At 45.1% G+C, this 71708-nt stretch overlaps 2 protein-coding genes across 2 annotated transcripts; both read left to right on the top strand.

The window, feature by feature from the left end:
• Nucleotides 1–3183: 3183 nt before the first annotated feature.
• Nucleotides 3184–4653, top strand: FIBIN (fin bud initiation factor homolog; the record flags this gene model as incomplete). The annotated part of the gene is made up of 1 exon (XM_084288382.1): nucleotides 3184–4653. One exon carries the CDS (start codon nucleotides 3184–3186, stop codon nucleotides 3805–3807), a length of 624 nt encoding a protein of 207 aa, XP_084144508.1. The 3' UTR covers nucleotides 3808–4653.
• Nucleotides 4654–13138: 8485 nt separating this feature from the next.
• BBOX1 (gamma-butyrobetaine hydroxylase 1) lies at nucleotides 13139–62000 on the top strand. Its single transcript, XM_084288244.1, has 8 exons — nucleotides 13139–13228; nucleotides 25918–26308; nucleotides 27972–28086; nucleotides 49566–49764; nucleotides 56953–57058; nucleotides 58775–58971; nucleotides 59769–59935; nucleotides 61780–62000. Exons 2-8 carry the CDS (start codon nucleotides 25952–25954, stop codon nucleotides 61938–61940), a joined length of 1302 nt encoding a protein of 433 aa, XP_084144370.1. The 5' UTR covers nucleotides 13139–13228; nucleotides 25918–25951; the 3' UTR covers nucleotides 61941–62000.
• The last annotated feature ends 9708 nt before the right edge of the window (nucleotides 62001–71708 follow it).

Raw genomic sequence — 71708 nt, 5'->3', positions numbered from 1 at the left:
GTTTCTTGGAGGCATCCCCAAAACTCCCCAGATCTCTGATCTCACAGAACTACCCCTATGGGTTCCTAGCAGAAAATGCAACATTCAGCATAAAACTGCCCTCTCTCTCCTGGTTCTCTCCACCCTGCATTTCTTGTATTCCAGAGGAATTCCCTTCTGTCCTTGCACTTCACAGATAATGGCAGAACTGTTTTTAAAAAACTCTGCACTGACGCTGATTTTTATGTTGTTATTTCAGCCATTGCTGTAGCGTTGCTGATGAGAGTAACTACGATGAAAATATCTGACCCTTCAACTCAGGTCTTGGTGCTTAAAGGTAAATGTTACTTTCATTATCTTTCTTTCCAAAAAAAAAAAAAAAATCTGATTTTCATTTATATGCCCATAGTTTCATGGACAGTTCAAAAGCATTCAGATTATCTTGATACATTCCTAAGGCTATTCTCTTTTAAATGTGATTTTGGAGTGATAATGGCTACTCTTACAAAATATTGTTCTGTTAGCATGAGTCTACATCTTCTCCCTTGTTTGATGTTTACCTACATCCTCAGTTAAAACGCAGGATTCTGTTGCACTGTAATCCTGATGTGTATAAGTACTGCCATAGCTCAGGCTGTTGCGTGTCTTTCATCAAGTTCCAACCTTTATGAATGGCTTGCCCACTGAGTCACCAAAGCTGCAGATCCCATATTGTAGACTTCCTTCAGCAGCAGACATTCCAGGTGGGTTACTTAGGGAGAGACTACTTTGGTATAAAACTTAAACAAACTTGGATAATGCGTTTTGGATTGAAAACAGTAATGGCCAGGAGCTGGCAGCTGCAGCAGGGAGCAACAAACACCTCTTAGTTTCTTAACATATGAAGAGAGGGGAAAAAAATTATTTACTAAGGCTGAGTTTTTCACCTACTGTGGAACTGGTGAAAGCATAACCATGCTGACAAAGCTATAGCTAAGAGATTTACAGTGTGGTGCTTCCACGAAGAGACCTCAAAAGTGGAGTCCACCACAGCTCAAGTTCAGCCAAACCAGTCAACTGGCAGTAACACCAGCTCGGGTGGAAATTTATGTAGATAAAATACTACAGTTGGCAAAGAATTGGGAACCAAATAAAATATTAGGTGAAACAAGAGCACCCTGGGAATAAAATTGTTTGAAGGTCTCCCTGTTGGCAAACAGAGACCAAGCACAAATGCCAAGCAAGCTCCGTTGAATAAGCTTTAAACCTTTTATAGAAAGATGAAGCACAAAAGCTTAGCCTAATCCAACCTATTTATATGAGTGTTTTCTGAGCTTAATTACAAATTTAAAATGTTTCCAAATGTGTGGCGTGTTTCTGTTTGGATAGCTTGTCTGGCTTGGGTTTTCAGCCGTGCAAAAAAAGTTGCCCAGACTCTGCAAACACCGCACACCTTGAGGTGTATACGTATGCAGCTTTAATGGACTCCAGGGCTTGGAAGGACTACTCAGAGCAGTCCATAGGTGAAGAGTCCAGCTATTACCCTCGCTGTTCTGAGCTAGGTTTTTGGTTGGTTGGCTGACTGGTTGTTTTATTTTTTGCTGTTGTTTCTCAGTTTGTTAGTTGTAAGATGTTCTGCATTTATCTAAAGTGCTTCAGTAGGCTCTAAAGTCAATACTTGGGAACACTGACATGGTAGGTTATCATTAAATATTCAGGGCCACGCTCACCGTGAGGACTCACCTTCAGTATGCTGTGTCCTACCTTAAAGGCCCTGTCCGTGTCCTTAAGCCCATTGCTTGAGCTCTCAGGAACCCATACTGACATCACAATCGGTAGCAGAGGCACTTGAAAACAGAATTGGCAGAGTCACCAATGCCAGACACATAGAAATACTGAGATGATGGGTTGTAAGCCTCATTCACCTCTAGGTTGCAGGAAAGTGCAGCCGTCTGCTTGAGAAAAGCAACCAGGACTTCCAGTCCTGGAGTAAGAGGCCTCCTACACCACCCCTTTCTGATAAAATAAAGCCAGAGCCCTCTGGTCTGAGCCCTGCCATAAGGCCATTCAGCAAAGATGTGAGAGGGTTCAGTTAGGTCTATGGTCTAAAGAGAAACAAGCCCGGTGCTTCCTGACCAGTGTCTTAGTCTGTCAGCTACTAGTTAATTTAGGGTGAAACCCTTCCAGTTTGCATGGAATAATCAAAACCTTGCCTTGTCTTTGCCCTGAAGAAGGCAGCCCAACAGCTTGTGCTTGCAGAGTGAAGCCAAGGGGAGGGAAGAGGTTTGAAATGTAGGTGTCTGCAGTAGTGGCAGCATAACAGCTGCTAGAGTCACAGCCCCGAGGGCCCTGCAAGGCTCCAACCTACAGTGTCCAGCCTAACAGTGAAGAATGCAGAGACACGACAGAAGAGGCAGACCTGTTTCCCAGTAAAGTTAATCCTAAACATCAATTATTCCAAGGAGCAGAAGGCAGGGATCATCAGCACTGGATGCTGGTTAAATATTTATATTAAGGAGATGGCATACATATTTCTGCGTGCAAAGCTTTCATGAACTGCAGCGGGAATTTTAACTGGGGCCGGCCACAGGATTTGGTGTAATCTCTGCTGGCTGGCGCCTGTTCCCATGAAAGAGGATGTGCAAGGACCTGCTGACTTTACAGCCCGCTTCCTTTCGTGGTCTCACCTTGACGATTCAGAAACGAGAAAGGCAGCTTTATATGTGCAATGCGCAGCGCTCAGCCCCGCCGTAACCCGGCTGCTGGATTCCCGCACAGCGTTGGGTTCACCGCAGAGGAGCGCTGGAGCCGCAGCATTTCGGCGTGCGGGTTTCCCCCCTGCTGCAGAGCCGAGCGGGGCGCCTGCCCTCGCTGCATTCACCCTCCCACCTCGCCAGGGCTCAGCGCGCTGCCCTCACCCCCAAACCCGTTTTGTTTTTGTTTTTTTTTTTTTTTTCCCCGTTCAAGCGGGGACGGGACGAGCCAGGGGGGCGATGCCCGGGGCCGGGGGCGGGCGGGGACCGCTCTCGCCGTGCTCTGCCCGGCTTTTAAGGGCGGCGCGCTGAAACCCGACACCAGAGCGCCGCCAGGCTCCGCACCGCCGCTCGCCCTCCTCGGCCCGGCCCGGCCCGGCTCGGCTCGGCCCCCGCGTCCCGTCCCGTCCCGGAGGGCGCCCATGGGGCGGGGGCAGCGCGGCGCCGGCCGGCCCTGAGGCTGCGGGCAGCGATGCGGGCGCTGCGCCTGCTGTGGCTCGGCTGCCTGTGCAGCCTGTGCCGGGGGTACTTCGAGGGCCCGCTGTACCCCGAGATGTCCAACGGCACGCTGCACCACTACTTCGTCCCCGACGGGGACTACGAGGAGAACGACGACCCCGAGCGCTGCCAGCTGCTCTTCAGGGTGAGCGAGCAGCGGCGGTGCGGAGGGGCGGCGGCGGCGGGCGGCGGGCTGAGCCTGCGGGAGGAGCTGACGGTGCTGGGCCGGCAGGTGGAGGACGCGGGCCGGGTGCTGGAGGGCATCGGCAAGAGCATCTCCTACGACCTGGACGGCGAGGAGAGCTACAGCACCTACCTGCGCCGCGAGTCCGCGCAGATCAGCGACGCCTACTCCAGCTCGGACCGCTCGCTGAGCGAGCTGGAGGGCAAGTTTCGGCAGGGCCAGGAGCAGGGAGGTCGGGAGGAGGCTCGCCTGGGCGACAGCTTCCTGGGGCTGCTGCTGCACGCCCGTGCCCTGCTCCGCGAGACCCGCGACATCTCCAGCGGGCTGCGCGACAAGCACGACCTGCTCGCCCTCACCGTGCGCAGCCACGGCGCCCGCCTCAGCCGCCTCAAGAACGACTATCTCCGCGCCTGAGCCCCGGGGGCTGAGGGTGAGCTCTGGAAACGCCTATTTATTGCACAGGGCTTCCCAAACTCTGTCAAACCCGAGGGCGGAGGTACGGCGAAGCTAACGTCTGCATATCGGTGATAAACTGCCCCGGAGGTTGCCCACGAGCCCCCCGTGCTCGCCACGGTGCACACCTTGACGCCTCGCCTCGTCGCCCACCGTGGTCCTCGCCAGCCTCGTGCGGAGCAGAAGCATGGGTTGCTTCGTTGTTACCCCCTCGTTCAGGGTGAACCCTCTGTTAACTTTCTTAAACTTTTGTAACGGCATGTACTCTACTCATGTAAAATGTTGTTCTACTACGTAACTTGAAGCTGTGATTTCCATTTGCGTTGTGAGAGACGGGATCTATTCCAGCAGGATTTGTACTCTTTATGGTCTTGCTTATCTGTGACTCTGAGCTATCGTAACCCCAAAGAGCCAGCCAAAAAGGCTTATGTCAGATCCTGAGAATGCTGATGCAGATTTTTATAGTAAGAAGGAGCTCTAGCGGCGATTGCAGTTTCAGATCCAAAATTGAAAAGCAGGGTTTCTTAGAGCGTGTTTCTGAAGCAGACAAAAAGTTGGTGTCTGTTCCAACATAGTGACATTTCCCATTGGCGCCCTTGTACTTTTGCTAGCTAAGCTATTAATAAAACTATTTTTGCTCCTGGACAATAGCAAAAGTGCCCAGTGGGAAGGAGGGGGAGGATTGTTTGGGTTTTTAGGCTCATCACTATGTAATCAGCAACTTGGGGTAGTATTGTTACGGATACTGCAGGCAGAATCGCTGTTTGGATGAAAAAGTTCATGCGTTCTTTTAATAAACGTTTGAAAACCATACTAAGGCACACTTTTCTTTTACTGTTCTGCCCGAGACTCTCTTGATTTAACGCAGTTGTAGTATGTCTTTCAGCAAAAATTTGTGACTGTGTAGATCCTGCCAAATTAAATAACTTGCCTTTTAGTAAAAACAAATAAAAATTTACAGACTCAAGGTAAGCAGCTCTCATTAAATGAATGATATGGAAGAGCGCGTTGGGCTCTTTTTGGATTTTGTAAGCCTTTTTAAGAAACCAATGTATGAAACCAACAACCTCGTAGCACTGGAAACGGAGCTGTTTTATGAGCATTTGAGGTCTGATCTTGTTAACCCCATGTAGTTATACTTTGATCTGCAGACCATCCAGCTGGGTAAGTTACTCAGAAGTGTAATGGGTCAACAGAAGTCACCTGGGACCAGAGCGCTGAAAGCATCAGGGAACACTTGACAAAGGTATGTGCGTAGAGTACTTGTGGACCATCCGTGCATCCGTCTTTCCTAAAGGCACTGAGCTTTAGCTCCTAGCAGGACACTTTAAGATGTCAGTTTGCACCTTTAGATTCTTGGTTTCTTTGAAGATACGCCCGTTGGTCCTGTGTGAAAATGGAAGCCTTGTATTGACTGAGTTCAGTGGAACTACGTGGTATGATTTTCAAGTGTTACTTTCAAGGGATACGTGACAGATTCTAGCTCTGAAATAATTCATTCCTTGCCACTAGGGTCAGATGTAGAAACACAAAAGTGAAAAAAGTCATGTAAGTCTCTGAGACCAGTTTGCATGCTACCACAGCGAAGCATACAGCATTTGAGGGATGGGCCAATGACTGTACATAGAAGAAAAGCTCTAAAAGTTCCCAAGGGTTTCATTCACATACAGTCTCTCCACTCTCTCTATCCTTTCAGAAGAACGTGCCAAAGATGTCATGCAGTTCCATTCATGCCCAGATTCTTCTTAAAACCCTGCCCAAGCCAAATCCTTGCAAAAGAAAGTGGGAGTGTTACTCTATGCTTATTCACTTTCTGAGGCACTGCTTATAATGTGAATTGTAAGCATCAGTAAAGAAACTATAGTGGCAAACCATGCTGGTATTTTTAGCCACAATAGAATTCAAATCCTAGTAGAAAAGTAGTAGCAGTAGTGTAAAACACAGTTTCTTGAATATGCTTCAGGCAGCTTGGCTTTGTACGTGCAGCAGTGATCTTTTAGTTGATCTCAAGCCTTCCCATGGTATGCAGCATACCAAGAGGGTAAATATTTGCAGAGTGGTTACTTTCAAAGCAGAAGATAGCATGACTTAACATGGAGATTTACAGAATAGCTCATTCAGCTTGGTGGCTCCGTACGTTGTCATCTAATGAAGCAAAACTATGGTTCTTAAAATCCATGATAATGTTTCGTATGATAAATATGAGCATGTTGGTAAATATTTCTGTCAATTTTCATTTCAGAAAAATTGAAATTAAAATCAGAGTGCTGCTCTAGAATTTGTAAAAGGCTTTAAACCTTCTTTGAAAAGAAAATGTGTAAATCTAAGTCTGGGCTACGTGGAAATTTGCATGCTTAATAAAAAGTGTCCATTTTATGTGGATTTTAAGAAGTCAGTACAAAACTTTAAGGGTATTTAAATCCATTTCGATTTGGTTTGCATGGTTTTGGCTGGTCTCAGCAAATGTCAGTAACAATCCATTAAAAATGTATCAGTTTTGAGTCAGAGGTGATACAAGTAAGTGGCCTTTATAAAGCTGCGGTCTGATAAACTATGCTGCAAAGTGCCTGCATGAATTGGGTGTTCAGTCATATCCAGATGTTTAAATTCAAAAGGGATCCTAAAACCTATGAAAACTATATTATAAACCTTTTTGTCATCTTAGCTTTTTTTCTTCTTCTTTTTTTTTTTTTTTTTTTTTTTTTAATCTGAAAAAACTTGTTTAATTAGAAGAGATGAAGATCTTCTGGTTTTATACAACCAATTTCAAATAGTCAAGGTCTTTTTATCATTGAGAACTTTAAATATTTTTAAGTGGAGAGCCTTACAAGAACAATTGTAGCAGCTATTTTGACCCAATAGCTCCTCCTATTGTGTTTAAATATAGCATCAGGATTGGACTCTCTTTTTTCTTTTATTTATTTATTTTTTAATGCCAGAGGGTGGAACTATAGTTAAGCTGACTCTGTCCTTTTTGTGATGCTCAGGAGATTTTTCAAAATAGGTGCCACTTCTTCAATTTATTGAAGAGTTGATGGCATTGAAGAGCAGATTACAATGTTTACTGAAAAAAAAATAAATCAATCAATTAATGTAAATGGAGCAGAAGGTAACAGTAATAGAGGGCTTACTTAGTACTTCAGTTTTATTTGACATTTGGCCAGTGATTTAATGCATTAAGAGTTAAAGTGAGTCATCAAGAGACAAGACTTTACTCCTCTCTCCCGGTAGCTTACTTCTGCAGTCCGTGCTCTGCTGTAGGTAGTCTCATGTCTACCAATACATGCGATGAGATGAAGATGTTCAAAGTGTAACTGTGGAGCAAACTGCTGTCTCACGTGAGCACTAATAAAACTTTGGGAAAGGAAGGGCTGTGCTTGCAAATGGCAGCATTTGAAAGCAACAACACCTGTGACAAGTTGGTGGCTAGGAATGTGGGGTGGTGGTATGAACTGTGGCTTTCTAAATTGAAATTTCCAAAGTTTCACAGGTTGACCTACCCAGCACTGTTCTGAGAAAAAGAGAAGTCAAAGGAAGCTTTCAAAAACATGGTAAGCCTTGCAAAGATCCCGCATGTGCCAAATTTGATGGATGAATCGTCTGCAGTGAAATTGTTGCTCTTGTATGTTGTCATGTGCACAGGTGTGTACCTCAGAAGCAAAAAACATACTTGTTTCAGGCAAAAAAAAAAGGCAACATGGTGATCTATAGACACAGCATCAACTGCGGTTATGATCTTGCCTTGAAAAGTTTTAGTGTGTGGAGAAATCCCATTAGGTGTGCCTGTTGCTGTTGTGTAGTTACTGCTTTAGATGGGCTTCATGTTACTTCAACAGCTTCTTGCTTGTGCTTATCAGATATCACATTTGCTATTGATAAAGGAGTTTTCGGTGTTGTTGGCTGAAGTGTAATTGTCAGACAATATTCCTGAAATAGTCCTGTACGTTTAAAATCTGTCTGGCATTCTTCTTTCTGCTATGATGTATTTGTGCTTACAGCCAATTGGGAAATTTATATCCTATTACTTCGCTTTTTGGCTAGCCACTAGCCAAAAATTGAACAATTTGTGGGTCCATATTTCATTGCTGAAGTATATGAAACTGGCAAAAATACTAACCCAACTATATATTCTTTAAAAAAAAAGCTTTTACTAGAATACATATATAAAAAAAGACTATAACTCTGTGATTATTTTATTTTCTTCATAAAGTTGTCATCCTGCCTACATGATCAGTTTACAACTGGAAAAGGCACAATTTAATGACTAATTCTGTAACAAGAAAAACATATGGTCTCCATAATCATTACATTTTTAATGATGTGGCTTGGAAAGAGTCATTCATGGCTTGTGGAGTCATTCGTCCTCAAGAACTGCCTTACCTTGGGGAGGTATCGCTGACCGTCTCCAACATACCATTCATATTCTTTCATAAGAAAAGACGATGCCAAACGTATCGTATTTTCTCAGATGACAGCCTTGCTTAGGCTGCGTGAATACCTCTTCTGAAGACTTAGAAACTCTCTATGAAACAGCAATTGTTCATTTCTGAACTTTCTTTGGGGAAAGAAGTTGTCCCTGGAGAAGGTTGGCTTAGGGGGCGATTCACTATCCAGTGCCAGATAATCAGCAAGTGCAGGATGACTGAAAAAGCTATGTGCTCGCATCACATTTTCCACACTTTTTCCATGCTGCAAACATTTCACTGCAAAAGCAGTTACCAACATAAATTATTTTTACTGTAAATAATAGAGACTTTGCTATATACAGATTGTCCAAATTGCAAAATATTTTTTTTTCCTCCTGTCTACTTATCATCTCTTCTCAAAAATAATGTGACCAGGATTTTCAGTTTAGAGTTAGGTCCAAGGGAGTTACTTCAGTGGGCCATGAATAAGCCTTTGGTCTTAGGTTCTCAGCTATTTGACTTAAATTTATCTTACTATGCCTTTACCTGGGTAATGATAAAGAAAAATCCTCCCCATACACTTTCTTTGTTGACCGCTCTTGTGTTATTCCAAAACAACCAAGTTTTAACAACAGGCTTTGTCCTTTTTTTTTATGAATATGACTTTGTTTCTAATTTAATGTGATTTAACAGTGATTTGTATTAAAATTCACAGTAATATGAATGAATATTTTAAATAACCTGCAAATTATTTTTCTACTTTGGTACGTCCTTACAAAGTATTTGCAAAGCTTTTTAACTCCTGATTCTAACAAGCACAACAAAGTATGAACTCATTGGTAATTGGGACAACACAGAAGTGAGGACACTTACGTTTGGAATTTTACATAATACCCTGTATAGCCTCTAATTTAAGAGTAACCCTAGGTAGATCTCAGTGAATAAACAAGATGTCAACTATCTTTGTTTGTCCTGTGGATTCTGTTCAGGATTTCATTAGAGTCAAAGGACTGCTTTTCTGTTTTTCATATTTCTCTGAATTAGAATCAGAGTGAGTGTGCTTTCCCTGTCCATGGAGATGCCAGGCACCTCAGAACGGGCTACATCATGAGGAATGAACCAGCGAAGTACGTAACAGTACAAATAACTTCCAGAGGAGACACTTCTGTCCCCAAAGCAAGACCTGGCTCCAGCTCTTCACTTCTCTCCTGTGTGACTACTGTCCTGGTCCCTCACCTCTGCAACTCACAGGCACTCTCCCACCCTCATAGCTCTCTAGGTGCTAACCTGTCCTTGTCCAGTCTGACCTAACCTTCTAAGAAAAGCTTTGTCTTGCTCGTAAGAATCTGAGATGCAGTTTTCTCCCTATGGTCATGATTTCCTGGCCTAGTCACTCCACGCTCTTTCTGTGCACAAATACGAGTGCAGGGGGATAAACCTGCCCACGTGCATCAAGAATGAACTGCAGTTCACCCTCTGTTCATTTACTCTAGAAGCTAATTTGTGACCAGGGCCAGTTTTTGTTTCTGACGTTTTTATTTTTGTGGCAATTAGGGATTTCAAAAGGCCAGGCAGGCATCCCCCTGTGCTACATATATATTGATTTATAGCTCCTACCCTCATGACCTTTCTGTTGTGTCTGGTTCCACAGCCATGTGCAGGCTGAGTGGTATTTACTTACTTACATAGTCTTACTGAATTTAATGCGAGTTCTTCTATGTTTCTAAGCTCCACTTCAGCCTGCCCTGCTGCACAGAGGCGCTTGTGAGAGAGTTAATGCCTGAGCACCGATACCCTTGGGCTGCTGCTGCTGCCTGTGTCCTCCTGCACATGTCCCAGGCTCCTGCTGCTGCTTGCCTCTGCTGGGGCTTTTCTACCGTGGCCTTCCTGCTCCTGAAGACTTCCCGTGACGTCTCAGGCCTGCTCCGAGTTGCTCCTTGCATCTCCTCAGCACATGTGCAGAGCTGAAGCTGACAGGACCACAAAAGCCATTGTTAAAGTCGGTAGGTCTCACTCAGCTGGGAACACAGGTCTAGTTTTAGGCTTTTACTGTTGTGTCAGGGTAACGTATTCATTGGGCAAAAATTGGGGTTTGCTTTCTAAGGACATGCTGCTTCTTATGCTGTTTGCACGTTAGCCTGTGACTATGTTTTGCAATACCCATTACCTCCTAATTGCTGCCAACCTTAAATTTATTTGGCACTAACTTACTGCATAGCCTAGTAGTCATATGGAAACCAACAGCGTTACCCCCCGCATCATAGCTCCCCATATGAATGATAGAGGCAGAGTAAAACCCAAAGGGGTAAGTAAACTAATCTTGTACTACAGGATTCTGTAAAATGATATTGTGACGGGAAAAAGACACGTAAATGTACTGCAAAATAAATAAGCTCCAGATTTTCACTGCATAGTACTTCTGACACACTTCTTTTAAAAATCTTTGTTTTATAGATACTCAGCAAATAAAAGCACAACACTAATGAGTCATATTTTGCTGACTTATTATGTAATCTTGAAGGCAGTTTGTTTTTATTTCCACTGGATAGGATACTTTTCCACTTAGATATTATGTAACACTCCTTATAAAAATAGAGACCTGGTCTTGCAAACACCTTGGAGTGTTCCTGTTACAGAATGAGGCTTATGACCATTTCAGTTCTCACACCCTCCTTATTATGCTTATAATATCTCAAAACATTCCCCTTCTGGCTTGAAAAATTTGCCATTCTTGGTTTTGATCTAAAATACTTCTGTTACTATGTAAAAATAAGAACATTTACAAGATTAATTATAAGCATACAAAATATAAAATGTTTTTTATCAGCCAGTATGCATTTAATAGGGTTATAAAAGACAACATTGGTTATAAAAGACAACAAAGAAGAAAAAATACTTGAGAAACATAGTGTTAACGAAATAGGTGGTAAGGCCAACAGCACGGAGTCAGCACATCAAAAACCACGGCTTCTGGAGCTACAGTCTACATTCTGCACGAGCAGGATGCCCTTTCCTAAGTGCTAGTACTTGCAGATTGGTGATTGACGCAGGGAAAGAGGTACATACTCTTACAACATTTATAAAATATCTGCAGGTATGGAATTCTCTGGGTTTTGTTTGTTTTGTCTTAATAGAGAGGCATGACAATTCTGGAATAAATAACTAAAGAATTTTTAAAAAAATATATATGAAACGTGCCCAACTATCTGCCAGATGTCCAACGTACTAAATCCTAAAAATCATTTAGAATTTTCAACCTCCTAGTTTCAAATAGCATGATCTAAATGGTAGCAAAAATAAAAGGGTATACATTAGAAACTCATTAAAAAAAAAAAAAAAAAAAAAAAAAAAAAAAAAAAGCAGGAAGACAGCCAAGACAACCAAGAATGTGTGTGTTCCTTAGAGAAAAATGGGAGAAAAGTAAGGCAAGGATGTGAAAGAAAGGTGGAAAATGGATTTGGGCACTAATTTTAAAGCAAGTAAACCTACCACTGTTGCCTTAAAATAAAGGAACACATCCAATGAGCTCCATGCGTTAAAGCACTGCTTTGGCACGTGAAGATTTTTTTATTGAAGATGTTGAATGATAACTACCAACAAAAATATTTAATTTCCTATAAGTTGCAGACGTCTTAGCCTTTTTAACTCCCAAAATGCTGAGAGAGACAGTCTCTAAACAGTCATTTAATACTTGTGTGTATGCTTATTTCCATCCAACTAGCCAACGTTTCATCTTTGTGAATGTACTGCTGTCTGCTTAGACAACCTTTGTGTCGAAGGTTTTCCCTGCATGGGTTATACCGAGGCACCAGCACTTTTCTAGGTGCTTTGCACACCACAGCAGGGACACCGAGTACCCAGGGGGACCAGTATGTCTGGCATAGCTGGTGGAAAGCTTCGCTGTGCCCCTCGCAAGGAATTGCTCATTACCCAAGACAGTAAAGGTTTTTCTTTTCCTTTTTAGTTCAGACACACAGCCAACTTGTGCCCGCTGAAGGTGGTGAGGATCCTGGTCCAGTACAAGATGAAAACTTGAAAACCAGCATGGGACTCCCCATCTGAAAGCCGAGTAGGTGCTGTATCCCACTGCTGGGACACAGCAACACGTGAGCATTATTTCTGTCTCTTAGAACCTCCCTCCCTTCAGCCACACGAAACACACTGTGCAAATAAATACTGCACTGATGTATTTACCATCCAGAAGGCATGTGGCACTAAATAATGAGGATATGTAATTGCTATTTTGAAATCTATTCCCGGGAAGTTCATCTGCCTGGAGCTTACTGCTCACAAGATTTGCCTGGCTCTCAAATCACCTGCACCATCAGCTCAGAGGGTACAGGCAAGGCCGCTCCATCTGTAACAGTGGGGACTTTATGCCACAGCATAGGCAGTGTTTGGCCACAGGCCCAGCAGTCTTGCTAAGGAGCATTTTTCATATTTGGTGATATTTACTGTAGTTTAGATCTGGCATAAAGAGCCCAGGGTGTTGATGTGTATTTTTGTTGTTTGTTTTTCTCCTTTTGCTTCTAAGGGCACACAGCTCATCACACCTGGTGAGGACAGCAAGGACACCCTCAGGTGTGTTTCCTCCTAGGTCCTTACTTTGTTCCTCTCGTGCAAAGAGGTTTCTTAGCCTGACTTATCCCCCTGTTTATCTCTCCTCCCACCAGGACACTTGAGTTTGCAATGCCTGGGGAGCGTTTGTTGGAAAAGAAGGCTCGGGAAACGACAGCTCTTCCCCGGCTTTCTCCTCGCATCCAGTCCAAAGGCCTTTTTAAACACACCCCGCCTCCCCCAAACACACACCGGGATCCCAGAGACCGCCTTAGGGCCCTGCGTGTCCCCCCCGGAGCCGCCTCCAGGCGCGGGGCCCTCCCCGGGGCCGGGCCTGCCGGAGCCGGGGGGGGCCGGGCCGGGCCCGGGGCCGCTGTGAGGTGCGGGGACCCCTCCTGGCCGCGTCCCTAATCGTGCAGGTACAGCTACGGAGCGTGTCTGACCCCAGCAGGCAGGCAAAAGGGTAGTAGCGGGGCGGGGAGGCTGAATAGGGGGGGGATTTGGGGGAGGACAGCAGCGAGCGTGAGCTGGAGGGCGGGGGGAGGCTGGAAGCACGGCTGTGAGCAGGGAAACCTCTGAGCCTGTGTGCATGGGGCGGTGGGACTCGTAAAAGCTCTTGGTAGCGTTTGTTTTAAGCTGTGAAAGTCCCATGAGTGGTAACAGAGCAGAGTCACGCGTGGTGCCTTCGGGGGTCATGCAGCGGGTAGCCCAGAGACGAGGCAGGCGGAGAGCTGGGGTGCAGAGAGCTCGCCCTGCGTATTTCTGAGCTATTTGCTTTTCAGTTTGACCGTGGTTGTGAGCATCCTGAGAACAACTTCAGGCAAACCAGGCAGTTCTGCTTCTCGTTTAGCGCAGAATGCGATTCCGAGTGTAAAATAGCACCACGTGGGTAAGCGTCAGCCTGGAAAGTTTGAGGGGGAAAGGGGATGAAAACCCCTGGGACTCTTGCTTGTAATTGGGCCTGCATTAGGCTGAGATTAGCATCCTACTTTTATTGTTGGAGGGAAAAAAAAAAAAAAAAAAAAGGAAAAACGTTTAAACAATCGTCAATAAATTGAAAAACTACACTGAAGCTGTTAGCAGAATCCATATGCTATGTGACTGAAGCCATGAAGCATGTTCAAGAGCCTGTTAGAATATGAGATGTGTTTTTCCCCTCTCTGCAGTGGCCTGGCACCAGGCATTGGGATTTGTTTTTCTTTACCAGCAGCTCCCTGCGTGTCTTGGACTCCAAGGTTTTTAAGGCCTAAAGTAGTAATTCTCCAGCATTTAGGACTGTATCTTAGTTATTAAGAAAACAGGAGTGTAACCCCATAGCTACAGCTGTGCCAGTCACTGATCAGGGCTGGAAACTCACAGCTCAGTGACTCTGTTTGCAGATACACCTATCAGTGAGGCTGCGCTGTCTTTGTGCCAGTGAGTGGGAAGGCGGCAGGTAGCTTTTCTGTGGCACTTTTAAGTGAACAATAGCAGGATTTTCTGAAGACATCACTACGAACAGTTCAAAGTTCTTTACCGTCCTGTGGAGAACTCACCTGAATGTCCTGTATGCGCTCAACGTGAAGAAGAATCACTTAGGAGCAGCATGCAGTTTGCAGACACATCCACCAGTCCGTGGATGCCTCTCCTTGCAGCACACTGGAAATAAGCAGAGCCAGCAGGCAGGGCTTGCTCGTTCATGTGGCAGCTAGGGCCTTGCCGGTGCTGTTGGAAGAATATTTTGCCCCAGCTTCACACGCTGTGTCACTCATTGCTCCAGGAGGGAGGCAGGGCTGGCTTTCTGGCCAGAGCTGGGAGCTGGAGCTGTCCTCCTGCCCTGGCAGGCCGGGAGCAGCAGCTGAGCAAGCAGAACCATGGAGCAAGTGAGGGCGAGGGGGCACGGAGCACCAGGGTGAGTGGTGACAACATCGTGACAAACCCCGGGTGGCTGGGAACTGCTTCACATCCAGAGAGGTCTGGTGAAGGCATGCCAGCTTGCTGCTGTGTACAACGCAGAATGCTCTAGCACCCCACTGATGCTAACAGTAAAAAAAAAAAAAAAAAAAAAAAAATGCTGAGGGGGGAATATTTTTCTGAGAAACAGCATATGGGACAAAAACGAGACTTGCAGATCTGTTTAATTTGTATGTCTGAGAAGAAAAACATCCAGAGGCCTGTTGCAGATATTTTTAATCACTGTCATCTGGGTTTTCATTTTAATAATGACACCATGATATGACTAACTCGAGGAAAACAATAAACAGCCTCTTTATTGTTACAAGGTTTCTCTCGGTAGGTGGTTAACCCGAATGATTGCTTTACAATGAAGACAGAAACAGAAGTTGTAATGCAAATGCTGTTGTATATTTTAAAAGTGAACGCTTAACTTCACCACAAGGGAAATCTGCTGCTGTAATAGTTTGCATGGCTTCCTCTCGCATACCTACCAACCTGGCTAACATTGGATCCAAAGGGCCTGATTCTCTCCTAATTAACAGCGGTGTCATTTCGGTGCAAGTCTACTCACTTCAGCAAATAGACATCATAAATGAAAAATCTGAATAGGCTTGGAGTCGTGGAGCACAGTAATAGTAGACAAAATAGATCTGTATATTAAAAAACCCACATACTGTGATTTTTATTAATCCCGCGAAGCGTGCGGTGGAATTGTTTCCTACCCTAAGCATATCGAAGGCTTCTGCTGCAGTCTGGGAAAGAGATCCTCCCCTCTCTCTGGGGTGCAGAGGCTGGCTATTCAGTGTCTGGCTGTTAGGACTGGAATTATTTCAAGAGAGCACTTTGTGGTTCACAATAGGTTGGACCTCCGATGCCAAAACCTGACGTCGCTTGGAACGGGGGTGCCAGTGACAGCAGCGGAGGCTTGCTCTGCCTGGCAGCAAAGTTTAGGGCTGCTACCATCCACGATTCTCCCAGCAGTGTTGTGCGTAGCGAGTTGTATGCAGAAACAGTGGTCTGGGAACAGGAGCACCAGTTCATCATAAAATTACCACTGGGAAATGTCTTGCGGAGTGTAAACACCGACAGCGTAACATCCACGTCAGAGCTGGCTGCTGGGGCTCTTCTTGTAGCTGGTGGAGAGAAATAAGAGTTCAGTTCGTCTCATCCTGAAGCAGGTTTCTGCAAAGGTCAGGTGAAGTGTGCCCTAAATGTGCCTGTTCGTTACGGGTGTTGCAGATGGCTCCTGCGATGTTTGGGTGTAGGTGACTGGTACATGTCTGAGGTGAGGCAAGATGAACACTGCCATGCCATGCTTCTCGGATCTAAGCAGAGCTGGAAATTCCCCTTTGGCATACAGCCTTCCCCACTGTAACATAGATTATGTGTAACTTCCAGAAGATTTGTTTATTTATCTATTTGTTTTTAATTTAGAAGTTGTGTCTGGCAGGATTGGCTGCATCTGATTTTTGAGGTTGACCTTTGTTCCAAAGCATTTGCGAGACTTCCTGCCACTGACTTGGAAGAAATTCTGCTTGAGATAGGCTGTGTGTGCCTGAGTTATCATTACCCTGCGAACAAATACCAGTGAAGCAACATCTGTGACAGGAAGACAGTAAACTCACCTTAATTTCTCGTCATAAAAAATATTCTGACGTGGTTTTCTATTACCAGCAGTACTACGAGGGGCCTCTTAGGAACAAGTTCAGATTTCTTAACTGAATGGTAAAATACAAGAAGCCTGGATGCCCTTCGAAGCTGTCAGACTTCAAGTAGGACTGCAGACTTGGTGATGAATGTTCCCTGAAGGGCATTTGGGAATTAAAGGCTTAATTACTTTTTACATGAAGACTCCAACGATGAAAGTGATTTAACAGGTTGTGAAGTTAAACAATAAGTATGCGAATAATACTTAAGTTATTTGGCAAGCCACGTTAATTAAATTGAGAAAATTATGCATGAAAGTTTATCCGAACAACTGGATGGCGTGGTGTACCAATGTCGTGGTTTAACCCGACCGGCAGCTAAACACCACGCAGCCGTTCGCTCACCCTCCCCCCTCCCTCTCTGGGACGGGGGAGAGAAATGGAAAGTGAAGCCCGTGAGTTGAGATAAAGACAGTTTAATAAGACAGGAAAAAAAAAATAACAAAAATAATAATAACAATAATAATAATGATGATACAATGGGGATAATACGAAAGTAATAATAGTATGTACAAACAAGTGATGCACAATGCAATTGCTCACCACCCGCTGACCGATGCCCAGCCTAACCCCGAGCAGTCCGGCCCCCTCCCCCCGGCTAGCCACCCCTATATATTGTTTAGCATGACGTCAGATGGTATGGAATACCCCTTTGGCTAGTTTGGGTCACCTGTCCTGGGTCTGTCCCCTCCCAGCTCTTACTGCACCCCCCAGCCTGCCCGTTGGCAGGACAGAGCAAAGGCTGAGATGTCCTTGGCTTAGTATAAGCACTGCTCTGCAACAATTAAAGCATCGGGGTGTTATCAGCACTCTTCTCATTCTAAGCCAAAACACAGCATTCCACCAGCTACTAGGAAGAAAATTAATTCTGTGCTAACTGAAACCAGGACATCTATCCACCCCTTATTCCATACCATTTATGTCATGCTCAGGTTACACTCTTTTCCATACATTCTAATTAGTCACCTATAGTAATCATGGTAGTGATAACATACAGTATAATATACTATTTAACATGGTGCAATTCAGTTCATGGGCTATTCTCACCCAGTATTAAATCTCCTTGAGGTACACACCGGACCTCTCCGTTCTTTTGCATCACCCACCAAGTATATCCAGGTCCCTGAGCGAAAACAATTCCACGAATAGGTTTGCCTTTTCCTGAGGCAGGAGTAGCCCAGACTGTTTTACCCAGCATATTTTTTACATGCACTACAGGAACTTTATCCCCATCTACAGTACGTAACAGGTTTGATTGGGCAGGTCCAGCTCGGTTGGTAGATCCCCTAGTATTGACTAACCAGGTGGCCTTTGCCAAATGCGTATCCCAGTTTTTGAACGTCCCAGCGCCCATTGCTTTCAAGGTAGTCTTTAACAGGCCATTGTATCGTTCAACTTTCCCGGAGGCTGGTGCATGATAGGGGATGTGATACACCCATTCAATACCATGTTCTTTGGCCCAAGTGTCTATAAGGTTGTTTCGGAAGTGAGTCCCATTATCTGATTCTATTCTTTCTGGGGTGCCATGTCGCCATAGGACTTGCTTTTCAAGGCCCAGGATGGTGTTCCGGGCGGTAGCATGAGGCACAGGATATGTTTCCAGCCATCCGGTGGTTGCTTCCACCATTGTAAGTACGTGGCGCTTGCCATTGCGAGTTTGAGGGAGTGTGATGTAATCAATCTGCCAGGCCTCTCCATATTTATATTTCAGCCATCGTCCTCCATACCAAAGAGGCTTTGACCGTTTGGCTTGCTTGATTGCAGCACATGTTTCACAGTCATGAATAACCTGTGCTATAGCGTCCATGGTCAAGTCCACCCCTCGATCACGAGCCCATCTGTATGTTGCATCTCTACCTTGATGGCCTGAGGTGTCATGGGCCCATCGGGCTATAAATAATTCACCTTTATGCTGCCAATCCAGGTCCACCTGAGCTACTTCAATCTTAGCAGCCTGATCCACCTGCTGGTTGTTTTGATGTTCTTCAGTAGCCCGATTCTTGGGCACATGAGCATCTACGTGGCGTACTTTCACAGCCAGGTTCTCTACCCGAGCAGCAATATCTTGCCACAATGCAGCAGCCCAGATAGGTTTGCCCCTACGCTGCCAGTTGTTTTGCTTCCATTGCTGTAACCATCCCCACAGGGCATTTGCTACCATCCATGAATCGGTGTAGAGATAGAGAACTGGCCATTTTTCTCGTTCAGCAATGTCTAAAGCCAGCTGAATGGCTTTCACTTCTGCAAACTGACTCGATTCACCTTCTCCCTCAGCAGCTTCTGCAACTCGTCGCGTAGGACTCCATACAGCAGCCTTCCATCTCCGATGCTTCCCCACAATACGACAGGACCCATCAGTGAACAGGGCATATTTCTTTTCATTCTCTGGCAACTGGTTGTACAGTGGGGCTTCTTCAGCACGACCCACCTCCTCCTCTGATGATATCCCAAAGTATTTGCCTTCTGGCCAGTCCATGATCACTTCCAATATTCCTGGGCGACTGGGGTTTCCTATTCGAGCCCGCTGAGTAATCAGTGCAACCCACTTGCTCCATGTAGCATCAGTTGCATGATGCGTAGAGGGGACCCTTCCCTTGAACATCCAGCTTAGTACCGGTAATCGGGGTGCTAGGAGGAGCTGCGTTTCAGTACCGACCACCTCCGAAGCAGATCGAACTCCTTCATATGCTGCCAATATCTCCTTTTCAGTTGGAGTATAGCGGGCCTCAGATCCTCTGTATCCCCGACTCCAAAACCCCAGAGGCCGACCTCGAGTTTCCCCAGGTTCTTTCTGCCAGAGGCTCCAGGTGGGGCCGTTCTCCCCGGCTGCAGTGTAGAGCACATTCTTTACATCTGGTCCTGTTCGAACTGGCCCAAGGGCTACTGCATGGACTATTTCCTGCTTGATTTGTTCAAAGGCTTGTCGTTGTTCAGGGCCCCATTCAAACTCATTCTTCTTGCGAGTTACTTGGTAGAGTGGGTTTACAATCAGACTGTAATTTGGGATGTGCATTCTCCAAAACCCCACAACACCTAGGAAAGTCTGTGTTTCTTTTTTGTTAGTTGGTGGAGACATAGCTGTTATTTTGTTGATCACATCCATTGGGATTTGACGACGTCCATCTTGCCATTTTATTCCTAAAAACTGGATCTCCCGTGCAGGTCCTTTGACTTTATTTTGTTTTATGGCAAAACCGGCTTTCAGAAGGATTTGGACTATTTTCTTCCCTTTCTCGAAAACTTCCTCTGCTGTGTCACCCCACACAATAATGTCATCGATGTACTGCAGGTGTTCAGGAGCTTCCCCCTGCTCTAGTGCAGACTGGATCAGCCCATGGCAAATGGTAGGGCTGTGTTTCCACCCCTGGGGCAGCCTATTCCAAGTATATTGGACTCCCCTCCAAGTGAAGGCAAATTGTGGCCTGCACTCTGCTGCTAGAGGGATGGAGAAAAATGCATTAGCGATATCAATTGTGGCGTACCACTTGGCTGCCTTCGATTCAAGTTCATACTGAAGTTCCAGCATGTCCGGCACTGCAGCACTCAGTGGTGGCGTGACTTCGTTCAAGCCGCGATAGTCCACTGTTAGTCTCCACTCGCCATTAGACTTTCGCACTGGCCATATGGGACTATTGAAAGGTGAATGAGTCTTGCTGATCACTCCTTGGCTCTCCAATTGACGAATTAGCTTATGGATGGGAATCAGGGAGTCTCGGTTGGTGCGATATTGCCGCCGGTGCACAGTTGTGGTAGCAATTGGCACTTGCTGTTCTTCGACCCTCAGCAACCCCACAACAGAGGGGTCCTCTGAGAGACCAGGCAAGGTAGATAATTGTTTAATGCCCTCTGTCTCTAAGGCAGCAATACCAAAAGCCCACCGGAACCCTTTTGGGTCCTTGCAGTATCCTCTTCTAAGATAGTCTATGCCAAGGATACATGGAGCATCCGGACCAGTCACAATGCGGTGCTTTTCCCACTCATTCCCAGTCAGACTCACTTCAGCCTCCAATACAGTCAACTGCTGAGATCCCCCTGTCACTCCACAAATATAGATGGGCTCTGGTCCTTTATAGCTCGATGGCATTATAGTACATTGTGCACCGGTGTCTACTAAAGCCTTATACTTCTGTGCGCGTGATGTGCCAGGCCATCGAATCCACACAGTCCAATAAACTCGATTGTCCCTTTCCTCCCCCTGGCTGGAGGCAGGGCCCCCCTAATCCTGGTCAGAATCTTCCTCGTTTCTGTGTTTGAAGGACTGTCTGCTGGAAGTTGGAGCAGCAAACTTTTCGGAGAATCCCTTTTTCCTGATTGTTTTCTTTTGCAACTCACGTACCCGTGCCTCTAGGGTCGCGGTAGATTTTCCATCCCACTTTCTCATGTCCTCTCCATGGTCTCGTAAGTAAAACCACAGGGTGGCACGGGGTGAGTACCCACCATATCGTCTTCCTTGTGTGGGTGAACGCCTACCCCTGACAGCTGAGACACTGCTTTGTACAGGTGCGAAGGAGAATAATCTCTCTTCAAGTTGGTGAACCTTTTCAGAAAGTTTCTCCCAAGTGTTCTCCTTTGGTCGGTGGGCACTGGTTGGTTCAGGTGGGGAGGACAATAGGTTCTCTTCAAGTTGGTGAACCTTTTCAGAAAGTTTCTCCACAGCTGAGACGCAGGCCTGTAAGGAAGAGGAGAGACTTTCTTCGTACTGCCGGAGTTGTTTAGCCGCTTCACCCACTGTGGGTTCCTCATCCTCTTTCCAGGCCATTATTGCCAATGAGCTGGCATATGATGATGGTGCACTCCGTACAAACTTCCGCCACATGGGTCGTGTACACTTGACTTCATCTGGATCTGTGGATGTTTGATTGAGGTCTGGATCCTCATAAATCACTTCCCGTACGGCTAATTCCCTCAGGTACTGGATTCCCTTCTCCATAGTGGTCCACTTGCCTGGTAGACGTAAAATATCTTCCTTGAAGGGATACCTTTCCCTCACAGCTGAGAGGAGACGCCTCCAGAGGCTGGTGGGTCGTGCTCCATCTGCAATTGCTTTGTCAATGCCGGCGTCTCGAGCAAGGGATCCCAGCCGCTTGGCTTCCCTGCCGTCTAATTCCACACAATTGGCTCCAGAGTCCCAGCACCGGAGCAGCCAGGTGACAAGCTGCTCACCTATACAGCGACCAAAATCTTTTCGCACATCTCGTAGCTCGCGCTCGTTTAGGCTTCGGGTAGTTACTGTTGCTCTTTCGGCATCCTCATCTTCCTCCTCCTGAATCCTTGACGGCCCAGCGTCGTCATCATCTTCGTCATCTCTATACTTAGTTTTGGCAGAAGCCTTACCTGGATTGGCAGAAGACTCTCTGCGTTCTAAACGACTTGAATTTCTGTACCATATTTTCACCTTCTCTACAGGGGCAGCTTGCACTGCTACTGCTCGTTTCTCTGACTTTGTTACAGGGTCTGCCACAGGGGTTGGAATGCCCTCTGCAGGGTCAACTTGCACTGCTACAGCTCGTTTCTCTGACACGGCCACAGGAGCTGGAGCGGCTACAGGAGCTGGAGCAGTTGCAGGAACCGGAGCTGTAGCGGCTACAGGAGCTGGAGCTGGAGCTGGAGCAGTTGCAGGAGCTGGGACTGGAGCAGCAGTAGGAGCTGGAGCTGGAGCGGCTTCAGGAGCTGGAGCTGGAGCGGCTTCAGAAGCTGGGACTGGAGCAGTTGCAGGAACTGGGACTGGAGTAGCGGCCGGAGCTGGAACTGGAGCGACTGCAGGAACTGGGACTGGAGCGGCTGCAGGAGCTGGGACTGGAGCGGCTGCAGGAGCTGGGACTGGAGCGGCTGCAGGAGCTGGGACTGGAGCGGCTGCAGAATCCACCGTAGGGGTCACAGTGGCCGTTGGATCTGTCACAGGGTTTGGAGTGGCCGCAGGGTCTGTCACTAAGTTGACAGCAGTATCAATGGCAGCTCGATAGGCATGAGCCAGGCCCCAGCACGTTACAATGATTTGTGTTACTTTGGAACTGCCAGAATCATTACACCTTTTTTTCAAGCATTCTGCCAGTTTTTGAGGATTTTGCCATTGTTCAGGGGTGAATTTCCAACACACTGGGGGTGCCAACTGCTCTAGATGCCTGCCCATATCCACCCATACTCCCTGCCACCCACAACTATACTGCCTCCGGGCAGATCTCCGGATGAGCTTCATAAGTAGTTGTTTAACTTTAAGCAGAATCTGAAGTGCATTCATGAGGCAGAACAACAAGACTATGGTATTCTGAGTATTCCAGAAATATTCAATATCTTGGAGAGCTATTGTAACAAGCTCAGGGGATAAGAGGGTGGTGAAGGAGGAAGGCAGAGTGACCCAGGAGGATACAGGGGTGGTGAAGGAGAAAGGGAGAGTAAGCAAGTAAGGAAAAATATCCTCCCCTTTCCCCTCCACAGATTGACTCTCTAATGGAGAAAAACAATAGGTATAATTGCTAATAGTTCCCAAGATGCTGTTTCCAAAGTACAGAGTCCACGATGTTACTGAGTATAAATACCAAGTTAGAGTCATGACCAGATATCTTATCGTCTCATAAGCCATTGCTATAACACTTAGTACCATAATGGTCTGAAACCAGGGCCCGGAGAGGAGAAACAACACTACAGAGAGCAAATACGGAAAATAATGTACTATAATACTCAATTTGGAAAACAGGCGCAGCAGAGTTGTGATTAAAGCAATCAGCATCATGACAAGTGACTATTAAGCAGGTCTAATCCTTACACCAATTTTAGTTTAACACACTCTGATCAGATCTGCCGTTATCTCAACCTTTCGGGCCCCACGTTGGGCGCCAAAAAGACTGTCGTGGTTTAACCCGACCGGCAGCTAAACACCACGCAGCCGTTCGCTCACCCTCCCCCCTCCCTCTCTGGGACGGGGGAGAGAAATGGAAAGTGAAGCCCGTGAGTTGAGATAAAGACAGTTTAATAAGACAGGAAAAAAAAAAATAACAAAAATAATAATAACAATAATAATAATGATGATACAATGGGGATAATACGAAAGTAATAATAGTATGTACAAACAAGTGATGCACAATGCAATTGCTCACCACCCGCTGACCGATGCCCAGCCTAACCCCGAGCAGTCCGGCCCCCTCCCCCCGGCTAGCCACCCCTATATATTGTTTAGCATGACGTCAGATGGTATGGAATACCCCTTTGGCTAGTTTGGGTCACCTGTCCTGGGTCTGTCCCCTCCCAGCTCTTACTGCACCCCCCAGCCTGCCCGTTGGCAGGACAGAGCAAAGGCTGAGATGTCCTTGGCTTAGTATAAGCACTGCTCTGCAACAATTAAAGCATCGGGGTGTTATCAGCACTCTTCTCATTCTAAGCCAAAACACAGCATTCCACCAGCTACTAGGAAGAAAATTAATTGTGTATGAAATACAGCGTAGGCAAAGCACATAACGAACTAATTAGGTGGGTGTTTTACAGACCCAAAAAGATCTGGTTCTCAGAATTCTCCCTGGTAAGCCAGAGGAGCTTCCTGGAGGCCTTGAACTTCGAAAATCAAATCTGGTTCTCCTGGTCTTGTCCTAACCAGATGCATAAAGGAATGCCTCCGTAGGTGTAGTGCACAGAGATGTGTCCCTATCTGCAGAGGAGCTGGGCTGGCTGGGCAGTTGGTTCTGGGAAGAGTTATACCCTGGAAGACAGGTGGAATAAATTGCTCCTACCGTTTAGGTTGCTTGTATGCTTTCTAACCTTGTTCTTAAATTCAAGTGGCCATGAGTGCAATGCTTTGGGTTGAATTCAGTAGTCGTGATGATGATGCTTTGATGATTTGATGATGGTGCTTACCCAACTGTGCCTTGCAAGGGGCGGCTTCCCCTTCACCCTAAGCTGTATGCTGGTTAACTAAGCGTGCTTTTGGTTCTGATCCATTGTCATCAAATAATCCACTGCCTTGAGCAGAACTACCGTGTAACCAATACAGATGCAGCAGAAGTTTACAGTACGTTAAAGTGGTGGTGTTGTTACTTGCTCGGAAACCAGCTCTTCTAAAGTTTCAGTATATTGGAAACATTCATTGTGTTCCAGTGCTTGTCTTTTGTTTCAAAGAGATTAGAATAAGTATCCAATTGTTTTAAGTTTAAAAAAAACCTAAAACATACCATGTCTTTGCAGCCATGCATAATAAAACTTTGTGCAAGACGTTTCAGAAGGAAACTGCAGCCAGTCCCCTGGTGTAAATATTTTTACAGTCAACAGGAAAATTGCTGTGCTTGAATAGTGCTTAGTATGTATTTACATATATATGTGTGCACATATACGTGTGTGTGTATGTATAAAAGGAAAGATACGTCTGGATATGAATCCATTTTTGGATAAAAGAGATTTGAGCCTGTGTTCACAAAGCTGTTCCTCGGGCTGAACTGCAAGTGGAAGTTGGTAATTAATGGGTTCTGATGGGACTGCTATGCCCAGACAAAAGAAAGTAGAAATCAATATTCTGCTTTGCTGTACTCAATCAACTCAAATAAAAACAAAAAGAGACCCTGGGGCCCTGTACAGCGTAATTCTAACTTAGAGAAAGGAAAAGGAAGAAAATCAAAAACCTTCTGACAACTTCTGTAGGTTTTAGTGTGTCAAAACACTGACGCTAATGAGGTTTTCCCTGTGCAAAGACAAGTGGGGAGGCTTTGGTCCTGACAGGGCATCAATATTTTGCCCTCTGAGTGGAAGAACAAAAACAACAGAAAAAGACACTGAACACATTGGAAATAAATACACAAACTTCAAAATGATTAAACAGTCTATTAAAAACAAATGTGATGTTTTATTGATTTGAGGGGAGGCCAAGTGCTTTCCTGAATAAGAAAAACATTCGATCAGAACTTCTCTTGTAATTTAAGGTTTGGATGCATCGTCTTTCTTCAGTACAGCATACAGCTAACTTCAAATATTCAATTAGCTTTAAATAATCCAGCGTACGTATAGAAAGCAGGCTGCCTGTGCAAGGAGAAATGAGCTCTTGCAGAACTCTGTCGTAGCTCAAGTCGTATTTCCAAAGCTTTTCCCTGCAGGGAGATGGATGCAGCGTCTGCTTTTCCATAGTGTTGAGAGCAGGAATTAAGGTGCGTGCACTTCAAAGCCGTAGCTTGTCAGCACGATTGGTAGCAGCACCTACGTTTGAGCTGTGGAGCTCATCTGAAGGTGTCTTTTATAAAGAGACAATTTATGCAGTACGTATTGAACTGACTGCAGGAACTGAAGATGGTGAATCAAACTGAAGCTCTGCTGATCCCAGGGCTTTCTGAATAGGTGGGTCCGAATGCACTCTCCGTGCCTCAAAAAAAACAAACAGGATAATGAATGCTCCTAAACGTTGAGGTAGAAGACAGGTGGGGAGAGCCATCTCAACGTGCTCTTTCTGTTACAGTTTCTCCTTCAGTAACACACTGCCCTTCACCCTGCTGTAGGAGCTCTCCGTCCGGCGGTGTCGCGGCGGCCGCGATGTGGAGGCTGGCAGCTCACGTCCTGCGGGGGACCAAAGTCCACGCCGTGCTCCAGGACAGGAGCGTGCTCACCACAGCCACCCTGCTGCCGTGCTGCTGGCGGGGGACAGCGCGAGGGGCCCACAGCAGCGACATGAGCACGGCGATACAGAAAGTGGAGGCTCCGGACGCTGAGCACCTCGTCCGCGTGCACTGGGCGGACGGGAGTGAGAGCTGCTACCCGTGCGTCTGGCTGAGAGACAACTGCCAGTGCCCCGACTGCTTCCTCAGCTCGGCCAAGGCACGCAGGCTGCTCTTCGAGGACCTCGATGTTGACATCGTGGCGAAGGAAGTCACTCTGACAGACAGAAAAAAGGTACTCGGAGAGGCACTGGTTGCTCTTCTAGGGAAACGTGTTTAACAATTCTCGTTAATCTGCAAGTTAGAGATAAGCCCAGGATATGCTGTAACCGTAATTCATTTATCCGTGATCAGTAGTGTGGATTTGCACAGCTTTTAAGAATAACCAAAGGATCTAACGGGAGTAATTCGAGCAAGTTTGGTTTTCCCAGTGTATATGAAACTACTTTATACGTGTGACGCATTGGGCACAGAAACAGTTTCTAGAACATAATTGTTCTTTTTTGAACGTTTCCTTATTATCAGATGTTGAAAAGAAAATGTAGGCATTCCCCACACTTCTAATTTTGCATTAACATCTGTCTTTTTTCTCTTTATTTTATAAGTGACTTGCAAATTAGAAAAACAAATGGGAAAGTGACGATAATCTAAATTCATAACAAAGATATCCGTGTATTAGCTGATATCTTCCAATGTGCAAAAGACTTCATTTTAGAGCAAGCGCTCAAACTGAAGTTGAACCCAATATTCAGTGCTGGCCTAGTGTCTGTATCTGTGTCTATCCATCTACGTTAACGCTTGGTTGTGAAAAAGAGAGGTCATTGGGCAAGAGGGGAGAGGAACTGCCCTTGCTGTAAATTTTAATCTTTCCTGACATATGTAAATGCCTAGTATATTATCTAGATCTTATACGTTTATTTACAAGCAGTACATAGCTCCCTTGATATGCAAACTCACTTCCTTTATTTTGCAGTTAAAGAGGTTTAAAACATGTTACAGACAGAGCAATCAGCCCTGTAACAGCCGGGGCTCATCTGCAAGACAAGGTGCTGTGTTTATTTAGGCTCCCAAGCTGATGGTTCATTACCAAAAGTAATGCTGTGTAAATTCACCCTTTGAATGAGCAAATGTACTGTGATAGAGGGATTGCCTGCTTCTGTGTACACTCAGGAACTGCAGGCACAGCACTAATCATAAACTAATGCTGGTGTTTTACTATAACATGAACGGCCAGAATTTTGTGAAATGGGGATTGAAGCCTACACAGCAGATGAGAGAATTCCATGGGGTGTGTGTGCTGCACTGAGCTCTTTGGTTCATGGCAAGCAAAGCTTTACACTTTCCGTCCTTTTTTTTTTTTTTTTTTTTTTTTTTTTCATGAATTGAAAAATATACAATTATTTGAAAGGGGAAAAAGTGTCAAAACTCGGGAAATTATTTATCTCCTAACATTTTTTTGCATGTGTCTGTCTTGTCCTTTTTCTGTTTTGACAGCTGTCAGTGTTTTGGAAGATATTTTTGCTCTCTTCTGAGTTGTTGATAAAGTGCTTCTCCTCAGTGGCGTGTGCCAGCTGCTGTGATTCCCCACTTTCTGCTAAGCAAAGCACACACAGTGACAGCAGCCTGCACAAAATAGCAAATTAGGTCATGTGCTTATGTGAAAATAACCATCTATAAATGGTACCAGAACTTGGATGGTGTTCAGATTGGGATTTCATTAATTGTTTGCAGTTACACTGCAAGGAAGCCTGGGCTGATATTACTGATTGAAATATTGCAATATTTATAATTTCTAAGGTTGGAGTTTTTAGTTGTGTTTTTTGTTGTTGTTGTTTGTTTGTTTGGTCTACATGGTGGTTGTTTTTTTTCTAAAATGACCTTTCTTTTTATTCTATAAGATATCTATTACATGGCCCGATGAACACACAAGCGAATATGAGGCTGAGTGGTTGAAAAAACGATGCTTCTCTGAAGCAGCCAGAGCAGAGATGCGAGAAGATTTGTTTTTACCAGGTAGGAGTTCAAACCGCCTCTGTGACACAGGTTTCAAATGCAGGTGGTCTGACACTGCCAGCCCTGTCTAGAGGGTCCTTGCATAAGGACCAAGTCCACCAGCTGAAGCAAGCACAGCCAACCTTGGGAACACGTTTTTTTGCCCTTTCCTCTCTTCTAACCTCTGGACTGCAGGCCAGGAGCAGCCACTCGTGACTGCTGTGTCCTGGGTCACTTGCAGGGAGAGCAGTGTTCAGCTGCTTGGGCTGTGTTTACTTTCCTAAAAGACACTTCCTTTCAGATAGTTTTTGGAGATCTTAAAATGAGGCTTGTGCCGCCCCACTGACCTGTGATAAAGCATATGTTGGTGCTCTTCAAATTATTTAAAGCTTTATTTTTAGAAAAAATCTTTAGAATTGCAGGGGAATTATAACTGAAATATTTTTCCCTTTCCGTGGCCTTCTGTTAAAAAGTAACCACATAGCGCACCAGTGTCTTGTGCTGAAGTTCAGGTTGTGTTTGCTCTGTGTCTGATTCTTCCTGCACTAGTTGACCGTCCTTTGGAAAAGAAGCATTTTGTGCAACTGGCAGTGAAACATTGGCAATACAAGCAACAGTCACCCACGACACATCATACACCCTTTTGAGAGAATGATTATAAAATCACCAGGTTTGCCATGATGCACATTATCATTTCTTCTTTCTTTGGCAGTCTTTTGTACTGTGAGCATGGAAAGTGTGAAAACTTGCAAGATTTCTGCAGTTGCCCTTGACAGCGTTCCTGTGAGTTCTGCTGTTGCAGAAAGCTGTGGATCAGTATTCAGAGCTAAGCCTGTATCCATTAAAATAGGGTATTATTTTAGTAAAAGAAAGTAGAGGCAGGCTGATGGTCTGAAATTCAGATCCAGCTATTGGTTCCATCAGAGCTCAGCAAGAGGAAAGTCTGAGGTTGTTTTATGCTGCTTTTTTTTGATGTGTTTTTTGGTTTTTGTTTTTGTTGTTTTTTTTTTTTTCCTAACAAAGAAAGGAGAAAGATTTTGTTTTGTTTTGTTTTTCCTGAAAGTTTATAAATGGGAAAGCATAAGTATCATCCACTTCTGAGTTTCGTCTGGCACTTAGGGACAACTCAAGGGGCCCATTATCTTTCCCAATTTCTGCCTGTCAAATCTTCCTTACTCCTAGCACCTGTTTTCCTAAACAAAAGCCAGTTATTTAGATTCAGCCTTTTACATCTAGCTTAAAACTTCAGTTATGAGTAGTATTTCCATTCATTTCAGTGGATCGTGTAACAGCTGTCTAGTAGTTCAGAATGGAACTTTTTTCCTCTAGTGACTGATATAAACGTCTATGTCTACTTTTGCCTTGGCAAGAACAAACTACGCTGTTTACTGTTTAATAGGCTTAGGCATGTTCCCAGAATGAACATGATGAAAATGCAAACCTCATATAGGGAAACTGCATTTGATTTCTCAGATAGTGAGAACTTGTATTTGGAAAAATGAAGATACTGTGGAAGTTAACAAGACATTTTATAGCGTTTGGGGGGATCGATGCAAATCGATTGTTGCTCTAATTAATGCCCAGACAAATTAGTTTAGATCTCTGGCTAAGTTTATTAGCAAAGGTATCAATAACTGTAATTTCGGGGATTCAGATATAAATTGCTTCTTTTTTCCCTCCATTATGAAGCCTTAACTGGGTATGATTTGGCTTCTCTCACATATTTACAGTGTGCTTACTCTCAGGATCTAAATACGATGCTTGTTTTGGAGGCCACTTCTCCCCTCTGCTGCTGCTGTTCTCTAGTGGAGCAGTCCAGATAAAATAAACACTAATGATACTTTTTGTTCTTTGGGCAATGCTTTGCAAATTCTATTTTCCATGGTAGATCTGAGTAAATATGTTTATGGAAGTTGCACTAAGTAAGGGCCTGCATTAACTTTGGCTTTGTGTTGTAGTGTCATTCTGCTCTTTCTCAGATTCCCAGAGAAGATCTGGCACATTATAAGGATTGCTTCTTCCAGCATTTCTCAGGTTTTGTTTGCACAGAAGGCTGAAGTTATAAAGGATGTGAATTTGCTTGTTGGCTGTTTGAGACCTGTTTCTCATTGTGTATCAGGATAAGTTTAGAATCAGCTTCCTTCTGGTCAGTGCAGTTACACCACTGCAAATTACATGCTCTTAAGTAGCTAATCATATCCCAGCAGCTTAGCATTACAGATGACATGAAATGCCAGCCCTGCATACTGGTTCAGCAAATACGAGAGCAAGCTCACCAGACTGCTGTAGTTAGAGGTTAACCTTCACTGCTGACATTATCACAGCTGTGGCTTTTTTCTTTTTTCTTTTCTTTTTTTTTTTTTTTTTTTGGAAGTGGTTATTTGCATTTCATGTTGCTTTTATGATGATTTTTTGTTGTAATTTCTTTTTCAAAAACTTAGGTGTCGAACGTGTCAAACCAAAAAAAAGAGTAAGTTGTACCTTCACTGCATGATGGAAGTGACTATAATAACTCCATGGCAGTACATCAGGAGTACATTTTTAGAAACAGTGCCAGACCTTATCAGTGCAGTATGCAAAGTTCTCTGTGTGTGTACACTGAGGCTCTTTTCAGGCTGGCCTAGGTTAAAACGTAGGTTAGGTTAAAGGCCTCAGACAGCAATGGTCCTTTAAAATGTGATAATGTCATACTGAACATATATCTGATTCCACTGTTTGAATCGGGATATTAACACTGTCATTGGTGTTTTCAGTTTTTCTATGGGGCCCTGATAGATGATTTCTTTAGAGAAATAAGTTTAAATGATTGTTTGTTTGTTTTTTACTAAAGGAGTTTGTTCATTTGAACATATCCTATAGTAATAATTAATGAGAACTGCCCCTGTGAGCTAGGCTGCCATATACTTGTGCTAAGTAATTGCATTGGGTTGACATGGCAAGGTGCAGTACAGCAGCAATGAGGATGTCCCGCAACAAACGCTGAAATGCCCATTTAGACAAAATGTCTGAAAGCAATAGGTTAAAAATCAGGAAAGTTTCTTAAAAACAGTAAAAAGCTTTAAAAGGCAGGAATTCCCAATAAAGTTTGTTCACTCATGGTTAGGTCACCTTCCATCTCCTGAAGTAGTGGTTTCCAGAGGACTGCTGCTCCTTTTTTTCCCCTCATTTGTGTGACAGCTGTGACTGCTGAACTGCTGGAGAGAACAGCACACTGACACAGGCAGTCAAAACCAGAGGATGCAGACTCCAGGTCTGTGCTTTGTTTTTCAGTCCTTGTTTATTTTGCCATGTGGCTCATAACAGTTCAACCTTCCAGAATTTTAATTTCAGCGTTTCAGCTGGTTGTTAGCTGCTTTGCTTCAGCGATTTGTGGCTTTGGCAATTTCAGAGCTGTAATTGCTAGCAGAGTTAAGTCGCGCACTTTGAGAAGCACAAATACAACAGCTCGCAGGCAAGCTTGCGCACTGCGGGCACCCACGCTGCCTGTGCCTGCAGTGCTACCTAAATACAGACATGTATACATGTACATACAGTCCTCTAGCTTGTGTGCATGTGTCGGTGGTGCCTGAGCTCATCAGACATGTGTAAAATACATTTTCTGAAATGGTGATGTCTTCTTTCCTAAAAGATTTGTATTTTTTGCAGATGGTGGCAATTGTGCCAGTGAAATCTTTTTTTTTTTTTTTTTTCCTGCCATTTAGTTTCACTGCAGATCAGTTCCAATAACTATTTTGCATGTCTTTCTTCTCTGGGAAAAAGACAAAACTTTCTGATGAAGCTTTTTTCTAAAAGTAACCATCCATTCCTGGAAACTCTCAGACCAGTTATTTCTGAGACACATTTTCAACAGGGATATAAAATTATTGTCTTTTGAGAAAGGTTGTTAGAAACAGATGTCTACTAAGTTGGTTTTTTTTTCCCCATTTATGTAAGAGAGAATATTTTTGAGTGCATTATACCACATGACTCCAAGTAATTACCCATGTTTGATTTTTTTTTTCCACGCAGTATCCATTACTGTGGGTCTGAAATGGAGGGGGAAATAACTCTGACTTTTTTAATAGTTTTAATCTGAAAAAAATCCAGATTCTCCAATCCATTCACTTTTAGAGTGCTAAATACTTAAAATACATATATATATATACACATGTTTTACTCTGAAAACAAGTATATGAATGAAAAATATCACTCTCTTTCATTTATTCCCCGATAAAAGATTCTAAGCTTGCCAATTAATACTTTCTGTAGCACATCTTAAATGCAGAATAATTAATTCCAAGTGTTTGTTGATGATTGCACACTGTCTGCAGAAATTGGGCAAAGGCCCTCTTCTCATTTTGTGCAGACGTCTGATGTAGAGTCTTTCTGTGGCTAAACCTGGTATGATCAAGTAATCAAGTAATGGTATTTATTTATTATTTTTTTTCTCTTAATTATTATTCTGAAGCTGGAAGTTGTGATGACGACTTCTTTCAAAAGCAGGTTGTTCTTCCCACTTTGAAAAGCACCTAGATCTGGGTTTTATTAATCGTAATGCAATTGGTCAATAACGACGTGAAATAACTCTACAAGACCTTTGTTTTTATCCCTTGGGAATCATCCAGCTACACAGAGATTTTTAATATGGCAACTGCATCTGTGCTGTGCAGGCGAGAACTAGGTCTGTCCAAACACTAATGGCTCGCTGCTATCTTTCTTGCTCTCTCAGGTTTTGGAGCTTATGTTCTTAAATTTCTGCTGGAGTACAATGGAAACTATATTAACTGTGGTTACATCAATATCTTAGCATCACAGGATCTTTTTTAGTTTTATTACATATGCTTTCCTGTCCCTTTCCCCAAAAATCGTGAACCTGCTAATTTGTCAAATTGTAAATATTGGACAGCGTGTAACGTTTTCATGTGGGGCTGAGGAGAAGGAAATCTTCATAAATATTGCTGCTTTTAGTGTTGACTTGTCTCTCTCCTCCTGCTGTTGAAATTAGTAGTGTTTTACTTGAGTTGCTGTGATGGTCTCTGGGACCCATCAGGAAAGGAAGTCCTTCATTGTTTTTCAGGCATATGTGCATCATTTAAAAGTAGTTCGTGCCTACATCAGACATAAATGATAAAAATTAGACCCAAGATCCAAGCTACCAGAAGGGTTAGAACTAGCACCAATATATTTGAGTTAAACCCTATGATAGCTCTGGGGAAAAAAATAAAAATGACTAGTATGTAAAGTGTAAAGATTAAAAATACTGTACTAAACTCTATGCTAAAAGTCATTATATGAAAGTTGTCATCTAGCCTACTCTTTTAATTCATTCAATGTACCTGATAAAAACAATCATCTGGCAGTCAGTGTAGAAAGCCAATGTGAGTGTCAGCCAATTTCCCCTTTGCTGATAGTAAACACATTTATTATGCACACTGCCTCGAGCTGGTATTTAAATCATGCAGGTTTCTCCCTTTTTTCTGTGGCTTTATTGCTGCAAATGAATCACTTTATTTTAGTGTGGCTCTAAAAAATTTTTCCACGTACTTCTGTTGATGGAGATTATTCCTTTCTAATATTTTGGAAGGTCTGGGCAGTGCTGTGAAGGCATTGGTTTGCTGCATGCTCTAAATATGCAAGTTTGTTCTCGCTCTAGGAGTGTTGAAGGGTGAGGGTTACAGCTCTAAATGACCCTCACAGACAGGAGAAATGGTAAAAACAGTTTAAAAATGCTTTAACCTGCTGGGCAACTACTTCACCTAGCCTACTTCTCGGTCTTCAGCAGCAATATAACAAAAGCATCTGAGCCCAGCTGCTCTCCCCAGTCCATTCGCTTCGTACTTCTAGAGCATCCACTGTCTTTGTGCCAGGGTTTGCTGTAAGGTGCTGCAGCTCGGCGGGTGTCGGAGTGCGAGGTAGGGAAATAACCTCCTGTCTGGGGTTGGTACTGCTTGCAGACTGAGTCCTGCCTGTGCTGGCAGACTGGCTTGAGATCAGGGCAGCCCGAAGGGAAACCTGGCCTGCCTCAGGGATGAAGTAGCCCTTCTGCTCCTTTTAACAGTGACACTTCCATAGCAAGGTGCTGGGCGTCAAGGAAGGCTGCAAAGACTGCATGCTCGTTTGGAAAGCTCTGTAAATGGTCAGGGCTCTAGAGACATCTAAGAATTCAAGGGCTGCGGAGAGAGAGAGAAGAGTGAAAGAACCATTTGTTTTCCATGTTCACGGTGGGTACGTCAATATACTGCATCTGTACGTATATGAAAATATTTTCAGAATAGGTAAAAATTGGAGTTCAGACAAACTATTAACAGTTTCAAATTAAATGGAAGATTTTAAGTGAGGGCATAATTTTTATAGCAAAAACTTTACGAGCTGCACTAGATTTATACATATATTTTAGTCCCAGATACCAGCTGCTGCTGCATTCCATACATTTCCCAAGGATTAGTAAAAACTTGGAGCTGTACACAATGCATTTTCAGCTTCTGGCATATTTACCACAGTGTCATTACACAGTACAGTGGGAAATGTCAGGGGGAAAGGTTACTCCTGCAGTAGCTCAAAGACTAAGCTCTTGGCTGCGATAATATGCCACTGAAGGGCTGGGAACTTTTTTTTCTGCAACATGAGGTAGGATTTATAACATGCACTGTGTCAGCATTCATGTACCAGGCTGCACCTTTTAAAAAGAAAAACAATAATCCACTGAGGAGGATGCTGGCTGCACTTGTCACTGGAAGTGAATTCATTTGAGAGAACTGGAACTTGGAGGACAGAGTTGATGGCCTTGCCAAGGCAGGATTTGACTAAATTTACCACTTTTTAACTATTTTTTAACATTTATTTTAAAATATGAAGTAGCTAAAAATTTAAAAAAAAAAAAAAAAAAGCCTAGGAAGCAATTTTACTTGAACCATTTCTCAGTTTCAGTAGCGGCCTGCAGAGTATCAGTGAACAGTTCTGTCTCCTGGAAGTACTCCAAGCAGTACAGTGGAGGTTAAACACCTCTTTGCTCTGCAGACAGCGTTGAGTCCTGAATGCAGTGCGGAGTCGGGGAGAGGATAAACTCCCAGTACCTTGGTGGGATGCACATGGCTGCTTTGCTGTGCAGGTTATTTACAGGAGCAGTTTGTGTTTAGCTTTTGTCTCCCTCAGCTCCTTAGAGTTGGAGATGGGAGGCCAGGCGAGCGCTTCTCTGCAGGGGTCTGGTGGGGAGGAGGAGCAGGTGAGTTGCTGCCCCTTGAGGGTTGCCTGCAGTGCAGCTGTAAGACTTGGCACATGTGTCATACTGAAATCAAGGGCGGTTCTGGACAGGCATACTGAGTAAGTACTGCCTTGCACTGCCACACTGTGCCTTGGGTTTTGCATCCCATTTGAGGTGGAGCTTCCAGCAAGCACGGTAACAGCTGGGAACTTGAACAGGGGAACCCTACAGTTCGTGTGCTCAGAGAAGCCTGGGGCACTTGGAGCTGCAGTTAAACTTCAGGCTCCATGGGTGTTTTCCAAAGTGGGAAAAAATCTGTTGGTATATTCCGAGAAATAGTAATGTCCCTTTTATTTTATGTAAGGAAGATTAGGGAAATATTTATTAGCGAGATCAGGAAGGAAAAGTTGCACGTTAAATACCCCATTAGTTTGCACATGGTTGTTTTACCTGCACAAACACTGAAACCGAAATCTGTCTTTCAAAGGATGTTCTTGGCGGTTCACACAGCATAGCTACAGCTATTTTAATTTTATAACCTTTAATAGAGAAAAAGGAAAACATCTATATTTTATTTTTTCCCAAACTTTCGAATGTGTGAAGGGATGTATCTTGGCTTAAACACACTGGAGCAGTGAACAGACAGCCACAGAGTGGTCGCACGAAGGAATTTAATGAGGTGAGATTCTGCGTCTCCTCAAGGATTGCACTTCCTTCATTTTGTGAACATGTTGTGAAATTCAACAGCTTGTCGATCATACCACAGCTTCTTTGAAACATGGGATGGGGTATAAAAGATGGTCTGTGCGAGTGGCTTATATTTGGGTACGTGTGTTGTGTTTCTTGGACAGCCTCTAACGAGCTGAGCCAGAGCAGTAAGGAGTACTCGTGGCTGGAAATCTGCAGACTTTGCAACTGCTGAAAATGTAACTCTGTAGGGTCGGGGTTCACTTTTTTTATGAGCATGTGGTGTTTTGTGCTTGCTACCTGTATCCAGAGAGGGAGAACTTTTTTTTTTTAAAAAAAAAAAGAAAGAAAGAAATTGCCTTTTACATTTCTTTGAAGTGCAGCGTGTCCCTCAGCACCAGGTGAAAGCTGCCGCTCGGAGGGCACGGTGGGTGCTGGCAGCCCTGGAGTAAGGGGGGTGTAAGTGATGCAGTCTCCTTTTGTCAAATGCTCTTGGTCTCCTCTCTGGGTGTAATCTTTACAGTCGATGACTGGACAACTTAACTGAACATCAGCTAAAACACCAAGTGAGCTGGGTGTGATGTAAAGCAGACGAGGGTGCTGTTAACCAAATAGCTCCGATGCCAGCAGAGCCAGGCCGGCCGGCTGAAATCAGAGCAGAGAGCAGCGTCCCGGCCGGGGGGCGAGCAGCGGTTCCAGTGCCATGTGTGCTTGCTGCCCAGTGATGAAATGAGTTTTTTCCTCTTGCACGAGAAGTGAATGCAGCGTGTGGCCACGTCGGGCGGCGCAGAGGCAGCAGCAGCACGGAGCAGCCCAGAGGTCCATCTAGCGGCGCGCAGGAGGGCAGGGGGTGCAGCACAGGGAGCTCGGCACCGGGGGCTCTCAGCACCTTCTGCCCTGGCCACGCTAAGCCAGGTGACTCGGGTGACTGGCACTGGTCCCTGGGCAGAGCGTTTTCACCCCAGAAACATGCAGCGATGCAAGATTTCACTGCTCACGTCTCAGCACAAGACAGGCGCAGACGGCTGCTGCTCAGAGAGGAGAAAGGGAGAAGAGTTTGCAGTCTGGTTATGCAGGTAGAAGGCGCCTCGGTGTCTTCAGGGGCTGTGTCAGGGTGCTGTCACCAAACTATGGACAGCTGCTGCCAGGGAGGAACCCCATCCCCCTGCCTGGCTTACGCTTCCTCTGCAGTCTGCAGCAGATTTTGCTCAGTCTCCAGGCCCTGCACCACCCGCTTCCCACATTACATCCCTCAGTTTTTCCCAGGTAGTGCACATCTTCCTCCTCCCTGACAGGTGCTCCCATCGTTCATGTTGAATGTTTCCTCCTCTGTACTGGAGAATTCACCCAAGCATATTTCTGACGTTGCCTGTCACCAAAGTCAGAAGAATTAGTACCTTTGCTGGATTTTTTTTCTCAAAAACAGGCAGAAAATATGCTTCTTCACTCCATTTTGTTCTCTGAAATGCCTGACCCTTTTGATTGATTGTTCTCCCTATAAACTCAATATAAGAAAAACTTCGGCATAAAAAGAAATCTGCCCAAAAGGCTGTATTTTGCTGAAGCTGTAAGCAATTAAAAACAGCTCACAGCAGAAAAGCAGATTTCTGAGGAAATCTCGGTACCTCTTACTATGAACCAGTCTTTCAGTGTTGTAGCTATGGATATGTATGGTGCATCTGTGGGTTATCGTGAGTATGCATGACATACATGGGAGAAAACAGTTGCCTATGATGCTTCCTAGCAAGGCCATTTGATAGGAGTTACAGCTTGACCTAAGGTTTAGTTACTCCAGCATACCTGTAGTCATTTCAGATTTAATCTAACGATGTTTACAAACTCGATTTATGTCAATATAACCGAGACTGTGGCAGCTCGCTTTCAGGTATGTGGGCAACCATTTCACGTGGCTTTAACCCTGTCCTGTTTTAAACTCTAAATAAATAAGCAAAAAAAGACCAGGCTGGGTTCAGCGGCCCACACCAGCAGTGCAGTAGCACATTATTCTCTGCAGTCACTCCAACTGTGGAAGAAAATCGCCAGTAGCTGTAAAGTAGGAAATGTGATGCACAGTCGTGGAGCTCAGTGCCCTGTGCCAGGAGCACAGACAAATTAAATTAAAGTTAACTGCGTTAACGACAGCCAGGCTCCAGAAAGTGTCCTGGTGAGAAGCCGCGCTTTGGGCTCCGTGATTCATTTCCTGCCTTTTCCCTTTCTGTCGACGTTGCCATTCTTGGCCAAATGCACTGGAGCCATTAAAATTTAGGTGATACCTATTTCAGTTTTGTCTAGCAAAATTGGTCCTGGCAGGAATAGGCTGAAAAAAAACAAACAAACAAACAAAAAAATTTAAAAATTATTTTAATGAAGTGATCTTGGCATAAGAATATTGAGGGCTAGTCAAGATAGTCATAGAGTTTAGCGGCCCTTGTGTGTTTTTGTCTGCACTAATGAGCTGCTACAGCACTGCCCGCTGTTGAAGAAAATTAATTGGATTTTGCAGATGTCTATGAAAATCTTAAAATATATACTTGGCTAGCCAAATTTGGCTGGTTTCAACAGAATGGCAAATGTCCTAAGAAGTGGGTGACTTTCCAAATTTGACACTTGAAAGAATGAAAACATTAAAACTTCTCAGCTAAGCCAATGTAGGAATTTTGGCGTGGCCACACTGCTTATCTTTCACTGGTCCATTGGGTTTGGGACCATTTTTGTTGTTGTTGAAGCTCTCCCAAAATATTTGAGGCAGGTATTGCCATGGAAGCCCTCAGCTGAAACGGCTGCAGTTTACCAAAGTTACAGCAAGTGAAACACTCTGAGAGAAGCGTGAGGTGGCTGCAGAGACAGAGCCCTCCACCAGCTGTGCTCTGGGTGGGGAGTGTTTCATGGGCACGAGTAAGGGAAACTGAAAACACCGCCCCTGGTCATTGTGCCAGCTTCCTTGGGGCTCTGCCAGAACTTCTAATCGGAAAGCATCTCAGCCTAATGTATTCTGTACGTCTGAAGCCTGATTTTGAGCTGTATGAGTATGACTTAGGATCATCCTATGGAAAGATGAAGGAAAAAAAAATCTATTGTTCCCCAGAAGGAGGCCCAGATATCTCCAACTGCACCAGCAGATGGCAGTTTGACACTTGCCCGTGCACGGAGAGCTGTCATCGTGCTCTGTACGCATTTCTTTGTCCACTAAAATAAAATGGCCGTGGTTTCACAAAGGGCAACCTTTTGTTAGGAGTTAAAAATCAGATCCAGCACGGAAAACAGTTTGCTCCTCCTTTGCGCAAGGCACAGCTCTTATTAAAAATTCTTGCAAACCTGGCACTAGTACTCTTTATCCTGGTACACACACAATTTTTGAACATTCGTGGTCTTCTTTCCATCAGAGCGGATGGTGTTATTTTTCCATCAAGAAAACCTTGGCTGCTGCTGGTTGTGTTCAGCAATGCTGCTCTGTGACCTACGGGTGGAAGTCCAACAAGTCCAACACCGCCCTGGTGTTTCTGCTTATGATCACCTCACATTTTTCCCGTGAAGAAGCTGCAGGTGGTCATCTTCAGGGTTACACGAGAGGGCTCCTGCAGCAATCAGAAGGGCGGCCCCATGAGTCTCGGCTACAGAGCTTGTGAAATGTTCAGCCGGGGGAAGGACCGGAGCTCCCGGGTGGCCACAGGACAGCATCCCTGGAGAGCCAGGGCTGTGTGCTTCGGTCACACAGGCTGCAAGTTCTGCTCCTTCCTGCGGTGTGGCTGCCAGGTTTCAGGTCTGGTGGTGAGCTCCATGCAGTGAAGCAGACTTAGTTCCTTGTATTAAGCAGCAAGAAAATATTAAACGATAAATCAGTATGAGCAATAGCAGCACTCCTAGGGAGACGGCATCAAAAAAAATAGAAAACAAAATAGAGAAGGAGGCGTTATCAGCATTGGGATGTTCTGGAGAAAATAATTAAAGTTATAGACCTCATTATTTGATTTCTTAGAAAGTCCCATTCCCAATGAAGTCAGCAGAGACAAAGCACAACAGAAATACAAATCCAGCATAAGGTTATGAATAATTTTAATAATTATTCCCTACTCATGTTTTAAAAACCTGTTTCTATATCCATCAGCCATTGGGAATTTTGGGAGTAAAAGAGTAAAACAACAATTTGTTGAATTTCAAATGTAAGTGCGTCAAAATAGGGGGAAATAGGGTTCTTGGGAACAGACACGTGCTGAGTTGCAGAAAGGCTGAATGGTTTTCTCAAACTTAATCTGGGAATAAATAATACTTTGCATGAGCAACAACTAAAGCTTTCTCTGACTGTATTTTGACTGTGTGTGAGCCACAAACTGCACAACAGCGGCACAGATCCCCAAAGAACAAAGTCCAAGGGAGGCAGCCTGACAGCGCCAGGAGCTGCTGGGCTGCCCTGAGGGCAAAGGGGCAGCGACAGCGGGGAACGGGGCGCGCTGCGGGGGGATGGAGGCACAGACAGAGAATGAGGAGCACAGCCCCGAAACGGCTGGGCACAGGGCTGCCATCAGTCACCCCAGGGCTACCAAATTTCTGCAAGTTTGACCTCGAGTAACCCCGAGGGCTAATTGGTTGACCTCAGATGACCCCGGGGCTCCCAAAAATCTGCAAGGTTGACCTCGAGTAACCCCGAGGGCTAATTGGTTGACCTCAGATGACCCCAGGGCTCCCAAAAATCTCCAACGTTGACCTCGAGTAACCCCGAGGGCTAATTGGTTGACCTCAGATGACCCCGGGGCTCCCAAAAATCTCCAAGTTTGACCTCGAGTAACCCCGAGGGCTAATTGGTTGACCTCAGATGACCCCGGGGCTCCCAAAAATCTGCAAGGTTGACCTCGAGTAACCCCGAGGGCTAATTGGTTGACCTCAGATGACCCCAGGGCTCCCAAAAATCTCCAACGTTGACCTCGAGTAACCCCGAGGGCTAATTGGTTGACCTCAGATGACCCCGGGGCTCCCAAAAATCTCCAAGTTTGACCTCGAGTAACCCCGGGGGCTAATTGGTTGACCTCAGATGACCCCGGGGCTCCCAAAAATCTCCAAGTTTGACCTCGAGTAACCCCGAGGGCTAATTGGTTGACCTCAGATGACCCCGGGGCTCCCAAAAATCTCCAAGTTTGACCTCGAGTAACCCCGAGGGCTAATTGGTTGACCTCAGATGACCCCGGGGCTCCCAAAAATCTCCAAGTTTGACCTCGAGTAACCCCGGGGGCTAATTGGTTGACCTCAGATGACCCCGGGGCTCCCAAAAATCTCCAAGTTTGACCTCGAGTAACCCCGAGGGCTAATTGGTTGACCTCTGATGACCCCGGGGCTCCCAAATTTCTGCAAGTTTGACCTCGAGTAACCCCGAGGGCTAATTGGTTGACCTCAGATGACCCCGGGGCTCCCAAAAATCTCCAAGTTTGACCTCGAGTAACCCCGAGGGCTAATTGGTTGACCTCAGATGACCCCGGGGCTCCCAAAAATCTCCAAGTTTGACCTCGAGTAACCCCGGGGGCTAATTGGTTGACCTCAGATGACCCCGGGGCTCCCAAAAATCTCCAAGTTTGACCTCGAGTAACCCCGAGGGCTAATTGGTTGACCTCAGATGACCGCGGGGCTCCCAAATTTCTGCAAGTTTGACCTCGAGTAACCCCGAGGGCTAATTGGTTGACCTCAGATGACCCCGGGGCTCCCAAAAATCTCCAAGTTTGACCTCGAGTAACCCCGAGGGCTAATTGGTTGACCTCAGATGACCCCGGGACTCCCAAAAATCTCCAAGGTTGACCTCGAGTAACCCCGAGGGCTAATTGGTTGACCTCAGATGACCTCGGGGCTCCCAAAAATCTCCAAGTTTGACCTCGAGTAACCCCGAGGGCTAATTGGTTGACCTCTGATGACCCCGGGGCTCCCAAAAATCTCCAAGTTTGACCTCGAGTAACCCCGAGGGCTAATTGGTTGACCTCTGATGACCCCGGGGCTCCCAAATTTCTGCAAGTTTGACCTCGAGTAACCCCGAGGGCTAATTGGTTGACCTCAGATGACCCCGGGGCTCCCAAAAATCTCCAAGTTTGACCTCGAGTAACCCCGAGGGCTAATTGGTTGACCTCAGATGACCCCGGGGCTCCCAAAAATCTCCAAGTTTGACCTCGAGTAACCCCGGGGGCTAATTGGTTGACCTCAGATGACCCCGGGGCTCCCAAAAATCTCCAAGTTTGACCTCGAGTAACCCCGAGGGTTAATTGGTTGACCTCTGATGACCCCGGGGCTCCCAAATTTCTGCAAGTTTGACCTCGAGTAACCCCGAGGGCTAATTGGTTGACCTCAGATGACCCCGGGGCTCCCAAAAATCTCCAAGTTTGACCTCGAGTAACCCCGAGGGCTAATTGGTTGACCTCAGATGACCCCGGGGCTCCCAAAAATCTCCAAGTTTGACCTCGAGTAACCCCGGGGGCTAATTGGTTGACCTCAGATGACCCCGGGGCTCCCAAAAATCTCCAAGTTTGACCTCGAGTAACCCCGAGGGCTAATTGGTTGACCTCAGATGACCCCGGGGCTCCCAAAAATCTCCAAGGTTGACCTCGAGTAACCCCGAGGGCTAATTGGTTGACCTCAGATGACCCCGGGGCTCCCAAAAATCTCCAAGTTTGACCTCGAGTAACCCCGAGGGCTAATTGGTTGACCTCTGATGACCCCGGGCTACCAAATTTCTGCAAGTTTGACCTCGAGTAACCCCGAGGGCTAATTGGTTGACCTCAGATGACCCCGGGGCTCCCAAAAATCTCCAAGTTTGACCTCGAGTAACCCCGGGGGCTAATTGGTTGACCTCAGATGACCCCGGGGCTCCCAAAAATCTCCAAGTTTGACCTCGAGTAACCCCGAGGGCTAATTGGTTGACCTCAGATGACCCCAGGGCTCCCAAAAATCTCCAACGTTGACCTCGAGTAACCCCGAGGGCTAATTGGTTGACCTCAGATGACCCCGGGGCTCCCAAAAATCTCCAAGTTTGACCTCGAGTAACCCCGGGGGCTAATTGGTTGACCTCAGATGACCCCGGGGCTCCCAAAAATCTCCAAGTTTGACCTCGAGTAACCCCGAGGGCTAATTGGTTGACCTCAGATGACCCCAGGGCTCCCAAAAATCTCCAACGTTGACCTCGAGTAACCCCGAGGGCTAATTGGTTGACCTCAGATGACCCCGGGGCTCCCAAAAATCTCCAAGTTTGACCTCGAGTAACCCCGAGGGCTAATTGGTTGACCTCAGATGACCCCGGGGCTCCCAAAAATCTCCAAGTTTGACCTCGAGTAACCCCGAGGGCTAATTGGTTGACCTCAGATGACCCCGGGGCTCCCAAAAATCTCCAAGTTTGACCTCGAGTAACCCCGAGGGCTAATTGGTTGACCTCAGATGACCCCGGGGCTCCCAAAAATCTCCAAGTTTGACCTCGAGTAACCCCGAGGGCTAATTGGTTGACCTCAGATGACCCCGGGGCTCCCAAATTTCTGCAAGTTTGACCTTGAGTAACCCCGGGGGCTAATTGGTTGACCTCAGATGACCCCGGGGCTCCCAAAAATCTCCAAGTTTGACCTCGAGTAACCCCGAGGGCTAATTGGTTGACCTCTGATGACCCCGGGGCTCCCAAAAATCTCCAAGTTTGACCTCGAGTAACCCCGAGGGCTAATTGGTTGACCTCTGATGACCCCGGGCTACCAAATTTCTGCAAGTTTGACCTCGAGTAACCCCGAGGGCTAATTGGTTGACCTCAGATGACCCTGGGGCTCCCAAAAATCTCCAAGTTTGACCTCGAGTAACCCCGGGGGCTAATTGGTTGACCTCAGATGACCCCGGGGCTCCCAAAAATCTCCAAGTTTGACCTCGAGTAACCCCGAGGGCTAATTGGTTGACCTCAGATGACCCCAGGGCTCCCAAAAATCTCCAACGTTGACCTCGAGTAACCCCGAGGGCTAATTGGTTGACCTCAGATGACCCCGGGGCTCCCAAAAATCTCCAAGGTTGACCTCGAGTAACCCCGAGGGCTAATTGGTTGACCTCAGATGACCCCGGGGCTCCCAAAAATCTCCAAGTTTGACCTCGAGTAACCCCGAGGGCTAATTGGTTGACCTCAGATGACCCCGGGGCTCCCAAAAATCTCCAAGTTTGACCTCGAGTAACCCCGAGGGCTAATTGGTTGACCTCAGATGACCCCGGGGCTCCCAAAAATCTCCAAGGTTGACCTCGAGTAACCCCGAGGGCTAATTGGTTGACCTCAGATGACCCCGGGGCTCCCAAATTTCTGCAAGTTTGACCTTGAGTAACCCCGGGGGCTAATTGGTTGACCTCAGATGACCCCGGGGCTCCCAAAAATCTCCAAGTTTGACCTCGAGTAACCCCGAGGGCTAATTGGTTGACCTCTGATGACCCCGGGGCTCCCAAAAATCTCCAAGTTTGACCTCGAGTAACCCCGAGGGCTAATTGGTTGACCTCAGATGACCCCGGGGCTCCCAAATTTCTGCAAGTTTGACCTCGAGTAACCCCGAGGGCTAATTGGTTGACCTCAGATGACCCTGGGGCTCCCAAATTTCTGCAAGTTTGACCTCGAGTAACCCCGGGGGCTAATTGGTTGACCTCAGATGACCCCGGGGCTCCCAAAAATCTCCAAGTTTGACCTCGAGTAACCCCGAGGGCTAATTGGTTGACCTCAGATGACCCCGGGGCTCCCAAAAATCTCCGACGTTGACCTCGAGTAACCCCGAGGGCTAATTGGTTGACCTCAGATGACCCCGGGGCTCCCAAAAATCTCCAAGTTTGACCTCGAGTAACCCCGAGGGCTAATTGGTTGACCTCAGATGACCCCGGGGCTCCCAAAAATCTGCAAGGTTGACCTCGAGTAACCCCGAGGGCTAATTGGTTGACCTCAGATGACCCCGGGGCTCCCAAAAATCTCCAAGTTTGACCTCGAGTAACCCCGAGGGCTAATTGGTTGACCTCAGATGACCCCGGGGCTCCCAAAAATCTCCAAGTTTGACCTCGAGTAACCCCGAGGGCTAATTGGTTGACCTCAGATGACCCCAGGGCTCCCAAAAATCTCCAACGTTGACCTCGAGTAACCCCGAGGGCTAATTGGTTGACCTCAGGTGACCCCGGGGCTCCCAAAAATCTCCAAGTTTGACCTCGAGTAACCCCGGGGGCTAATTGGTTGACCTCAGATGACCCCGGGGCTCCCAAAAATCTGCAAGGTTGACCTCGAGTAACCCCGAGGGCTAATTGGTTGACCTCAGATGACCCCGGGGCTCCCAAAAATCTCCAAGTTTGACCTCGAGTAACCCCGGGGGCTAATTGGTTGACCTCAGATGACCCCGGGGCTCCCAAAAATCTCCAAGTTTGACCTCGAGTAACCCCGAGGGCTAATTGGTTGACCTCAGATGACCCCGGGGCTCCCAAATTTCTGCAAGTTTGACCTTGAGTAACCCCGGGGGCTAATTGGTTGACCTCAGATGACCCCGGGGCTCCCAAAAATCTCCAAGTTTGACCTCGAGTAACCCCGAGGGCTAATTGGTTGACCTCAGATGACCCCGGGGCTCCCAAAAATCTCCAAGTTTGACCTCGAGTAACCCCGAGGGCTAATTGGTTGACCTCTGATGACCCCGGGGCTCCCAAATTTCTGCAAGTTTGACCTCGAGTAACCCCGGGGGCTAATTGGTTGACCTCAGATGACCCCGGGGCTCCCAAAAATCTCCAAGTTTGACCTCGAGTAACCCCGAGGGCTAATTGGTTGACCTCAGATGACCCCGGGGCTCCCAAAAATCTCCAAGTTTGACCTCGAGTAACCCCGGGGGCTAATTGGTTGACCTCAGATGACCCCGGGGCTCCCAAAAATCTCCAAGTTTGACCTCGAGTAACCCCGAGGGCTAATTGGTTGACCTCTGATGACCCCGGGGCTCCCAAAAATCTCCAAGGTTGACCTCGAGTAACCCCGAGGGCTAATTGGTTGACCTCAGATGACCCCGGGGCTCCCAAAAATCTCCAAGTTTGACCTCGAGTAACCCCGAGGGCTAATTGGTTGACCTCAGATGACCCCGGGGCTCCCAAAAATCTCCAAGTTTGACCTCGAGTAACCCCGAGGGCTAATTGGTTGACCTCAGATGACCCCGGGGCTCCCAAAAATCTCCAAGGTTGACCTCGAGTAACCCCGAGGGCTAATTGGTTGACCTCAGATGACCCCGGGGCTCCCAAAAATCTCCAAGTTTGACCTCGAGTAACCCCGGGGGCTAATTGGTTGACCTCAGATGACCCCGGGGCTCCCAAAAATCTCCAAGGTTGACCTCGAGTAACCCCGAGGGCTAATTGGTTGACCTCAGATGACCCCGGGGCTCCCAAAAATCTCCAAGTTTGACCTCGAGTAACCCCGGGGGCTAATTGGTTGACCTCAGATGACCCCGGGGCTCCCAAAAATCTCCAAGTTTGACCTCGAGTAACCCCGAGGGCTAATTGGTTGACCTCAGATGACCCCGGGGACCCAAAAATCTCCAAGTTTGACCTCGAGTAACCCCGAGGGCTAATTGGTTGACCTCAGATGACCCCGGGGCTCCCAAAAATCTCCAAGGTTGACCTCGAGTAACCCCGAGGGCTAATTGGTTGACCTCAGATAACCCCCGGGGCTCCCAAAAATCTCCAAGTTTGACCTCGAGTAACCCCGAGGGCTAATTGGTTGACCTCAGATGACCCCAGGGCTCCCAAAAATCTCCAACGTTGACCTCGAGTAACCCCGAGGGCTAATTGGTTGACCTCAGATGACCCCGGGTCTCACAAAAACTGCAAGTTTGTCCTCGAGTAAGCCTTGAGAAACCCCTGCATGGGAGTAGCCTCCCCTACACCTTTTGTCTGCCTCTCCAGTTTGTGGGGTTTCCCCACTGCAGCAGTAGTTTCTGGGGTCTCAGTGCCCCCCATTTTCAGGGTTCCCCCCCTTCCATGCATTGGCCCTTCCAGATTCAAGCGTTGTTTCAAAAACATCAGCACAGGTTTAAGCCTCAAAGCAAGACTTTACTTTACAGAGCTTGCGTTCGTTAACAAAAATCATCCCCACAGCTCACTTCTTAACCACCCTCCCCACACAGGCGAACAATTAGTCCTTAACAAGCACATCCCAAATTAGCTGTGAGTATAAAATGGCAGAGAGGAGGTCTGTTAGGGTTTGATCCACTTCCAAGGTGAGTGGCTTTGTGGGCTGTTTGATGCATGCAGCTAGCAATCAATGTTGTTGGGCATCTTCTTTTCCACCTCGTTTTTATCCTTTCTTGGTGGTATTTTCTTCTTTCCTTCTTCTGAAAGGCACAAGGGCACTTCCCCTGCTCCTGACAGAGCTGACTTCTTGTACTTGTTTGCCATACATCACATGTACAGCCAGCTGCTCCTTTGTGCTTGCCTATCCTCTGCCCAGTGGCACTTTGTTATTGTATTGAGTGCCTTTTGCTGGTGGGCTTACTACAGACCTTCAACTTGCATCTCCACTCTTGCTGCTTACCCTTGTTGAATTCTCTTCCACCTCTTAGTGCAGCAGGGCACCCGTGCTGGGGTCCTCCTGAGGGACTCTGCTTTTACATAAGGGGGAAAGTAGATATTAATAATAATTATCACCATCATCTGTGAAAGGATTCCAAGCTTTACTTCAGACCCATCCTCCTATGTGAGTGATTCCAGAGGCAGTCCACAGTAGAGGACTTACATCTCCTGTTGAGGGTCCCCAGGAGCAGAGAGCTGGCAGGGGAGCTTCTGTAGAAGGGCTGTTCTTGTAGGAGCTCTCATTATCCTCTGGGTGAGCACAGGTGTGTTCTCTGACTGTGGGCTGCAAGCCATACAAATTCCTGAAAATGAAGAGAAAGAGAAAAATCAGTAAATTCCTAATCTCTGTGTGTCTGCATCCCACCTGGAGAGAAATGGATGTTGTGTGAGGTTGAGAGTGCCCAAGGAAGGAAAGGGTTATTGTCCTGGGACAGAACAGAGATAGGAAAGGAATAATTAATTCCAGGTGTGTGTGAAGTGACTGAAAATATCCGGGGCTTTCCTGTGGTGCTCCCTGGAGCTGGGTATCTCCAGCACCTAAAATGGCTGCAACAGCCCACCCCATGCGAGAAGGTTCTTTGTTAGAGCCAGTGGCAGGAATTTCTTACTCCCTTTTCATGAGAGAGAGAAAAGCCTGGTCTTGGCATCTCCCCTTGAGTCACAGTCCCAGAACTGTAGAGTTGCTATGCAGAGAAGGAAGGAAATGTACAGGAAAGAAGATACAAGTAAATGACAAAAAATCTCCCCAGCTGCAGTCAATGCTAGCTGCATGCTCTCTGTGGGGAAGCCTCATCCCTCCCCTACCAGGCATGTGAGGGGAGTGTCCTGGCACCAGGTGCAGTCAGGGACTTGGGTTGTGAGCTGCCACCATGTCCGTGCGTTCCCTTAGCATGCCTGGGAGGTCAGTGCCCCTCTGCCTGGCTGGACACCCAACAAGACTTTGCTTTTCCAGAGGCAGTTTCCAGCACAACAATCCAGATCTGAGTTGTGGGTCATATGGTTTAATTTAATATAGTGTAATTTAGGCATAATTCTTAGAACTTAGCCATGCTGAAGGAAGAATTTTGCATTGTGTAGCCCTTCATAACATGAAATATCTGCCCAAGCCTCATGCTCGTATCTAATTATGACTACATTCTGTCACTGTATTAATGCTTTGCCCTTTCCATAGATTATCTTTACAAATGGATATAAGGCCATGTTGACTGACACCAGAGTACATTCTTCCTCAGAAAATAATCATTCTTTCTTCTACTTACAACCCAGTGTTAGTTTTATTTCTTCTCTGTTAGGTGTTCTATCTGCTTGGGAACTCTAATTCTTACTATTCTGTTGTCAAATGCTCTGACAATGGGCAAGACAAAGCTTCTTGCTCATTGCTCAATTTTTCTATCGTTATCCTTACCTTCTGGCAGTGTTTGGGTTTGTTAACATCTCGGGCTCTTTTTTGCAATCATCCAAAACAACACTAATGCTCACAAAAAAGAATGAGACAAGCAATGACACCATCCTGCAGAACTTAGCATGGCTGCATGTGACTTGATGAAGACAGGTCTACAAAAGAAAATCAGTTGGTCACTTACGCAACTGTGATGTAGTTACTCAGCTTCTAAGGTGTAACACTGATGTCTGTCTTCTGCTGTCCTGCACTGGGAGCGTAATCCTTTCATTGATATGTATCCATGCCGTGCTTCCGAGGGGCATCTCAAGGTGCTCTGTGCTGTTTTACCCTCTAGGAGAAATTTTGAAAGCGGTCTTAGTTTCAGAAAGTCTTACCTTTGTGGTTCACCAGTACAGACAGAAAAAAGTATTATGCACATTTCTGGTGTATTGTTAACAAAATATCCCCTTCAAATGGGCTTTTATTCCATTTCTGATTGAAATTTGCTTCTTTACTGCAATGCTCTGTTAAATTTTATCATGAAGATCCTTTTTTATTCAGGCATAATTGGGGACCAGGGTTCAGGTTGTTGGCTACAGGATTAATGGCATATTCACAACTGCATGGAAATCCCATTAACATCACACTTTGACTCCTTCGAGGCTTTGAGAGCTTCCTTCTCTATTTCTTCCCTTCCAGAACGTCAGTACTGGGGCTCAGACCTGCAGCTTCCCGAAATACCTTTTGAAGAGATCATGTACAATGATCGAAGTGCATACCAGTGGCTGTGCACCCTAAAGAAAGTGGGAATTGTGCTACTAACAGGAGCTGCTGCTAGGCAGGGGGAGTTGGTTAAGCTTGGCCACAGGATTGGTTTCCTGCGTCTCACTTTTTATGGGTAAGTTGCTGTTGGTTTTTAGTTGTTGTTTTTCGGTTTTGTTTTTAATATCCTTGCTTTGCCAACTGTAATCACGTATTTCACTTCAGCTTACCGGACCTCTCTTGTGGATTAATTTATGAAAGCAAGAGGATTTTTTTCTTGCCTACTATTATGAAAATGCGGAGACAATTGTTAATCTGTATAAGGAAAAATGTCTGGCAACAGATAGCAGATACATGACAACCCCAAGAGAGCCATATTTATCTGTATCACTGAGCAAAATCAAAAATCCCTAATCCAGTTCCCTTCTGCACAGAGGATGAGGTAGCTGTACATTTTCTTAGTCTGCTGAGTTATGGAAATAGGTAAGAGCATGCTGAGATGTGCGAAAATCCACTTTTCCCTACTGTGAGCAGAGTCCAACCTGAAAAGCCACAACCAACCTCGCAATGCAGTACCCCATGAGACTACATAAAAGACCTCTTCCAAATTGCTGTACCTATGAATAATAAAGTTTGGGGGGGTGGGAGGGGAGGGATGGTTTGTTTCACTTTTTCCTTTAATTACCAGAACACTAGGACTCTGTAGCTTGGCCTGGATCACCTCTTCCTTGGGAAGACGTCTAGAGCATGTTCACATCTTATTTCAGTCCCAGGAATTGATAACTCACTGGGGGAAGAGGCAAAATTCAGTTTGCTATTGAAATCCAGCCCCCAAACCCTAGCTCCACAACATGTCCCATGCCTTGCTGGTGCAGGTCCCAGCCCTGTGTGCTCCTTGCTGGTATTTCACAGCTGCTCCTTGTTTCTATTTTAGTCTTTCTTAAAAGATGGTAACATTTAAACACACTTGTTATTTCTTTGTGCCTCAAAACACACCAAAACATCATCAATTTAGTGCTTCCCATCTGAAAAGTTCCCTTCTCCCCCATAATAAATTAAAAGATAAATATTACAGCAAGACTTCTTCACTTGAATCTACCTAGTTCAGAAGACAACCAGATAAACCATGTGGGCAACAACCAAAGCATCTCCTTTGTCTAAAATTATGTAAAATAAAAAGCAGGAAAACAGTCAACCTTTGCCAGAAAGATGATGTTCCCACCAGACTTTAACTCAGAAGGGAAGATTTTCTTCCCCTTAATAGTCTTGTATGGAGGCACATGAGTCCTGTTAGAATATGCCATGTGGGTGAGGTTGGTATGAGCAGCACTATGATACTGGGAGAAACTTATTAAATCAAGAGGGAGGAGGGTAAAGGAAAGGTCCTTTTTTCAAGCTACAGTGCTTAAGACTTACTGTTTATTGTTACATCTTCATTTTACCAATGAAGTTTCATCATTAGATAATACTACTGGCTCTTAAATTTATTAAACAACTTCTAAAAGGCAGGGGAAGAGCTAGTGTGATATAATAGCAACTTCTGGCAGCATGGAAGTTAGTCCTGATCCATTCTCTCCACTTTTGTGTTGCTTTCTGCCCATGCACCCAGAGGACCCTGCTCCCAGGTCAGCTGCTGCCCTCAGACATGCTCACATATGAGCCCTGACACTAAATTGCATGAATGTAGAGGGAAAGAGTTTAAGTCTATGAACAAGACCTGCTATCTTTTTCTTTCTCACTAGTTATATTTCAGTATTTCTGAAACAAAGGCTTGATTCAAATCTCTGGCAGCCCAAGCATCCCTCTGGCAGAGTCACTCACTGGCACATTGGTTCCGTGTGGGGTTGCCTCAGAGCAGTGTCCTTGTGACCTTGGCCGCAGCGTATGGCTGTACTCCAGACAGCACGCCAAACACCAGCACCCCTAACGGAGAACAAAAACATAGTTTTTAAGGCATAGTCATGGATTTGCTTCTGCAAGGTTCACCAAAGAATATTGTGCTTGGATAAAACACAAGCAAAAGCCGAGTGGCTTATCCTGCACTACGAACGTGTCAGTTGACTTGAAAACTAAACACCACAACCCCTGCAAGGAATGGCTGTGGCCACGGCATCCCTTCCCTTGGTCGCACAGGAAAAATGGAATTCTTCATAATACTTCTTATGTTGAAAATCAACCTGTTTCTGTGACACTTTTTTTCCTGTGCTTCAAACCTGGGAAGCTGGCTCAGGAAAAATCTTCAAAATCAGCCAAAATTCTGAGTTCACTTCAGTGAACTTCAGATACAACACTTGTGAGAATGGCATTTTATTATTATTTTTTTTTTTTCTGCTGACCTCCAAAAAGAGGGGGGTAGAGGGAACAACTGCTTTAAATTACCATTAATATTATGAGTCTTCTGTCAGTTCCAGAAACCACCTTAAATATTTGTAAGGCTTGAAAAAGAAACATGTATAATGTACTAGGTTGGTTAAGATGATGTACTTTCACTAGGATGTTTTTTTCCCCTTTCTGCTCACTGTGCCAGAAGGAAAAGTGGTTTTCAACGTTAACTGGGATTTGGTCATGTCCATCCTACTAAATCTAATGGGAACAGAACTCCCTGCTCCACTTGGAAACCTTATCCAGTGCTAGTAAATATTTTCTGCTGTTAAAAGCATTCCTAATGTCAAGCACGTCTACATCTGGCAGCCTGCTACAGGTCTCACTTAAATACTTGCATCGTTATGCAAGTAGCACCGCTTGCTTTTTCTGTTCTGATGTGCTCCTCCTAGCAGCTATGCAGTGGCTCCCTTCTGAGGATGTTCTGCTGCTTTCTGGGGTACCTGAGGGGTGAAAGCTGCAGGGGTATCTTAGTTCAGTTAGCAATGAGCAGAGAACAACAAACTGGTTCCTTGTTAAAGCATATCACTACAACGAAGTACATAATATCTGCATGATAGCTTGAGATAGCTTGAGACAGGGGAAAAAGCAACCCTTCAAAATACCCCACGTGTGTGATTGGGTTACAACAGAACTTGTAGGAGCTTCCCTTTGTTTAAGGGATGAGGAACTGGATCTAGAAGTTTCTAGGCCCTAAAACTGGAAATGATCTCTACATCTCCTAGAGGCATTTCATCCACTGTCCATCTGCTGAGTGCCACAACATGTTTTTCACAAAGGCATCCAAAAGGTTTTGATACTTACAACACTTAGCAGCACTGTAAGCACTGTAAGATAAAACATCTGCCATTCTGCTTGGCTGTCTGCCTCAGCTCTCGGCATCCTTGCTGTTCAAAATTACTGCAAATTTCCCACTCGAAATTGTCTTCAGTGTCCACCTTGCGATAACTCTCTGCACTGTTTAAGAGATTCCAGAGAGTCAATTAATACATAAATGTGCATTAACTATTAGGACATTTTACCTGACTGTCTGAGCCAATAAGAGATTCAGATTCAGTTGTGCCATCAGAATTTTTCTGTTAAAATAAATTAGTGTTGTGCCTCACTGATTCTTGCCTAATATGGTTATAAAGAGTAATGTTTATTAAATACTTCCTTTTGTTTAAGGTCAGTTTGATGTATTTGTTGTATTTATTGTGTTTAAAAATGATTTCAATCAAACTGATTTGTATGGATGAGTTCTGAGTCTCTGACATATATTTAAGTGTTTTAATACATCCTTCAGTGAACTTCCTGATCATTCATGTCCATGCCCGTTCATGTTCAGGACCAAGGCTGAAATTTGACCTCAGTCCACAACAATTGCGCAAATAATATTTAGAGCTGCTTTCACTATTTAAATCAGATTTCCTTTTGGTGTCAATTAAACCTTTGTTTTATTTTGTTTGTTAATCAAAAAGACTGTAAATAGAAAGTTGGGTTGCAAAATATTAACCCTTCTCAGAAGAAGCATCGTTCAGCTGCACAACTATCAGCCATGGCTCCTTCCTCCCAGCACGCTTGCACATGTGCAGGCACACACGTTGCACATGAAATGTTTTTTAAAATGACCTGGGACATTGCCCCCCCAATAAGAGCACTGTTTTTAAAAAGAGGGGTGAGGAGGGAATTCCTCAAGTACTAAAAAATACAGTTAGGATCACATGTAAGCTTCCTGTTAGGTGTAGTGATTTAAATACTACCCATTAACTATTCTTAAGTCACAAACCTAGTGTCAAATATTTTAATACAGCTATGTATGAAGCGGTAACATACTAAATGTACCCAACAGATAGCTAGGGAGCTGTATTCAAATAGCTTAATAACCCAGCTTTTGTTAAATGTGAATCCATCACATGAAATTGTGAAGATTTCAATTTTGTGTGTGTGTGGTGGTGGTTTGTTTGTTTTCAAGTGTTTTAAAAGAAAGAAGTTTCTTATTTTTAGGCATGAGTAGCTGGAACATAGTCTAAAACTACTACAGAGGAGAAAAGGCCTCTGTTGCTATAGTACCTTTTCTCCTGATTTAACCTGTTTCCTTGTTCAATATACTTACTGTAGCACCTGGTCTTGGTACTCTGACATAGTTCTCACAGTAGCAGAAATTGTATTGAGGTTTCAAACTGAACGACAGGCTCAGAACAGCTGCTTTTGGTCCACGTCTTTACCCCTAAAAGAGAAGTTCATTTATTACTGGCATTCAATTCTGAAGTGCTTTTTACAACTGTAATAAAATCATAATTGTTGGTAGTCCCCTTGCTATTTCACCAGTGCCCAAGTACAAGACCTACTACTATTTTAAATAAAATGGATAAACCTGAAACGGTCAAGTTTGTTGAATAAAACATCCCTCCGCAGGGCCATGCATTTTACTGAAATGTAACAGAAATGAATATAACACGTACGTGGAAAAATGAAAGCCTTTTTTCTTGCCTAGATGTCTGTTTGGTACATGCTATCTTAAAAGGTCACTTCTGTGGAAACATTCTCTGCATCAGCCCTACAAGAGGGGGGTCCACACTTACTTCCCTGGGAGCATTTTTTTTTGTTAAACTACAGAGGAACAACTCCACCAGCAGGTTCTCCACTCCTCCTGCAGAGCATTTCATCAAACCCTCCTGTGCTGGACCCTGCGCTCCTTCCCCTTCAGAAACCTCTCTCAGTGCTTGGTGTGAATCGAGGGCTTCCCTGGGGCCCACCTGCACCTCCCAGAGGGCTGCAGCTGCAAGAGGAGGACACGGGTCCCAAATCTCTTACAAACAAGACCTCGATTTTTAATGAAGTGCAAGGCCAGGTGATTTAAGTGTGGCTTCAGTTCCTACCGCAGCCATTTTCTAAAGCTAAAGATGAGCCAGGCAGAGTAGTTTTCTGCTCAGAGAGACTGAGCTCACGTCGCCCCTTAATGCCAAAACAAGAAGTGCTACACCCGCCTGGTGCCAAATTTCCTGCTATGTCAAACAGCGTGAGCAATTCATGCTGAAATCTGACCCTAATTAGTAAACCATAAGCCATTCTAACTGTTTTGTTCTCTCTATGGGATGGGAGTCCTCTGACATTACCTGTGTTTTCTCCTGTAAAAAAGCATCTTCTTTCTTTCTTTCCTCTCCTGGACTTGGTCTAACAGCTCTCCCTGTGACTGAGTTCATACTTGAGCTCTGTTGATACTTTGACAAAGTCTTTTTTCCAGGCCCAGCACTCGGCTCCCCATTAGAATCGCTTTGTCTGTTTAATTATTGCTGACTGCAAGGCAGTAACGAGCTATGACAGAAGCTCCACGCGTGAAAGGGGAGCCCCCAGGGACAGGTCCCCTGGAAAGCATAGCAGCAGGAAAGCTCTGACCTCTTTTGCAAGATGTCACAACAGCTTTAGAAAGTATTACCATTCCAGCAATTGTATCTATTGTATATAAATGAGACAATTAAAATGCATTAATTTGTTCTAGAAACAGTAAGTGATACTGGAGCCTTTGTAATTAAATATGGAGTGAACATAGCTACCATCAACACCAGTGACAAGGGTGATATAACAAGCTAGTTTTTGGCTGTACAAGTGGGAGCTATGGAAATGTGGTTCAAGTTACCATACTTCAGCACTGAAGTCATGTACTGATGAATATGTGCTGTACCATATAATAAAAGTGATTTTTCCCAGGCGTTGAAGCACACTCGCAAATATTCACGTTGTTTTTTTTTTTTTTTTTTTTTTTTTCCCCTTAGCAATTTCAGAAATTCAGCTTTAGTATTTTGCATGGTTCTTTTACCAACTGCTACTCCTGGAACAGAAGTGTTTGTGTACTCCATAGAAGTGATTTCGGTCTGCATGTGCTTTATCCTCTTTTCTTATTTAAGCGCTGTTAACAAGTAATGCAAGCACACCACCTGAAACGCATAATAGATTTGGTCTACACTAATTCAAAGGGAAAAAATGAGTTTCACATTTTTCTTTGAAGTCACTCACGTTCCTCAATTCCATGACCTGCATATGGTGACTGAGGCTTCCCCAGGCGAGCGTCTGCATCTCCATCACGCCCTCGCTGAGCGCTGGCTTCAGCCCCACGCTCTGTGCAGACCAAATGTGTGGGTCTTGGTCTCCATCTCTCCTGCACGGCCTGCCATGTGAAACAGGGTTTGAATGCGCTGCAACGGGATGTATTCACGTCTTTATTATATAACTAAGACTCCATTTTTTTGCACTTGTCAGTAAACTTTCATACAGAATTTTGTCTAATTTCAACACTGAAACTATGTGATTAGATAAGGGGGAGGGGGAATTCTCAGAGAGAGCATCAGCAAAGAGAAAGAAGGTACGAAGTTTTAAATCAAGACAATTTCTCTTTAATGGTGAGTCTGCGTGTACCAGGAAAAATCCCACTGCAAAGGATACTCTGTATTTTCCAAGACTGTGAAACTTTAAAATTAACTTTGGGGCAAAATTATATAGCTTTAAATAATTTTATATTTCACTTGTGTACTCCATCTGGCAGGGGAAAAAGTAAAGCCCATAAAAAGTGGTCCAAATCCCATTCGAGTATTTCTGAAGCCTCAGAAATAGGTGTTGATTTAGCCCAGAAGATATGGCTTGGTTCTTGTCCTCATCTGATCCTTGCATTCAGCAAAACACCAGTGCTGGAAACCATCACTCCTCTAGATACTGCCTGGGGCCAGATGTCCCTCTCCACACTCAGTTTCTAGCCTGAATTCAGTAATGCTTAAAATCACCAGCATTGCAGAAATAAGCCTGAAATAAGCTGCAGGGGACACTGCTCAATCATTTCCTTGTAATTTACAAGACATTCGTGTTCAAAGATGGAGTAACTCTTCTCTTGTGATTTCATGGTCTCCATGTGCACGGCACGCTGGCTGACTGTTCTCACATGTTTTCTCTTTTCCCTTTCATTGTAAAGACCGACTTGGCAAGTGCAAGACAAAGCAGATGCTAACAACGTGGCTTACACGACCGGGAAGCTGTGCTTTCACACCGATTACCCTGTTCTGCAGCATCCACCTGGGGTAAGACAAACCTACTGACTTTGCAAAAGGGAATTGTTCCCATAGCGCAAAGCATGAATTAAAATGAAGTCAGCATTCAGCGACTCTAAATTTTGATTTAAAAGAGCAATATAAAAATAATGGTAGATGAATCTTTATATAACAATGTAAATATACATAGATAAGCATTATGATGTCAATTCTGCATAGCAAGCCCGCTATGTATCCCAAAATTTTCAAATGAAAACTCTCAAAGTATTGAGAATATTACGGGGCACTCACGCTTTCTCATATGGTTTGTGCTTTTGATACTGTTTTCCTTACATTGGAGTTGGGTGTCTGAATGCTGCAGTGCAGTTAGGACAAGGCTGTTCACCTCAGGAGGAGAACAAATCAGGAGAAACATGATTAAGATGTCATGTCCTGTCTTTTACAAATTGGCTGAAGTTAGGCACTCACACTTTCGGTGACAACAAACAGGGGGCATTCTCCAGAGCCGACCCACCTCCACGGGACATAGCTCTTCCCCCAGCCCATGTCACTTCAAAGCCTAATCCACAGAATTCACCAGAGAACTGAAAAGCAGCAGGAACACACATGAAGGAACAAGGAAAATACTGCAAAAGTTTGCATCCATACCTACAACTTCCCTTTCTATTACTTTACCACACTTTCTGTCATTTTCTCCTATAAATGAAAAACCAATATGATTTATCCACAAATAAGCATCAAATTAGCATCACCTATTAAAATCACTAGATGGTATTCATTAGTGTGGAATAAAAATGGAAGAGAACTTCATTAAGAGAGCACAGCCATGAGTTAGCTCACAGCCTCACCTGTGCCAAAGCTCTCGCTGCTATGAAACATTATAAAAAGAGCAAAACCTCTTCCTTTCAAACATGCTTGCAAGACATTAAAGTATTGAAGCGCACTGAATTATTTTCAAGCATCATCCTGAATGTAGTTTTATTTATATAGTGTTTACACGCTATTTGAACTCTGAGGATGTATTTAATACAAATAATTGAAGAAACCTTTTTAAATGGATGATGAGTTCATAGGAATCCTGTAAAAATAGCTTTAGGATTTCCCACATTTTGATCTTGCAACTATTATCCAGGAGATATCCTGGTTTAAAATCACCACCAATAACACTAAAAAAAAAAAAAAAAAAAAAAAAAACATTAATAATTAGATCTACATAATTACACCAGTGCAGAGTTCGCACTTTCTGTCCCATCCTACGCCTTGACAACTTCACTGTGAAGTGAAACTTCCTTAATCCGATTTTATTACAGACACCGGGCCCATTGCCTTCCACGAGCCACCTTTTCCCCTTTGTGAACAGATAATTCGCAACAGGTTTTGTTTCTGCAAGAGAAAAATAATCCTCTTTGTTGAGATAAGGAGGGAGACTGCAGTGCGTTTAAAATTGTATGACTGCGGCAAACAGTGCCTCAGAAGAAAGAAGTTACAGCAGAGCTTTGCACTTGACTTGCAGGAAATAATAAAAAGCTGCAAGTGTTAGAAGATGTCCCAGATGGGATGGACTTATTAATGTTAAATTTGAACTTTCTGCCTGTGGGATAATGGCGTCAGAGTACTGTGAAGCTGCAGCAATGGGAAGTCAGTCTTTTGCTTGTGGGAAAAAAAAAGATAAGAGAAAACTGATGCTAATTAACTATTAAATACACAGGGTAATTCTTGTTATAATGAGATCTTAATTCGCTACAGGTTCAGTTTCTCCACTGTATAAAGCAAACAGCTGCAGGAGGCGAGAGTGAAGTTGTAGATGGATTTCACGTTTCCAACAAGCTGAAGCAACAAAACCCTCAAGCATACCAGATCCTGTCCTCTACTGCTGTAGACTATACGGATGTCGGGGTCGACTACTGTGATTTTGCCGTGCAGTGTAAGCAAAGGATTATAGAGTGAGTAGCTTCAGCAACACAACTCCATCGAAAACTAAAAGCCCCAGTGTCAGGGGATTGCATGTTGGTAGGAAAAGGTCTGCTCCTGCCACCTTGTGGGGAAACTGTGCCTTAACTGGGTCTGGAGTTGCCTTTTTTTTTTTTTTTTTTTTTTTTTTCCCCTTTAGGAAGCCAGTGTATTTATTACTTGTTCTTTGCTGTCACACTGCAGCATAGTTTTCCTTATTCGGCTTTGCCCAGTTCTAGGGAGGACTCACGGTCTTTAGGATACCTTCTGGGTGCAGGCACAGCAGCTGGGCTGGTTGCTCAGTTCCAGCCTGTGCTGTGTAGCTGTCCCTCTGCTCTGTGCCAGAGAGAGGTCCTACTGTGAAGTATTTAGATTAACATCCATATACTATAAAAAAATCAAATTTAAGTGTTCTTAATCTCTCCTGAATTTAAAAACTTCGACTCTATGACTGAGGTGTATAGAATATAGTAATTTAAGGAAGTTAAGTGTCTACGCTTTTTGCTTATGATCCCTTTCCCTAGTTAGGATTAATTACCAAATTCCAATCCGGTAACAATTAGGAATGAAGGAACTAACCTTGTGGTATCGTCCTTTGTCACAGACTTGAATTTTGTTTAGAAAAGTAAGTCAGGTCGATGGTTGGATTTGATGATCTTGACGGTCTTTTCCAGCCTAAATGATTCCATGATTCTAAGATTCAAGAGAAGAGTTCAGTTGTTTGTTAACTGCTAAAATGTTTCAGTAACAACGTAATACATTTCTTTTCCTTCCCTTCTCTGTTTCACAGTGTGGATTACAGAGGCCAAGTAGTTCGCATCAATTACAATAATGCAACAAGAGACACAGTGTTTGACATACCAGCCGAAAAAGTGCGGCCGTTTTATGCAGCTCTAAAGGAATTTGATGATTTATTAAACAGCAGAGAACACAAGTTTACTTACAAGCTGAAACCAGGTCAGGAAGTTGTTTCTCCTCGCAATGATTTTTCATGTTTCTCCTGACATGTCAAAACACTCGAGCATCGTTAGCGCTGTCCTGGCACTGAGAGGAAATGTTAGCCCTGTTTGTCACCTATGTTATTTCACGCCGTATCTTTACATTCACTTCATAGATTTCTTCTGCCATCGTTTCACTATAAAGAAAAAAAAATGAGGTGTCTGGGTGGGGAATAGAATCTATTGGTTAGCCCAACCTGTCTGTTCAGGACAAAGACTCATGCCACGTAGGAAATGTTAACTTGTCAAAGCACCAGCACCACAACTGGGAAACATCACTTGCAAGCCTGCTGGGCCACCCAGTTCAGCACACGGTACGTGATCGCACCCTCGTTCGTGCAGGGCAGGAACATTACATCAGACGATTCGCCTGTGTTGTGCCGCTCCTGTGTATTCCCAGGGCACCTCACCAGTGCTGCAGGGAATTCAGTCACCTCCCTTCCTTAGGCACCCAATGCCCGAGTAATGCAGGATGAATTTCGGAAGTCTCTGCCGTTGTGCTGCTTTTTCTGGGTGGCCTGTGCAAGACAGCTGGAGGCAGATTTGCAGAGGCACTAAGTGCTGTAAACTTCAGCTGGAGTTGCACGGGGCTGTGTTTCGAGCATAAAACACAAGTGCTCTTTAAAAGTCAGCCCATACATATATTTAACTACTTTGGCCTTAATCTCAGTTCCTTCATTCTCCAACTATAAAATAAACATACAAATAGTCCCTCAGCTCTCACGAGGTGTTACAAAAGTAAACTTCTTAGTGTACGTGACCACATCACACGTCATGGTGCTACTGCCTTTAAAATGTCTATGAGGAAACGAATCACTGCCTATTGGGAACATGCAATAAAATAATTTATAGGATCACATAATAAATGATAAAACAAAGTACTTCCCATTACACAAGTACCATCTTCCTACCATTAAACGCACCAAAATGGTGGTAGAGGGAAGGGTACGTAGGAATGAAAGAGCATAAGGTTATTTAACCAGAGATTTATCACAATGGTAGCACACAAAGGAGAAAAATTTAAATGACAAGCTGGCCTTAATTAAGGCATTTCCTAACTTTCAGTGGTTTAGCTTTGTACTCTCAGAGTTCTTTTAACAGGGATAGTAATGCAGGATGTGTATTGCACAAGTAGTTACAGACCCATCAAGTGAAAATCACCCGCTTTTCTTTGACCCCTTTGATCCTTCCACGGATTTCCCCTAGCACTCTGCTTTCTAAGCATGCCTCCGAGCTGTGGCAAGCCTACTCAACCTTATGTGGGTGACTCAGCGTGCTGGGCTAGTCCCCAGTTAGAGGCTTTCGCTGAGCTTTGTCTCCAGTATCTCCTCAGAGGTTCAGCACAGCTTTGTCCAAACAAAAGAAACGTGGATAAACGAGGTAGAAGGTTAAAATGAAAGATAATTTGTATGTGTTGTACACTTTTTAGGTCCATTTTTGGCAGGCTCAATCTGTCCATGCTTCCCAGCATCTGGGAAGAAATATTTGATCTCTTTTAGGGGCAGAAGTTCTTTTTTAAACAAGTACCTTCTTACAAAGAAACTCATCTAATCATTTTCTCTAAGCTATCCCAACTGGCTTCTTTTCTATCTGTCCATGGGATTGTCCAGAAACAGAGTTGGAGCTTCCTGGCCTCTCTGCTTGAGAATCACCAGCTAATCTAAAGCTACCACATCACCAAAACCTTCAGACGAGCTATCTGAAATTATCGCTCCCTAGCTGCTGATATAGATCTATCTCAACATCATCTGTCCGAAGGAATAAAATATACCAGCTGTTAAACTTTGTGCCATCTCTTCACAGGAGACATAGTAACCTTCGACAACTGGCGCGTGCTTCATGGTCGCCAGAGCTTCCAGTCGGGATCAGAGGTGACTCGCCACCTGGAGGGTGCCTACGCCGACTGGGACGTGGTCATGTCAAGGCTCCGGCTCCTCCGAAAGAGGGTCCTGAATAGGGACTGAGCTTTCTTCTGACTAGAACAAACAAAACTAGACTGTCTAACCTCAAAAAAAAAAAAAAAAGTATAAATAAAATAACTCATGTCAGAAACTAACATTATGAATATCTGAATGTATTTCTGAATCCCATCAGGTGCTGAGACACTTGCTGCTCATAGCAATTAAAGATCTGTCTGTGCCCTAGTCTTGGAATCTACAAGTGAATTGCTACCACAGTCAACTTATTTTCTTTTTAAAAGCAACATGCAAATGGCTTTAAACGTTATCACTTTACAGGGGTATCCCACTGGGATACCCCAGGGATTTGCCCTCACAGATACACCCGCCCTCCCTAGAAAGCTTGAAAGGATCATCAAGAAGGAGTCTATAAGCATTAGTAACTACAGGTTTGTTATGAACAGCATCTTCCACTACTTTCAGAGAGGCATCCTTTGCTGCATAAATCATAACCCAATTCATTAGCAAAACAAGCAACCGCTGCTCTGGAGTTGTTTTTATGTAGAGACCTTTCTAAGAAGAACCACACTTTACCACGAGCTGTGCTCTGTGTATTCCGATGTACACGTGATGACTGTCACAGCCACAAATAACTTTTTCTACGTTTCTAAGTTCATAAGCTTGGAAACCCTAGAGCTAACAGAGAATGCATTGCGTTACTTCTCCTCTGCATTAGGAACAGAAAATTCTCAGCGTGGAGGTCGCTGATAGGGCCAGAAATCACCTCCCTGTGAGGGCAGTGAGGCCCTGGCACAGGCTGCCCAGAGAAGCTGTGGCTGCCCCATCGCTGGAGGTGTCCAAGGCCAGGCTGGATGGGGCTTTGGGCAACCTGGGCTGGTGGGAGGTGTCCCTGCCCATGGCAGGGGGCTGGAACCAGGTGGTCTTTAAGGTCCCTTCCAACCCAGTGATTGAATTCAGATCCATTTTTAATACCAAATACCAGAGTACACCTTTGGCAGATGCGGTCGGGAGGATATTCTCTCACTCGCATTCTGACTAGAGATCACACCATGCAAAAATCACTGCAGCAATTACTACACAAGTTAGCTACAGCTCTGCACCACTGTTTTTCCCCCCTATATTCAGATGCCAAATTGAAAGACAGAGGTTTAAAATGCAGGTTTTCACACCCAAATGTATGTCCATTGAGTCTGTTCCTTCTAGGTGTGGAGCTAAGAGGATGCCCTCTCACCCATGCTGAGGGCCTGACAAGATACCCACCCTTCTGCTCCCCAGTTTGCTCCATTCAACTGCTGATTTCCAAACTATTGCTTAAAATAAATAATTAAATTAATTAATTAAAACTAAATAAACCTATGCCACTTCCTGGCAGGCTAAAACAATAGTACTGTAACTGTGAAATTAAATAGCTGTAGAATTAACTACGTTAACAACAACAACGACAAGAGAGCACAAAAAACCCTAAGTGAGACCCTGACATAAGCTTGCAAACACTCTCAAGACTTCTACTCATAATTTACAGTCAACAGATGTCGCTCAGTAAGCAAATAAAACTGAATTGGGATGTGGGTGTGAACGGGCACAGTGTGGTTCAGAGCCAGTCCTCTTCAGTACACAGCAAAATATTTTTGTTACAGTTTTAAACTGACATTAATATGTAGCACAACAAAAATGGCTTTTGGTGGTTATTTGATTTCTCAGCGTCTCCTTTAGTAGTTAACTTTGGAAAGAAGAGCACTGTATTTTTTTGCCTTTGCTATAAAAGGTGGAAAAGATGGGGAAAGGTTTATACCTATATTCCGTAAAACACCAGCAATACTGTGCTTTAGCTGGGATATTTGGCATATAACAATTTAGCGAGGATTGTCATTTGTAACATTTTAATAAGACATCTTGGGATCTATAAAGACGATGAATAGCAAGGAGATTTTCTGCTTTTATTCAGTAATTTTCTGAAACTTCTTTTAGTCATATTTCTGTTTATTAAAAGCCATTGTGGAACCAATTATTCTTTTGGGCTCAGTTCATATTTTGTGCCTGGGAGATACTGCCCTTACACACCCACGCTTCCTCAAACTGTTTTCCCCCAAAACGCATAGGATCAGTGCTAAATTTTACAAGACAAATACAAAAAAGGCAGCTTTGCTGATTACAGGCATACGCCGTGTACCCAGGCAGGATGGTGGCTGTAGGATGCTGGCCCTAGGTTCCCCAACAGCCCGCTCACTGTGCTTGCACACAGTTTGCTGTGTATAAATCCTGCAGGATTGTCTATGAACTTAATTCTAGCTATTTTATATATATATATATATATATATATATATATATATATATATATATATATATAAAACAAAATGTTTCATGCAGAAAGTACATCATGAAGTGCAAATAACAATAAAAACTGTTCCCTGGTGGAGACGTGAAGCACAGCACAGACAAAATCCAACCCCAGCAGAACCTCTGTGAGTTACGTGAGATGTCCCTTTTAACTGGGCAAGCGTCACTCTATCCACACAAGTCTGATGCAGAACCAAAATTCAAGTTTTTCACTGCAAACCCTCTGCTTAACCTCTAGGACCTCACTGCTTAGATCACCGATTTTAACCAAAACATGTTTGCATGTCACACCAGCAATTAAGTTCGAACTCCACTGGTAATTTCAGGTTTGTTTGTGGTATCCATTCTTACTGTAAGCTGGGGAAGGACTTGTCCTTGTTAAAATACCGATCATTTCGTGCCTGATTCTTCTGTGCTCTAAACCACGTTCAGCTTCTAAGGTACTCGTACGATTTCACAGAGCATACAGCACACGCTGCTTCTCAGACTTCACATTTCTGTAAATTCGCTGCAAATTAAGTCCAGTGTTCCATCACACATGCAATTTGTTCCTCCCGGAAGAGCTATGCTTATTCTGTCCTGTGTTTTTCTCTGACAGAAGGCAGGGAAAGCACTTGGTGATCTTGTCTCAATTTCTCCCCGTGGCAAATGAGCGTTCATTCTATTCTAGGTGTTCCCAAAGCTAACTGTCAGCTTAGGGCAAGCCCATATCTTAAAGTTACAAGCTGTAAACTTGGAATTGCTTTTGGTAAAAGCTCTGAATTAATAAATACATTTTATACTTACATTTTAAACTTACAGAAGATCCCCCACCTTGTAATGCCACTCCGGTAGCACAACAAGATGGTAAAGATCAAGATGCAGAAAGAGCACAGACCTCCCTTTTCACACCCACCCCAAAAAGGAAAATAATTGGCAACTGTTCATAAGAAACCCCACTTCCAAATAACCTCCGATTAAACTGTAGAAAAGGAAATTGTCGAAACCAGGAGACTAACTACATGAACTCTCTTGTAGGGCATGGGCTGTTTGAGTTAGCAAAATATATTTGAAGTCAAACATTTTGTGTAGTTTAATGACTTCATTTTTTTAACGTGTTAAAGCACCCAACAACTTTGAAGCAGGCAGAAGATTTCTTTGTTGCCGTGCCACAATACATCTCTTTCCTCATTAGCTCGACCAAAAGGAGGCAGGAGGCCTAAACATGTGGATAGCAGAGGGTGGTTTCTCTACTGTCCTTCCTCTCCAAGCCGTCGCTTAGATCAATAACTACTTGTGTTGGCAATAACCAAGCCATGCACCTCTTTCAAGTTATTTTTGGAAGCATTCAAAGCAGCAAAGATCACAGAACAGCAGACACGGAGAAGATAGAGCAATATTAGAGTATGTCGTACTCACTTTCTGAAAACTTGGCCTGCTTTTTGACTTTAATCAAACAGGAATGTTGTTATGAAAATGTGCTGTGGGCCATACAATGCCCTTGAAAGGAAGCGGGCGAGGAGCAGAGCCGCAGCGAGTGGTGCAGTAGCATACCTCTGAAACGCTGCTCCGTACAGGGGATCTGCTGAGCTCCCCAGAGCACGTCTGGCAGTCAGCAGGACACAACCCTCTCCTTCAAACTATCAAGCCTCCGGTCTCCAGTCCTTTGCTGTCTCCAGTACTGTGTTCACAAGCAAGTTTTCCCACACCGCTCCTTTGCAGTTTTGTTTTCACTTTGACAAGTACATGCAGCAGACAACTGTATGTAGGAGGGAGCCCTACCCATTCGTTTTCTTGGCTCCTCGACAAGATTGCCAAGGAAAACAAACACTGCACAGCCAGAGCACGTGATTTTTTGGCAACTGTGAAGGTTTAGAAAGAGCCTACCTTCATCCTTTCAGGTTTTCCCAACACCCCAAGGCAGTGCTTCCCTTAGCAGCACACTCCACAAGGAAACACGGCCAGTTGTGTGTGTTGTGTTTGTGGCTTTTTGTTGACTTCATCGCCCCCCTGCTCACTCCCAACACCATCCCTTTGGCCACCAGCACGCCATCCAGCAGATGCTTTAATTGTACCTTTGCATATAACTAATATGCTTTATGTATCACTTTTACCCATCGCCAGTATTTCTATTGTTGTTGACTTTAGTCAATAAATAAGCCTAATTTAACTTTGTTTGTTTTCCCTAATGAGTAGCTATCACAGCTCAAAGAGCTCTTGGTGTCAGAGGACAAAAAACCCTCTCCCCAAGTGCACTTCACTCATCTCCAAAGCTAATGATTCACTTCCTGCTGCTTTTGCACTCCGATTAATTATTTTTGTGGCAGAAGGGGCAGCAGGGAGGTACCCCCAAGTATTTCCAAGCGCAGTTGTGGCTATACCTGCTGTAGGAGAGCTCCTTTCCCACCCTGCAGGATTTAGGCAGCCGAGCACGCTTCCACTTCACTGTTGGCATTTCTTTCCCTAGCTCACTGTTTGCAAGCTCACAGCAGCAGCGATGTGACGCGCACGTCTCCGCCGTGGGGAACGTGATGGGGTGCCCTCAGCTGCCAAGCACGACAGCCAGGGGGAAGGCAAGGACCGGGGAGCGTTGTCTCCATCAGATGAATAAAGCAAAGCAGTGCGAGCGGAAAAGCGCAGCGCCTTCCTGCTGGCAGCCCAGCCAGATGTCTGCTGTTGGAGGCACCACCCCGAGCGCAGAGGCTCAGGAGCTCTGCTCCGTGATGCATTGCACATTTTACAGCCGCATCTGCTGGAAAAGCACTTGAAGGATGATTTATCACCTTGCTGTGCCAAAGAACTGAGAAGCCCCCTGAAAGTTTTCCACTTAATACTAACACTTCCAGCTTGGTGATCCTCCCTGGCTTTTTCTGTGTCCTCTTCTAGCGTTGCTGCACGCGGCAGCCATGGAAGGAGCCTGGAAACTAACGGCAGAGGCCAAAGTTAGGAAAGGATACAGATTAAATTAATCATAGATCACCAGTTTTTGAGCAAAAACCCTCACCAGCAGCTCCCAGCAGGACTGCCTGCTGCAGGGCACCCAGCCCAGCCCCAGCTGCACAGACCCTCGGCGAGCACCCCTTGGTGGCGTCATGGGAAATGCCTCAAATTGGCTGAAAAGGATAACGAGGCTGTAGCTATTTAGAAACATGTATGCTTTCAGCAGTTTTGAGCTTTCTTCCCTGAAAAGCACAGTGGAGAGGCCTGTTCTAGCTGCTGGGAAGGACAGCCCAGAGTGCCGCAGTTATTTTTGTTCCTGTGTTGCAGGTGTTAGCCCCACAGGACCAGCACACGAGGAAAGAAGAGGAACAACCAGTGCTGCTCTGCATGGGGTCAATCCCAAAGCCACCGGTGCTAGCAGCAAGGACTCCCCTGAACGTGACACGGTGTTTGGGTCAGGTGCCCGGATCTGAAGGCCATCGCGCTGCGTTTCCCCCATTCCATTTTCCTGTCCATCTGAGAACGGGCAGAAATAGGGGTTTCCCCTTAAGATATTTCTTGAGCATGAAGTACAGGGAGGTAGGCTCCGTGGATGGTGGCACCATGCTCTCAGCCTTGATGCTTCATTTCACAGTCCTCGATTTCCTGGAGCTTATCTACAATTTACTCACTGCTCTGGGTGGGAAGGTGGTGGCTGGGCACCACCTGATGCCAAAACTCCCGAGGTGCCTGCCCCTACATGTACACGAGATACCTGTGCAGGCTTCTCATCCCGACAGACACGGGGCATTTCTCTCAGCAGGGAGAAGGGCCAGCACCCAGCTCGGGCATCCAACCTGGCGTTCCCCTGCTCTCAGTGCCCTCTGGGCAAGCAAAGCTCCCCCAAAGAGCATGCCAAGCCCAGAACTGGCTGATGCAGGTTGGAAGCGGGGCTTCCAAAACACAGACCCAGCTTGAGAAATCACCCTAGTGCTGGGTTAAGCATTAGTAAGCACCGTCACCATCTTCCCCAACCTTTTTTTCTTTATTTTTTTTTAATGTTCTACAGGGGGCTTGGCCAGGGCTGCAGAGTGACTGATGGATCTGATCTGCAGCCAGATCTCGAGATGAAACAGCACGTAGGGCAAGTCTGGCTCTGTAACTGATACTCCCCATCAGATCAAGTGTCTCATCTGAGTAAACATATTTTTATTATCTTTTTACCCATGGGTTTATTTTTCCAGAATAAGGTGATGAATCAACAGTCCCTGAAAGCCTGCTTTTTCCTTCCAAGTATTTTCATTTAGTCCATACAGCCTATAAATTTGAGGGCGTTTTGAACAAAGGCAGAGCTCCAGTCATCTTTTATGTGGCCAAGGAGCACTGTACTCTATTTTTCAGTGAGCAAATTTGGCACTATTTTTAGGCTCTTGTTTAGGAGAGCAGAGTGACCTCAGCTTTTCTGCCGCCATGCATGACCGTCCTTGCTCATAAACACATTCCTCGCTGCTCCTCCTGCAGGGGGAAAGCACTTGCTCAGAAACGGCTGCTGAACATAGAAGTGCTATGAGGTCATGGATTCCCTTCCTTCGTGGGCAATGTTTCATAATATTTAAATAATAAATAAATGCGACTAAGAAAAGAAACTAAGGATGAGAAAGATCTGAAACAGTGAGGCCTCCTCTCACTGCCTGACATCCCGTCAGGATCTTGCACACAGATGCTGACCCAAGGACTCGTACAAGGGCTGTAACATTGCGCAGGAAAGGGCAGGGAAAACATCACACGTCACAAATTCCGCAAGAGATGGCTAACACAGTGTTAGGAACAGGGATTAAATGGGGAATGAAAGATCCTGTGCTCAAAACTCAGCTTTCCAGCAGCTACCCTATTACTTTGAAAACAGCAAGCTGAATGTGGAGGAGCTGGAACAAATTCCAGCTGGGTCAACAAAACCTTTTGGTGTCAGGGTACTAGCACAGTCCTGAAGCTGGCTAGATCCACAGATAAGCGCACACCAAGATGTGTTTAGACTTCACTAACTCCCCACACCACCTCTCAGGCAACTCAAGCGTGCAGCGTGTTTGAGGACATGGGAGCTGCACGACACCACGCTGCTGTCCAAGCTGCAGGCACGCCTGTCCTTCCAGAGGAAAAGCAGCAGCACTCAGGGACAACGACCAGAAGGTCATTTGCTGGCTGTAAATAAGGCAGCGGCGTAAATTGAACCAGACCATTTCAACAAAGCTCCCCAGGAAAAACAAAGCAACCTCCAGAGACACCGCTGTCTGAAAGCTTTGTGTTATGACTACCACCGATGAAGGCAATAACAGCGTTTTTGGGACCTGGTGCAGCACAATTCCCATTTTATGGCTTCACCCAGCCCAGCCCAGCCTGGCAACACCGCACGTCCATGCAGCTCCACAGCACGGAGCAGCCCATGAAGAACGCTTTTGCTTTGGGCTTCTCATGTGAGCGCCTTCAACAGCAGACGAACGTCGTTTGGATCAAGGTGCAGAATGCCTTTGGAGATCAGTCTGAAGGAAGCAGAAAAATGCTCTTCTTTAACCACAAACCTTTGCTACTGAATTAGCAATAACGCCGTGTGTATTCATATATATTTACATGGATGTGCATGTCTTATATGTGATCATAATAGTAGCCTTGAAAAAAAAAAAAAAGGAAAAGAAGTAATCAATGATTTTTCAATTTTGTTTTCCCTCCAGTTAGGTCAATACAGCTTTTAGTATCTTGACCACTTTTTCTGAGTCATACAAATCAAAAGAAGGATACCTGGTTCTGTTAAGTGAATATGACTGGTCATTCTTCTATTTAACCTTATAAATTACTACATTGCCAAAAACAAAATTAAACAGTCTTTCTGTATTTCTTTACTGAACAGAACAAAATAAAAGAAGTGTGATCTGCCAAAATGAGGAAGCGAAGTAGACCTCAGCACACTTGAGAACTGATGCAAATAGTATGAGCACTATTAGCCTCTTCCCTACAGATATATTCCCTACAGATATATCGATCACCAAGCACATGAAGTTTAACAAAGGCAAGTGCTGGGTCCTGCACCTGGGATGGGGCAACCCTGGCTATATGTACAGACTGGGTGACGAGATGCTGGAGAGCAGCTCTGCAGAGAGGGATCTGGGGGTTGTGGTTGACAGCAAGTTGACCATGAGCCAGCAGTGTGCCCTGGCAGCCAGGAGGGCCAACCATATCCTGGGGTGCATCAAGCACGGCATCGCTAGTCGGTCGAGGGAGGTGATTGTCCCGCTCTGCTCTGCGCTGGTGCAGCCTCACCTCGAGCACTGTGTGCAGTTCTGGGCACCACAGTACAAGAAGGATGTGAAACTGTTGGGGAGTGTCCAGAGGAGGGTTACAAAGGTGGTGAAGGGCCTAGTGGGGAAGACGTATGAGGAGCAGCTGAGGGCACGGGGCCTGTTCAGCCTGGAGAAGAGGAGGCTGAGGGGGGACCTCGTTGCGGTCTGCAGCTTCCTCACATGGGGGAGTGGAGGGGCAGGTGACCTATTCTCCGTAATCACCAGTGATAGGACCCACAGCAATGGTGTCAAGCTGAGGCAGGGGAGGTTCGGGCTGGACATCAAGAAGAGGTTCTTCACTGAGAGGGTGGCTGCACACTGGAACAGGCTCCCCAGGGACACAGTCACTGCACCAAGCCTGTCGGAGTTTAAGAAGCATTTGGACTGTGCTCTCAGTCACATGGTCTGAAATTTTGGGTAGACCTGTGTGGTGCCAGGAGTTGGACTCAATGATCCTTATGGGTCCCTTCCAACTCGGGATATTCTCTGATTCCATGATTCTATATTAAGTGTAATCCCCTTGAATGATGCATGTTTAAATATTCAACCCCTGTACAGCTGGTTATACGGAGGCAGCCAAGGAGATGTGGGAAGTGCTAACTACAGAGAAGCAGACAGAGTTTACAGCAGATTCATGGCTTGCACTAATGCTTGCACCAGCTTCTGATCTCACTCTTTCCTGGGCCATCACCAAATGATGATGAACTTAGAAAACTGTTTCTGGAAAAACAGCATTTCCACAGACAACATTCAGGGTCCTTTAAAATGCATTTCAAAATTCCTTGTACGTGTGCTGATATTCACATAGTACACGCAGCTTGGTCTCTTTTTTTCCAAAAGGGCCTCCTTCATCTCACCCAAAAATAGTGTTTTAGAGATTTGTTTTGAAGGAAGACGTACTGCAAGCATTGCAAATAACAAGGTCATGTTGTGCATAAACACGGCACACAGGCACAACGGAGCTGACAGCTGCGGGGTCCACGTTCTCCCTGCACCCACAGACACACCTGGCCCATGACCATACTGCTGCGGCAGGAGCTTTTTGGGATGAACACGGATCTCTGCAGTCGTTTCTCAGATCTAATATATACCAAAGATAGAAAAGTCTTTATTTACTTAATCATTTTAGGTAAGGCCTTGCTAGGGCTACATCAGCCATGGGTTATGTGGTGCTCTGGAATTAAGTTGTCCATTCAGATTTACCAAAAAAAAAAAAAATACACAACTGGACAAGTTCATAAAATTT

This window comes from Netta rufina (assembly GCF_964035555.1).
Source record: "Netta rufina genome assembly, chromosome: 5".
Taxonomy (NCBI): Eukaryota; Metazoa; Chordata; class Aves; order Anseriformes; family Anatidae; genus Netta; species Netta rufina.
Note: the sequence above shows the minus strand (reverse complement) of the source record. Positions and strands in the feature narration are given on the sequence as shown.

Coding starts and splice junctions, on each gene's coding strand:
- BBOX1 (XM_084288244.1), top strand. CDS start 25,952: ATGTGGAGGCTGGCAGCTCACGTCCTGCGGGGGACCAAAGTCCACGCC. Junction 26,309..27,971: donor CTCTGACAGACAGAAAAAAG/GTACTCGGAGAG, acceptor TTATTCTATAAG/ATATCTATTACATGGCCCGA. Junction 57,059..58,774: donor TTCTGCAGCATCCACCTGGG/GTAAGACAAACC, acceptor AATTCGCTACAG/GTTCAGTTTCTCCACTGTAT.